At 41.8% G+C, this 72,089-nt stretch overlaps 3 protein-coding genes across 4 annotated transcripts in view; 2 read left to right on the top strand and 1 right to left on the bottom strand.

Moving 5' to 3' along the window:
• Positions 1 to 3,431, top strand: part of LOC144949549 (dual oxidase 1-like) — a 41,853-nt gene extending 38,422 nt beyond the window's left edge. Inside the window, exons 32-33 of the mRNA XM_078879479.1 lie at positions 759 to 887; positions 2,126 to 3,431. Of these exons, the coding sequence (XP_078735605.1) occupies positions 759 to 887; positions 2,126 to 2,248 (252 nt within the window). The 3' untranslated portion in view covers positions 2,249 to 3,431. The remainder of the gene's footprint in view (positions 1 to 758; positions 888 to 2,125) is intronic.
• Positions 3,432 to 16,885: 13,454 nt separating this feature from the next.
• Positions 16,886 to 36,630, bottom strand: TERB2 (telomere repeat binding bouquet formation protein 2). The gene is made up of 8 exons (XM_078879492.1): positions 36,512 to 36,630; positions 34,106 to 34,188; positions 33,211 to 33,292; positions 24,832 to 24,971; positions 23,268 to 23,329; positions 21,420 to 21,520; positions 20,424 to 20,509; positions 16,886 to 17,092 (listed from the first exon to the last, which is right to left on the bottom strand). Exons 2-8 carry the CDS (start codon positions 34,167 to 34,169, stop codon positions 17,001 to 17,003), a joined length of 627 nt encoding a protein of 208 aa, XP_078735618.1. The 5' UTR covers positions 34,170 to 34,188; positions 36,512 to 36,630; the 3' UTR covers positions 16,886 to 17,000.
• A 248-nt stretch (positions 36,631 to 36,878) lies between these two features.
• Positions 36,879 to 44,978, top strand: LOC144955779 (methyl-CpG-binding domain protein 3-like). Of its 2 annotated transcripts, none has more exons than XM_078885927.1 (8): positions 36,879 to 37,139; positions 40,293 to 40,451; positions 40,791 to 40,950; positions 41,061 to 41,198; positions 42,079 to 42,169; positions 42,683 to 42,860; positions 43,425 to 43,555; positions 43,800 to 44,978. In XM_078885927.1, exons 1-7 carry the CDS (start codon positions 37,027 to 37,029, stop codon positions 43,552 to 43,554), a joined length of 969 nt encoding a protein of 322 aa, XP_078742053.1. In that variant the 5' UTR covers positions 36,879 to 37,026; the 3' UTR covers position 43,555; positions 43,800 to 44,978. The 2 variants fall into 2 exon arrangements, with proteins under 2 accessions (XP_078742053.1, XP_078742052.1); XM_078885926.1 differs by having other exon boundaries at positions 42,058 to 42,169; positions 43,800 to 44,977.
• Positions 44,979 to 72,089: the final 27,111 nt, after the last annotated feature.

Genomic DNA, 72,089 nt, shown 5'->3' on the forward strand with positions numbered 1-72,089 from the left:
GAGTAGAAACATTAATTTTCTCTTATGTTCAGTGTAATTTTCTCAATGCTATTCGCCCTTTAATCTCAGCTTTTTGTTGAATATGGCGCGTTATAAATCTTGGATTGATTGATTGTCGTTGATTGTTGGTTGTGTGACCATACCTCATCATACTGACGGTTGTGCAGGAACGGTTCAGATATCACTCCAAGCCAACTTTCGTCATGGCCTTGCAATCAAACTTACTCTCGGCGTTCAGATTTCTAATACCATGTGCTAACAAGTGTGCCACTGCTCTACCCACACATAGTATACTCTTAATAGCATATTTGCATTTGCTACTGAATATACATTGCCAATGTTTGAAGATTGTCAGTCTTCTGACTGCTTGTTTACAATGAAGCCTTTGTTTGAAAAGCTATGTCAATAATAGTAAAAATGTTATGCTGATCCAAGTGTTGTATTAAAAAATGGTTTACTTCATGGGCTCTTCTCTAGTTTAAGTAAACTGAAACTTGTTGTATATTAACAGCTAATTTGATTCATTATTTGTCAACGTCTTTAAATGCAATTGATGTAACGTAGAGACACACGAGTACACTGAGGGAAAATATTACTATAACGACTGGCAAATGTATTCTTTTTTTTGTTAACTGCGAATATGTTTTACGTGAAATGGTCTTTTAAATTTTTTTTTTATGGAAAATGTGTTGTGCTTTGTAATCTGTGTCACAATAATTTCATAACCTAACACTGCTCTTTCACCTTCTTTCCTGCAGTACATCTGCGAGCGTCACTTCCAGAAGGTGTCCAACCGCAGTCTGTTCACGGGCCTTCGCTCCATCACGCACTTTGGCCGCCCGCAGTTTGTGCCCTTCCTCAACTCCCTGCAGAATCTGCACCCGAAGGTTTGTCTTCATTTACCGACAAGTATTTTTGCATTCATGAGTTTGTTTTGGGCACGCCTAACTTATTAATTAGCCACCCAAACTCATTACGCATTGCCGTTGAGTACCGTGAGTAAAGGCTCATGAAAAACAAAAAAAAATGGACGTAGCACTCTTCATCAGCCCAATGGCTTTTTGAAGCAAAATGCTTTTTGATCATTATAATATTGATCCTTTCCCCGCACCTTCCATTAGCACGGTTGTCTACATGCAGTGTGATAGTCGGCTGATGGACAAAATTTTTTTTTTAAATAATTTTGCTACATTCCTTTAATGCACCTTTTATAGACTCATGGGTTAACCTAAAATTTAAAGTGAATCGTCAAATGTTTTCACTGCTCAAATAAGCACGGGGCAGTCCTCGTCTCATTTGATGGACCTGCACCCATAATGGAAATTTCACGTGCATATGGCAGTAGAGAGTCTATATATAGGATTATAGGGTACAATACAAGTACAAAAATCCCCCCTATAGTCTTAACAGAATGTAAGGGCAAGTGCTGTTAGCGAGCACCTATGAAGGCCGACACGGCACACGAGGGGGTGGGTGGCCAACACCACGCCCGGCCGCCTTTGTCTCCCGAGTGGCGATGTTTAAACATCGCACCAGGTACTCATGTGAGGCTGAGTCGAACTAGGGGAGGCCCAGGATCAGTTCAGATAATCGTCCCTGGTGTTGGCTGTGAGCAGGAATCGAACCCGGATTGCCAGGTTCGCAGCGTTCTAACTGCTACACTACCGCTCCCCACTACCGCTGTATAGGATACCCACTGTTGATCTCCCACACACTGGTACTCATTTTATGGATGTAAAACGGACTGTGTGAATGCCACGCTGGGAATTGAACTCTTTGTGTTCTGTTTGAGTTGAGTTAAGGACATAAAGTACATTATTCACAATGAATCCTGACCACACTAATCAATGTTAGTGCAGCTCTCCATGTTGTGACCTGCAGAATTATGGGCCAAGTGTCCTCGTTGTTGGTCTGAGTGGTTCTCTAAACTGAAGTGGTTCTAGCCGATGTGCCACCTATGTTTGAAGAGTTAAAATGTGTTTTGTAGGCCCAATTTTACTTAACTGCCCATGCAATCGTGACCAATATTATTGTCCTGATAACTTACATCAAAGTTATGATTTTTACATTCTTGTCAGCGCTGAGCATGATGTATTTTATATGCAATACATGTTTTCTGTTTTAGGTTGGGAAGATCGGCATTTTTAGCTGCGGACCTCCGGGTCTTACGAAGACCGTTGAGAAGTCTTGCCGCCAGTTAAATGGTCATGATCAAACCCTCTTTGTCCACCATTACGAGAACTTCTGATTTCACAATTTGCACTCATTGCAGATGCAAGATACATTTTGGTCACGAAATATAAACCCCACGTGTATCAGTAACCAAATGATTCACTTGCTGGTCATGAAACCCGTTTTAGAATGTTTACGTTATCACAAGCGGTACACTTTAAACATCAGTTATGTTGTGATCTTTTATTTTGTTGCGTTAATTTGCAGTCAGAGGATAAGCAGAATAATATTTCGTGAAAACAAGGAGTCTTTTCAACGTACAGTTAGGTTTGGTTTTAACTATCAAGTAATAATGCGCACATGCTCACATCAAGACTACATTCTAAAACTACGTTTTGATGTGGTCTGATAGTCGGACTCATACTGGAGTTAAATATTGTAGGTGTTATTGTCTGCCTTTTTAAATGATGTAGTCACATTTTACAGACGTGGGCGAGAAGACGGGCAGCTACAATTGGGATAATTTGTAGCAATATAACACGCAAGACCGCACCTCCAATTAGCACACGGTTGGCAATGTTTGGTGCGAAAGAAGTTAAACATATGCACATACATGACAGTGTGTTCTTACCATGTTGTCTGTGCTCGCGCAGATATCCCTGGATGGTCCGTTTTGAAAAGGTCCCCATTTTGTTCCATTGCTTCATTCCCTTTGTTTCTCCGACGTAGAATTGGCCTGCATTTTGTGTTCAATTATCAGTCTCACTCTCTTTTTTTTGCAATGGGTTTTATTTTGAAACAAATCTAGGCAACATCCAATTTCAGTCTCATCTCTTCCACTGTCTTCCTCTGCTTTCTATTCAATTCTCTCAGTTTGGACTCTGTAGTTTATTCTGTCCATCTCTCGTAGGTTATTTACATGACCAGTCATTGTCCATTTCCACCTTGTTTAGTAAGAATGAATGAATAAATATAAGGTTTTTAAAAGAGTGAATTATTGTATACGTTTCGCAATGTATGTTTCACACATTTCCTAAAACGTATGCTCATATATGAGGTCACACTTTCACACTGCACACGTTTGTTACAATTTGTAACGCAATTTGTGATTTTTTTTCACTGCGCTGCAATTATGACTAACCTACATTTTGGTTTTATTTTGGAAATAAAAGTGAAAAAAAAGATGTACAGTATGTTCGACAATTTATTTAAAATATCTATTTTTAGAACGTGATTATAAGTATTGTAATTCATGCCGTGTGAACGCATTTTGAAAACACTGTTCTGTAATTGTTGATTGCATTGAATAGTTGCAAACCTAGTGTGGTTCGTGCTTAATGTCTATGATGTGCTAATAAGCAAATCTTATCACATACATCTTAAATAAAAAAACATTTTAATGATGTGCATATGCTTTGAATTATGCCAATGCTTGCAAAATGGTATTTCTAGAAAGGATACGCAATTTTGAGAACCCTAATTTGATGTAGAAGGCAATAGGACGTGGGCTCTATATATAAGCGAGAAGGGACACTGATAAAGCTCGATTCGTCATGAATTGAGACCTACTACAGACGAGACGTAGTGAAAGAGACAATGGAAACAATTGTGAAGGAGCCAGTGAAGGCAGTAATGTCAACATTTGAATGAAGTCATCCGCCTTCAATATTGGTGGTGAATAATTTACAATGAAGGTTATGAACCTTTTTTCATGTTTATATCAGCATAGTATCAGCTTGGGGAGTGATGTTGGACATCATTGGTGAGTCATACTTGAACCATTCTTCGGCTTCCCTTCACCAATATCGTGTAGTCAGATAACCCCAATGACCGACCCAATGATTTCATCCAACAGTGCACTGACAAAGGACTGCAATGTATTATTTCTCGCAACGGGAAAAACATTTTAAATAAAAAAAAAGACGAGTTATATTGACATATGCAGTACTCCGCCACGCAATGGCAAGTAAAAACATTCAATCGAAAACATTTCGAACGATTAAATCAATCTCGGCCGAGACCTCTGCACCTGGCTTTCTTGAGACAAACACACCTCAAAAAAGTGGCCATTCTCAACCCCTTGGGGTTTAAACAAACACAAATAAAACGGTCTCCTCGCACGTGGCCAATAGTGCTGTTGGTGACCAAAGAAAGCCAATTCGTCTCACAAGGGGGGTTAGCAGGGCCAGGAACTCGCTTTCCCACCCACGCCTTCGTCCCCAAACATGGGCAAGTCGCCTACATACCAAGACAAAGTCCACCCCCCCCCCCCGTGTAGCCATTTACATGGCTGTTGGAGCAAGGGGTGTTGGCATCTATGAATAACATCGCTGGCTCACGTTTTGGTTGTTGTGGCTAAATACAAACGCCCATCTTTTTCTCCCCGGTTTTGATAAATGAACCTTTATGGCGGTACCACGGGGTAACCATAGTACCACGGCTCTCGCATAATGTCCGTGAAGCAGTCATTTTTAGTCTGTTGATGGTCGGCGATGCGGCAATCGACTCGTCTCGACGAGCCTGTACACCATGCACTATTCAAAGTTGCAATTTTCGAGAACAGATTTTTAATGCTCATGTTTGGCGTTTCGACATCGCGGAGTGGCACCGATTTCGGATCGATTGGTAACCCAGTCGCGGAGTTAAGTAACACCCCTGGAAGAAAATAGTGTCCCAGAAATAAAATATTTAATTGCCTCGGCCAGTTTTGTATTATTTGGTATCTCGGGGTACCGCCATAAGGATCATTTGCACACGGCACGAGGTACTCGTTTGAGGGTGAAACGACCGAGGGCAAGCCCAGGACCAGTTCGGATCATTGCAACTGATGTTAATCGCGGCCAGGAATCGAGCTCAGGTTGCAAGATTTGTGACGGATATGATCAGACACGTAACCAAATGCATTGCTAGCCAGTTACCGTTGGGAAAAGCTATTTGCACACATCTTTGGTGAAAAACGTGAGCAAATGTAACACAATTTTAGTTTGTTCTGTTTCCTCTCGACCAATGACTCAGCCCCTTAATACGTACGCATCTTTCTACTATTGATGGTGCAATATAGCGTTGCATATGCGACTCACTGTGGACTGAGATAAAGACAGATTTGTGAATAGTCGAACATGTGAGCATTTCTTTAAAAGGACAGTTACCCCATGCTGTTCAGGGTGGATGTTTGATAGCACACTGTGTAACAAGAAATATTTAATTTGTTCCTGGGTAGTAAGTGTTATTTCCTAATTGCTCATGCCTCAAAAGTACAGAAAATGGCTATTATTGTCCACAAACTTTGCTTTTGTGACCAGGACATTGATATTTTGAAATGTACCTATTTTCAATGCGAAAACGTGTGCATTTGTGTCATTCCTTCACGTAAAGTCCTGGTCACAAAAGCAAAGTTTGTGGGGAATAATAGCCATTGTCTGTACCTTTGAGGCATAAGCAATAAGAAAATTGCACTTACTACCCAGGAACAAAAATCGTGTTAGATAGTGTGGTCGGATTTGTGACCTACAGAACAATAAAGCTCCTCTTATCTCTGACTCGCTTATCCACGACTCGTATAATTTACGGCTCAGAACTGATCCGTAAAACTCCTGTTATTCGTGGATGGATACTTCCCATTTTCAAAGTGTTCACTACGAGTGCTTTCTGTTGCGTATCCTCCGTGGATAACAGGAGATGCATTTCTGTATAGGACAATGTCGCATATATAACCATGACGTCTATATGCCCTGAATGATTCACCAAACTTACAAGTTCATTTTGTTTAACCTGCAGGCGAGAACTCAAGAGACCGGGACAGTCCAATTTGCAACAGTGATCTGAGTCACCAAAAATGACTGAATAAAAAAAGAATTAAACTAAAATGTGTCAATGCCGCAAAAAGAAAACAGAGAGAGAGAGAGAAGAAGAAAAACTGTGTCACGTGAAAAAAATAGAAAATATTGCAGAAACATCATTGCATGTAAATTTATACGTTCTATTTAGCATAAATCGACTCAAATTATGTTATTTTTAGAATGCTAAAATTACAATAACGAACCGAGTTACAGAAACGTAATAGATGTAGAGTAACTATTGTACTGGTATGTAAACCGACAACCACCCACAGTGAGTGCAGTATTTGCACCTGGCGTAACTCATTTTCTCTACGTACTCACAAATCCAACCTTTTGAAAACCAGGATTTTTTTTTGTTTTATTTAAATGTTGCTTGCATTTTCTTTTGCCACTCAAATGGAGTGAAGCATTTTCCCCCATGTTTAAACCCAGTCTGTGTCCAGTCACCTACCACTTGTGGATAAATTTTCACAACGATCAACACCTTCTATACATGACATTACATTGCGGGAGAAAAGTGCACACTTCAAGTTTACAATCGTGTGGTTTTTTTGACCGTGTGAAGGCGTTGGACAGCGTTTATTTATTATTGTTTTAAAAGGTTTTATTTTTGTAAGACGGACACTCTTTTCTTTATTGTCAAATATTTTTTATATATATATATAAAACTGAAGTAGACATTAAAACAATTCACCAAGGATTTTCATTTGAGTTTAATTGGCAGTGACATTTCAATTGATGGTAACGTGTCAGTAGGGATGAGTTTTGGATTTTACATGTAATCTAGGATTGAAGCTTTCGTGACTGCAGAAATTATACTCACTGTTTTTTGTCGGTAAAGTCACGTATGTAGAAATAAAATTTAATTTAAATCAATTAAATTAAAACGTCGTGATTTATTTTAATTACATTTTATTTATTTAAATGTTATTTTATTTCTACATACGTAATTTTACATGTCATATTTTGGATTATTAAGGACAATATCAGATATTTTTTGGAGTTTGCATAATTTTCCTCAAGTACTATTCCTAAATGTTTTCGTGCTAAAATTCGTGACCTCACCCGATGCCACGTGACGCCACTTTTCGCATGAAAAGCAACGTTTTCGATTCGAGACGAAAACAAGTTTCAGATCATCTGAAGTTTCATATCTGGTCCTCTGATTTTCAGATTTTTCATATCCCTAAAGTGTCATCAAAACTTGCTTCTAAATGATAACCCCTTGTAAGCACGATCGACACGAGCTAAGTAGGAGTATATGAGGCGACTGGCACTTGAGTGTGACCGCTGTACTTGGTGACTCTTTTCGAATGGAAAACAATCTAAAATCACACTGGCGAAGGATAATTTTAAATTGGTTTCTTTGAATGAAGATGATATCAATTGTGCGTATCAAAGGGCTTCACATCCACACCTAACTTTTGTTGTTAAGACTCGTGAATGAGATGCAATTGAGAAACCAGGGAAGCAAATCAACATTTTAAAGTGGATGTTCATTTACATGCAATGCGCAAAAAAACCTCGCGCGCATGCACGTACACCAGGTACAAACATGTGAATGAAGTACGACTTTTGCACAGCGCAACTAAAATAGTGTAAAATAATATATATTGTCACTGTTGCTTGAGTAAAGTGTAATTAGTGTAGCGTAAGGTGTCCGTTATAGGTTAATATTTAGAAAGGAGTTTGAATTGCGTGACTAACTGCTGGGGTAATGTGAAAGATAATAATTACATTGTTCAGCCCCATTGATGGAGGTAGACCTCATTCCGTGTTCGTCGTCAGGGTTGTTTTCCCATACTTCACCAAGTTGGTCAATGTGGGTTGAGGTGTCACTCTCAACTTATCTGAACCATGGTCGGAATTTAATTAATTTTGCCAGCTTGGTAGCCCAGTGAGACAGCGATCGCGCCACCAAAGGACCCCTGAAATAATCAAGTGTATGCCAAAACAACAAAATTTCACGAGCCATTTTCCACAGCACAGAATAAAAACCACACCTAATAATAGATCACGACGTCGTGATCTATTATTCTTTCTACCAAAAACTTTACCGAAAGAACTAAAGAGTTTGCATTCCTGCAGTCACGAAAGCTTAAAATCAAGATTAATATGTTGTTATCAACACCATGGCTGATGTGTGCAAGACAGATAAAAGTCATACGATTAAATCTTAATACTGCTCTGTGTGTAGAGTTATGCAACACACTGCACACATACCATGTAACACAAAGGCGAAGCAACTAAGAGCTGTGGGTTTGCAGGACGAACAGAAAATCCATCACGTTATGGACAATGTTTACAAAAAAACGAAAGTAAGAAAATGTTATATTTGAAAAAAAAATGTACGAATACATTTGCAAAAAGTCCACATGGCTTGGATCAAACACGTCCAGTCCAGTGAGTGGAAAAGGCACACTTTAGTCACGTTGGTGGGTTCATGCAACGGGCTTCCGTGAGGATTTACATTTGTTACCTGGATGGATGATGGTGTAGTTGACCTCTGGACTTACAATCCAGAGGCCACTGTTTCGATCTCCCAGCGCAGCAGTTGAAACAATAGGTACGTGTATTGATTCCCCCTGCTTCAGTCCACCCAGTAGTATAAATGGGTAAACCACAGTTAGTCAATCGGCAGGTCACGTGTGGTGAAGTGTGGGTACTGGAGTGGTTAGTGCGCTGCGTTATGAACCCGGCGATCCGAGTTCGACTCCTGCTCACGGCCAACACCAGTCATGATTGTCTGAACTGGTCCTGAGCCTCCCCTAGGTCGACTTAGCCTCAAATGAGTACCTTGTGCGGTATGTAAAAACATTGCCACTGGGGAGACAAAGGCGGCCGGGCGTGGTGTTGGCCACCCGCCCCCCTCGTGTGCCATGCCTGCCTTTATCGATGCTCGCTAACAGCACTTGCCCCAACAGTATGTTCAAGATATACGGGGGACTTTGTATTTGTCTTTGTACTCCCACCTTTTCCAAGACGCCTGCCCAAGCGTGCACCTCCGGTATGACAAACTCCCTCTAGAAGGGATCTCGAGAGCTCTCTCTAATGAATGTCCTTCATGACAGCGGTGTTGTGGGCAAGCAATTACATGGGTGCACTTTTGCTTTTTACGGTTTTTCTGCTGGAAGATAGCCACGCCAGTGGCTGTCACCTCTACCAGAAAGGTCGGAGAGCTGCAGGCCCTCTGCTGCTCCTCTGTTCGTGGTTTTTGAAGGCGAGAGGGCCACTTTGCGCTGGCGTGTTGCCTTTATCCTGAAAGTGGTATCCAACATGGGCCCTCTATGAGATTATTGTTTTTCTTTCAGCTTGCCCAACCTCTCCTCTTCTATAACAGAGGAAGTGGAGAACACTGGTTGTTCCTGAGGATTTTTATTTTTATTTTCATCGTTTGCTTGTATTTTATGGTAGGTCTTCAGGGCGACCAAAATTATAAAAACAATCGGGCCTCCTGGATTAAGAAGTGTATCCGTTTATGGTATATTTGGGATCACTCGGACCCTGATGCATTACAATCTAATTCTACTAGGATGGCCATTTCTTCCTGGGCCCTTTGAGATGTGTAACGTGGATATTTGCTCATTCCCGAACCCTTTGATCACGTATTACCGTCTGGATGCCGACGCCTCTGATGCGGTGTGTCAAAAGGTAGTATTGTCTGAGGTCGCTCATGCCTGAATTTCGTTGATTTTCACAGGCTCAGATTTTCCCAGGTTTTTCCCTCCTCTGGTCTGATCTGCTTTGGCAGGTAGTTGTGTAAAGTGGCAAACGTGGGTTGTATAACATTTTATGGAGGTGCTCACAGCCAAAATCCTCCACGCCTCTCCTCTTGTTCTTCCATCAGGTGCCAGGTTGTCCTTTCGCTGGCAGTAGCTACCAGTCTCTTTGCACACATCTCGTCCCATTATATTAAGGTTTCCCGAAATTTAACTCGATAAAATGAAAACATTGTTACAATTATCGAAGTGCATATTGTTGTGCGCAGATGCGCGGATGCTGTTAGCATTGTGTAAAATAGTGTATAGTGGCATACGCGTGTTTTTTTTCATTAATAGACACACACACACTTGGTGGTATGAAAATAACATCGTATTAATTTGTATGTATGCAAATCTTCACATACTTTCCTTGACTTTAGTGAAAAACAAGACCTGATTATTTTTAATGCCTCTGCAATGCGCTCTTTGCATGATGTAATGTATCTTGTATCAGGTGACAGATATGTATAAGCATAACAAAAGTTAAGGGGTTGCTCTGTGCTTTCAACAAACCTGACCTCATCAAACTGATGTCGAAACAATTAATAAGGAGATAAAAAAACATTTTCAGGGCTGCATGACGAATTGAAGGTTTATCAAGGTACACGGATAAAATTGTAACCAACTCAAATTGACTGATCATGGGGTCGTTGCATTAACCAATACAATGAAGTATTGGCTAACGTAATAAAGAAGGCTGCAAAGTTGGGCTCACGATAAAGAATGAGTCAATCAAAATGACATTACTAAGTAATTGAAGATATCTGTTGAAGGGACACATATGGAAGGAATGTCCGACATTTGACTCCACTAAAATTTCGGTGGCATACAGCCGCCTTATTCGAGCTCATTCAGAGGGCTTCTCGGCTTGGCGCCTCGCTCCCACTGATGTCCTCTTCTGGATGTTTCTTGACGAACTGAAGAAGCTGCAGGGTAGTTGCTGAAGAAGCTCCCAGCACTGGAAGCAAAATATTGGACATCTCGCTGAACAGCACGCAGGACGGCCAGAACACATCAGGCAGGGGAATGGTGTTACACAACTTAAAGATTCAATGTTTGAATGCAATTTGTAAGCGTATTGTTTTATTTAAGTGGGAAAGCCTCACAGGGATCCTGATTGTGATGTTGAGCTTCTTCCTTTGAGAGTGCAATTTTTTTCTGGAGGAAAACTGGCGAAACCAGGGAACAACCACGATTTGAGATGATGACAATACTTTTACGAGCACAAAACAAATTGCCATATTGCTTACTGCAGGTACCTATTTGCCCTGCAGGAGCGTGAATCGAACAGACGAAATATCTTGAGTTTGCCACTGACGTTTGTGCTACCAACCGGAGCTGCATGCCACTACATTATAGGAGCACCACCCCACTCCACCAAAGTGCATTACTTCAACAGATTGATTTTGAAGCTAGTTTCGACTTTAAGCTTTCGTGACTGCAGCTAGTCTTATTATTACTACTCTCACCGTACGTTTTAAAATAAAGTAATATCCAGCGAATGACAGACATGAATTATTGGTCAGGGTGAAACAGTTGATAGTGCATTAAGACTATGAACCTGTGAGTTCAATTCCTGGCCCTGGCTTAAAATCGTTGGCAAGTGATATTTGTACTGATCCTGGAACCCCCCCTCCCCGACACCGACCCACACTGACCACCATGGTGAAGTATGGTGAAGTAAGCCCTATGACTGACATGATAGGAGGCATTCATCTTGCAGTGGATGGTTGATAAAGAGCTCTGATTCGTATACATTTGATGAAATACACAATGATCATTGACAAACTCTTTTTCATCTAGTATACAACATAGCATAGCATCGTAAGACAATGGCACGTTTCCAGGAGTAACAATGCAATAATGTAGTCAGTAAAGTAGTTTAAAATATTTCTTAATATACTGTCAAAGTAATTTGTACTGTACTGATATTATATTAAATTGGCCAAAAGTAAATTTAGTCGGTAAATACCTAAATAAATATGGTATATAAAAAAAAAATGCAATGGTCTTCAATGGTTGTCTCTGAAAACGAATTCAGAGGTGGTCAGGTGGCTCAGAAGTCGGAGCACTGAACCAGTACCACTGGGACCTCAGGGCTGCCACCTATGATCACGCCACGGCAGAGGTCGCAAACGGGTTTTGATTCCTTACCCGTACCCAGCCGCACCAGGGTCGCAAACAGGTACCCGTACCCGGCCGGGTACAGGTAGCCGGGTATCGGGTAGGGTACGGGTATCGGGTACCCGGTTGCGACCTCTGCGCCACGGTGGCGAGATGTTAACTCCTTCGCCTGGTATGCATGAGGTTGTGGGTTCGATCCCCCAACCCTGACGCCTGTATATTTGGAGTTTGAATGTTCTCCCCACGGTCGCGTGAAAATTTCTCCAGGTCCCTCCGGTTTTTCCCTCCAAATTTACGTGATAATCCACTTCGTTGAGCTATCATTTGTGGCCAGATCGCTTCTGAAAAAGAGCTACATAGCTCAGTGGGCCTTACCTGGTAAAATATATGGAAATTTTAACGGACTCTCCAACATAACGAGTTGATGTTCGAAGCCAGTGGATGCCCCCAGAAAGCATCACATTACATTTGGTTATGTGTTTAATGTGGCTAAATTCTAGCTCTGAGAAATAAACATATCAGTGACAGACACACAAGTGTATGGGAAAGTGTGATTAAGAATGAAATGCCCCTTGATGGATATTTTTGAACAAGTCCTGTGAAAAACGTCTCTTCGACAATCATTCCAAAATCTCTGACCTCTATTATGGATACTATTGGTGGCGAAAGCAATACGTGTTAAACGGGGCTGCACTGCTGTGCAAGATTTCCAACATGGATTCTTCATTTCGTGAATGCAGATGGCATAAGTAGATTAACAAAATGGGGAAAAAAGTTCAAAATAACAACTAAAAATAGACATCAGTATAAGGTGCTTTCCAAAAGGGTTTGTCCAATCTGATGATTTGCATAAGGTGGTAGCAGTGTTTGAACAGCGATTAGAATCCTTCAAGGATGTTTATTTATGTAAATCCAATCTTACTTTGGGGGATTTTAAGATCATAGTTTGGGGAAACGGATTGTTGTGTTAAATGCCATATATTTTTGACCGGTTCAAACAGGATATTTAAAAACATTTGCATACATTTCCATTTATGACGTCTAGCAATGTACTATACCTTTGGCAAGTGGCTACTATATTGTGATTGGATGTCACAACACCATTATTAAAAGCTGCTATAAAAGTTTCAAGAACTGTATTGACTGTTTGAAGTTACTCTAAAGCAATGCGTATGGCCTCATATCTTATGATGACCATTGCAATCATCTATACTTGTAAAATAAAATAAAAATCTAATCTTAGCAATGGAAATCATTTGGCAAATGGCAATCAATATGTACTGCAATGTTACTTAATTTACTGTGCAATATTCATTCGGGTGTTATTTGGTTGTTTGCATTCAGTGACATTAAAATACCAACTAAAATTTAACGAGATTATTCTTGTAGGCCTCTAAACATGGAAATAAATGCTTTGTCAAATAATGTTTTTTTTTTACTTAAAAAAAAACACGCTTTAATTAAATGTACCCTACTAGTAATGGAAGAACTCCACGACTCCAGGAAGTGGCCCCGAAGCTTGCCATAACGTAAGGGACCGTGGTAATTTACAGCCAACGTCAGTTGAGCGTGGACAATTAGACCCAAGCCGAAACATAAATAAAAAAGATTGTTTAAAAATATTAATTTGTTATGATAGAATATAGTTTTGTCATCAGTATGACATAAGTATACCAAGTTTGCAGTCGATAACACATTGGGAAGTGGGTTAAAATTGAGGTTACGACAACAACAGTGAGTTAATTAGAAAGCGTGTAATAATAATACAAAGGTTGTGAAATTCCTCTGTAAGCGGCAGTGTTAATTTAGATCGCTATTTTATTTTAATGACTAAATTAAATCCCCAGACTTAAGACTTGACTAAAATTCTACAGGTTGTTTTGAATAGACTACGACTAAAATATTTAGTAATTAGAATAAATACATAGCATTCTGAGACACAAATGATGGCTCCCAATTGAGATTGTAGACATTGAGCATGATGTATATATTGGCAGAAAATACTCTTCTTCCCCAGTAGATTAAAACAAATATTATCCAGTCTTTAAGAGGGCATATTCTTTTCTATGGTTTTGAAAACTTTTCTTGACAATGTTATGGTTATACTGTACTGGTAGGAACCTCCTGGTTACACCAGCCCACAGGGGATTATTGTGTCCGTCGTGCAGGGAGGGGCTGGGTGGGGAGGGTGGGGCTGGGTGGGGGGGGCTGGGTGGGGAGGGTGGGGCTGGGTGGGGGGTGGGAGGGGTGGGGCTGGGTGGGGAGGGGCTAGTCACCCCGTGGTGCCCTTATACAACTCAACGTTTAACCTACTCACGTCGGCTTGTGCCCGCCCTCACAGTCGGGCATATATGCGGAATACATCACGCCGCCGTTGACCCTGGCCATTGACCGAGCAACCCAACGTTCCTACCAGCTCCCTCCGCAGGAATGTGTTTAAATACCTTCTACACTGCAGTAGCATTTCATGCTCTAAGCAGACTTGGTATTATTATTGTAAAACCATGCCCCTTTTGGCTTGAATGGGTTAAGCTTTTTCAGAGGGCAGGTTATCACTTAAACCATGAGCCAATTATTTGGACTCATATAACCAACATTATGTCATCACGTGTGTTTAACAAATACCAACAACCACTGTTGTGTTTTGTGTTTACACCTTCATGACTTGCAGTCACTTGCAAGTCTACAAGTTACTTTATAGAATACCATAACATTTGCTTATCTATGAAAACCAATATTTAGTAAACACGTAAAATGTTCATATTTTCAATGCATGTCATACATGATATGCAGAGAGTAATGTTGGAGATGATTTGATGTATATTATTTGCTGTCAACCGTTTAATATCGCAAAATAATTTATGCTAAGCCACCCGAACTGCAAATCTGACCCTCCCCAAAGCGTATAAATGCAAATCAATTTAGTTCGAGAAAGGAGTATTTCATCATTTCACACTGTGTATTTGCTGTCGTAGATAAGTGTGATTTGTAAATCCGCCCTACAAACATATAATGGATAAGCTATTTGTTCACGAGCTGGCCACAGCTGACCTCTACTCCAGAAGTAGTAATGACCTGGTTTCGAATGTTTGTTGACACAATAATTACCAGAAACAAATAAAACCCTGTACATTGCCAACACAAGTTCAGTGAACTTGGATAATGATTGAACTCTCCATGCTCAAACGGACGTGCAGAGGTGATCAACTATAATGGCAGCCCTGAAACTTCTTTTACTATGGCATGAGCCAATATTTTCAGAGGCTAAGAAGGCCCGTTGACACTCACCAACGATTGTCCATCAAGTGTTCACCATCTGGCCACACTTAAGACCACCGAACTGGATAAAATGATCGAACTAGGAATATAAATTGAGTTTAAAACTAAACTACTTGTATTTTACTAGGTAAGGCCCACTGAGCTATGTAGCTCCTTTTCAGAAGCGACCTGGCCACAAATTATAACTCAACGAAGTGGCTTATCACGCGGACATATATACCAGCCAAATACTCTAAACGCATGTTGATTATAAATGTCGAGGGAAAACCCAGGGGACCTGGAGAAAAATCCATGCGACCATGGGGAGAGACACCGCAAACTCCAAATATACACACGTTAGGGTCGAGATAGAACCCACGGCCTCCTGTATACCAGGCGAGGTAGTTAATATCTCGCCACCGTGGCGCCTCATGGTGGAATTCAACTGTCAATACATTTCTGTAAATGTTGCAAAACACATACATGCATAAAACAGTTCTAGCAGCATTGCTCTTAACTGTCCTGTTATAATCTGATACTCTTGTAGGTGCCACCATCTCTCCTACATCATAGATAAGTTGGTTGTCACTTTCAACATGTTCTCATCGCTAATTTAACAAAATAAGAACTCAACAATGTTTGTCAACAATAACAAACCTTTAATTCACGTTTACATTTGTAAAACACCAACAGCAGCATATTAACAGGGTAACAGCAAATAGTAATTCCGAACATAAAGCAGATTCAATCTATCCTGGTGCCCATGAATTGAGTAACCAACATGTGGTATTTAACAAACATGTATGCATTGCTAGGGAGACAGACCAAGATCAAGTTTGGACAGTCAGAAGATTAATCCATTAGTTTTACAAGCTAGTAAAAGGCAGTTTTTTAGGATTTAGTCTATGGCAATGGTTCACAATGATATACCCTTTAAAATTAAGCCTCGGGTATGTTTAGGTAATGCTCAAAATAATGCAATGCAGATATATATTCATGAACTCCAATAGCAAACATTCCTTTTCCCTATTTACTGATGCAACTCTGATATAACAAATGACGGCATTTAATGACAATTTCACGTTTGTCTACATGTTTAATGAAGTGCAAAAACCACGCGTAAATGTGGGGCAATGACTTCATCCATCGATAGGGCATATGCCACAAACTGCAGAGGTTCGTAGTTCGATTCCTTTAGGCCGCCCTGGTTATTAACGAGTGGATTAACCGTCAAAATATACGCCATTAACTACAGAGTGGATGTCATTGTGTGCTTGCGTCATGGTCCAAATTTGCCAAACTCTAAAAGTTATCCACACAATACCCAATGGGAATGACACATAGCAAATCACTGTTCCTTACTGGCAGACAAATGCCTGCTTGCAGCCCAGGTGCTGTGTCAAACTGTACCCTTTTAAATGTTTGAGGTGTGATGTAAGTCGCATATCGCACGTAGAGCACTCTGAGATGCCCTGGTGTAAAGTGGGTGATTTTAAAAACAAATCATAACACGGCTCTTCACAAATAAAAATTGAAAAACTAATATTGAAGTCTGTGATAAATGTTATGAAATAAATTGAGCATTAAACGTTTGTTTCATAGTAAAAAATATAGTCTCAACAATATCGACAAAAACATCTAATATTCTGTAATTCCTTGCATATAGTCATGTCGATTCAACTATCTATAAATTCCAGTACGGGACATAACTACCATACAGACTTTTTAACATGCTTGCTTTTAAATTACCATTTCTGCATCGGTACATCACCCCGGGTAGTTTTTATTAATTTCGGTGCTATTTTCCTGCGGTTATATCTTGATTAACTTTCAAGAATTAGTTTAATCACATTCGCTTCACTCCATAGCTGGTAGCAGCACACATGAAGTCACGCAGGTATCCTTTGTATTGCTTCATGTCACTGGCATGAGTGAAGTCTGCAATGACATTGAAAAAAATTATTTCATGGCACTGACATTTCATTAAAACAAATTGATTTGAATTGACATTTTTAAGTATGTATGTACCGTACATAGCCAACCATGCAAATCGGAGGTGCGGGAGAAAGACAACACACTAAACTGTTCAAGAAATCAGTCTCAACTGTTCAATAGGTGTGTATCAACACATAGGTCTCGAGTTGTACGGCGTGTTGTTCGGCGTGATGCTTGACGTTTCGCTCCACGTGCCGGGATCAGGTCACGAATTTTATGCACTGTGTTAAATCGGACCTGAATCTTGTTTGTTCAAGATTTTGATTATCCCTGCTATGTAATGTAAGGTGATGGTTTTGATTGGATCTTCAGATGGCTCCTTCCTCACGGTTGGGGTGATGGCTTTGCGGATTGTGTAGTCAGAATATCCATTCGCATTGAGAGCTTGGTGTACGTGTTTCAGTTCACTGGTCAGGTGTTCATGATCGGAGATACATTGAGCTCTATGGTGTAGCGTTTTGACGAGGGAATTCTTCTGGGATGGATGGTGGTGGGAATCAGGTTTTAGGTAGGCGTCAATATGGGTTACTTTCCTGTAGACAGAGTGGCTCATTGAGCCATCTGGTCTCTTTTTGATTAAGACATCCAAGAAGGGTAGCACGCCATCCTTTTCTACCTCCATGGTGAATTTGATTGCTGGGTGTATGGAATTGATGTGGTTGAGGAATTGTTCCAGAGCCAGTCGGCCATGTGGCCAGATGAAGAACGTGTCATCCATGTACCTCTTCCACCAGGACGGGCGTAGAGTGGATGTCTGGATGGCGTTCGTCTCAAATTTTTCTGTGAAAATGTTGGCCACAACCGGAGATAAGGGAGAACCCATTGGGGTGCCTTCAGTTTGTTTGTAGAATGTTCCATTCCAAGTGAAGTATGTATTGGTGAGGCAGTCTCACCAGGGCCGGTACATCAGTATTCAGTCCTTCTTGGACCAAATCTTCAATTATTGAAATAGTATTGGGCACAGGAACTTTGGTGAACAGAGAAACTATATCGAAACTAATGAGCAAACCACCTGGGGACAGTGATATGTCTTTAATTGACGATACCAGGTGAGCTGAGTTAAGAACAGAAGAGGTGGTCTTACCAGTGAATGGCTGCAAAGTCTCAGACAGATATTGGGCCAGTTTGTAGGTGGGTGAGCCAATGGTGGAGACGATGGGACGAAGGGGTGTACCTTCTTTATGGATTTTTGGTAAGCCATACAATCTGGGTGGTCTAGCAGCAGAGGGTTTTAAGTAAAACCGTTTGGTCTGTTCAATTAATGAAGCTGATTCAGTGATGATACTGTTAGTTTTTGTAACGAGGCAGTTGGTGGGATCTCTTTTAACTTATGTGTAGCTGCCATCATTAAGTAGGTCCTGAATATTGTTATTGTACATGTTTTTGTCCATGATGACCGTGGCATTGCCCTTGTCGGCTGAGAGGATGACGATATCTTCCCCCTTTTTTTATTGAAATAACTCAAAGCGCTCCTCCTTACTGATGTTGTTGACTCATATCTTAGCGCTTTTGAGGGTTGCAGCGATTTGAGGTCTTGTCACGTCTGCAGCGATGTGTCCCAAACGCGTAAGGGCTACATCGACCTGGACAATGATGTCATCCACTGGTATGTGTTTGTGGGTGACTGCAAAGTTTAACCCTTTAGCTAAAACCGACTTTAGACCATCGGAAATAGGGCTATTACTCAGATTAATAACAACCTTGTCAACGTCTAACTTTTTAATGTGTGGATCTGGTTTCTTCTTGGAAAGGAGGTTGAACTTGGAAATCAGGTTATTTTTACATTTAGCTGAAATTGTAGCGGCTGATGAAGTAATCATGTTATCTACATGTTCCCAATCAGATGTAGACATTTTTTTCCGTCAATATTAAGTGCAATTTCAAGAGTGTCTTGTCTACATGAGCTAGTTCAGTACGGAGCAGTCCAATTCTCTCTGAGATCACGGCAAAGCTAGCCCTAAACAAGATTCGTTTGGCATTCTAAGATGTGACAGCAGCAGAGGTCAGTGTAAATGAGATCGGTATTACAACTTAGAGTGGCGGCATATCTTCAGAAATGTGAGTGACTCAATCAGATGAGCTTTCTTGTCTCGGAGTTTGTTAAAAGATCTTATGGTTATGCGGAAACCCTCCCCGTAGAGGCGGTCACATTTTAATACTTAATACTTCTGGGTCCTTGAGTTTTTTAGATCAAATTTGATGCATACGTGTCGATTATGTAGGAAGATTTTTAGCAGTTTCATGGTGATGGCTATGAACACCATGTCATGGTCGCTTCGAATGTCGGCACCAGGATAAGTACATGTTTGAGCCTTTATACTTGATTTAAAGCACTGAGCAGCTTATATGAAATCAATCTGTTTGTGAACGTTTCTATTAGGGGAAAATTTCAGCCCAAGGGCTGCTTGCAAAGTCTAAAAGGCAAGCTTCCTCTGTCATTGATGGTCCCGACTCGACATTTCCCCACAACTCCACCACACTGTTCATTCGAGTTTAGGCCGATCGTGGCATTCCAGTTACCTTGTATAAAAAGACATCTTTTCGGTGTTTTTTAGTATTTTCCTGCTATTCATTTACTTTAATGACTTCATCCTCAATGTTTAACGTTGGTGTGTAGACTTGTATTTTCTGTGGGATATCTCCAAAAAGGGCCACTAGTCATCAGTTCCCACCAAAAACAATTATATTAGCACTTACGGGCAAATGCACCCTGTATCCATATATGTAGGATTATTTCAAATTGTTGTATTACGGGACATTTTGCAGACAATAGTATGAGATATGAATGTATGAATGTATGAAATATGCTTCAAACTCATCAGCATCCAATTAATACGTATATGTATATAACAGGTAGTTAAGTTTCAATAAAAGTCATTGGCGATAAAACATTTTATCAACGTATATATTACAAATTAAGTGACTGAGTTGTCAGTGTCCAAGCACAAAACACCCCACCATCATTAACACTGTCATACAACAAGTAAACATTATCGGTTGTGACACTTCTTCGGAGCCATACAGATATTCAATTTACTTAATCTATAGCCAATTATATATATTTGTTATAAGGAATTGATCAGGTTGCTAACTAATATTTTAAACATTAACCTTCTTCAATAGTCCTTTAATCCATGACGAAGAGCCAGTCACTGCAGTGTTACCCTACTCTCCATATTTCTGCCAGAAGGCAGTGGTAATGAAGGAAATTAGTATGTTCGGGATCAGCAAAGTAAATCTCTACAGGACAGAATATAGACATGTTCATACTTACTACCAATGAGGTTGTTAAGTTGGTAATTATGCTGCTTTAGTTGACAGCAGTTTCCCTTGGTGTTCAGGTGCTGCGCTGAATTATTGCTGCGTGATAAAAAAAAAGATATATACGACTTGTTATAACAATGTATAGCGTATGGGTTTTAAAATACATTCCAGAAGTATACAGTCGGTCATATATAGATGATATCTGTTGCTTGGCATTCATACACTGGGCTGAACCATGAACATATATAACGTGTGCTTTATGCCAGTGTTAATTTATGTTGGTGATCACGATGCACAGTAGGGGTGATAAGTTAAAGGTGCACCCTTGCAATTGCTTGCTCACACCACTGCTGGCAGAAGGGCAGCCAAAATTGAGGGAGCTCGGGAGCCCTTCTAGAAGGTGTTCGGCCGACTCTTCACTGCTGGCCAGACGTCTTGGAAGAGGTGGGATTAACCACACTTTACCCCACCATATGCGAACTGTCCATCGACTGCGGTGTACCAATTTATACTGCTGGGTGGATAGAGGTGAACAAATAATTCCTGGGTTTCAATTAACAGGGCGCTAACTATTTCGCCACAGCAGCATCCCATTGCACGATATCAACCATAAATATAGTGTTGTACAATTCACCTATTTTTGCACATTCTCCCGTTACAGAAAACAATGACAAGCATTTAAAAATGCATGTGTAAAATGTAAATTACATGGATCACATTACAAGTTCACATTGAACTATAACCAAGCTGCTTTTGTGACACAGTCGAGATTGTTTGCAGATCGTGACTATCCCGTACCTCTGATTAGCACGGCTGGCTACCTATGGTCCAAAAGTCTGACATACATACATTAAGACACATTCGTTTTCTAAATGTAACTGAAAACTATGACGATGGAAGTCTGTTTACTCAATGGGGATGACAAAATAGCTTCAGTTCAGAACTACAATGGTTACGTTACACAGTAATATATATACACATTTATACAACCATGTATAATACTAACATTTCTCTTGTATCCTCTGTCACATCAACTCCTGAATCATTCAGAAGATATTTTTTAGTCGTGAATCCATTTTTTTCTCGTTTTCTTTTTATTGAAATTTCCTTTGTAAAAAAAAAGATACAGAGGTTAAATAGCTTCATGCAAGACACTGACAATATACACTACTATGGTAATTAAGGCATTATGTAGCCTTCATGTTTTCACATGGGTGTAGGGTATGTTGAATTAGTAAAGTGGAAATGTCGATTTCAGAATTCAGCTCATTTTAAGTTCCCTTAAGGAAACGTATTTTGTTTAACACTCTTATATTTTTGAGTGGCTCCCAGCTGTTGTCTCAGTGATGCATTCTTCAATGTAGTGTAATTCAACGTTTATTCCACTTCCTGATTTGCGCAAGAGGAAGCTACTTTGACTAAACAACATTGAACTTTGCACACACAGCTGAGGAGTCCAATTTATTTTGACTTTGTGGCAGATCTTAAGGGCCACATTCAAAAAGTTTGACATTTCTGGACCGACCCACCCACTTCGTGAAGTTTCTAGAACCACCTCTATTCTTACTGCACAAGTATGGTCACACTATGACTGTGGAAGTTATAATACAGTAGCTATTTAAATAGCTAACTACAACTGTTTATATACCGTACCACATTATATAATGGTAAATAATGATTACTAATGTCATTGTTAACAATGTGTTACTGCTATTTATTCCGTATTATTTTATTAAATGCTATAATTTGTATCACATGTTAATCCTTTAAAATCAATATATACATTTTGCTACAATATTCTTTCTCCAATGAGCATTCAAAAGGTGTCCATCTCCTGTTTGAAGCTCTTTGAGCCAGTGGTGGGAATTCCACATGCCAATGGTGGAGCGAGTCTCTCCATAGGACCACTGTCGACTTCTTAACAAAGTGATATTCATTGTCGACCCCCTGAGAGTAATGATGAACTGAATCAACCCCTGTATGAGATACAGGTAATGAGAGTTATTTTGGAACAAGCAAGCATACGTTCACGTTTGGAGGACAAACACAATCAGTGGCCCTATAGTAATGTGCTAGTGCGACCTCTCGTGTCTAGGGCCCTTCACAACAACCTCGCTCATCCATCTCCCCAGGCAGAATTGCGAGTCACACAAAGTGGAATGTGAAAAATAGATGAGCGAAATGTCACGAAAAGTCAGGGGTGAGATCATTAAACCCCATTCACTTTGCTCAGTGTGGAAACCTGCAATTATTATTTTAAATATGTTTACCGAGATCATTTATAATACTATATTTATGACAGGCACTTAAATGGAATAAGAGTTGTATTATGTATAACAAGTTAATCCTACAAAGTTGTTTCATATTTTTCTCCAGTAAATATCCTCTTAGCTGCAGCCCTATTATCATCTCTCCTTATTATCCGGAGCCCCTAAATCAATTGGTACAAATTGTAATGACACGTGTGTTTTTCATGAGGATATTTTTGTAATTTTTTTTATAGCGCATGGTTCATGCCAATTGTATCTCAAAACGCTGTAGAATATTTACGCGGCGGCAAGGAAAGGCAACTAGATCTGGTGACAACAATTGTGAAAACTCTATGGTCCCATCTATAATGTAAATGTTTGGCCCACAATAATAGCAGTCATGTTTCATACTGATCTTATCAACCACGTTTATTCATGATTTAGATGTACAAATGGTCACCACAGGTGCTACATTCAGCCTATTTATACATCCTCATATGTTTATTCATGATTATATTTTTCAGATTAAAGGAATAATATTCGTGGACAGGCACAAATAGGATGCAACTTAATTTTAAGGACATGGACGTTTTCTGCAACCTCACCTTCTTAGTATGTGGCGGTGAATTCACTTCCCATATAAATGCTCCAACTTTCTTTCTTATTTCTAAAAAAAGAATACGTCATGTATAAGGCAAAATGTGTAAACGTTTCATTTAACTATTCGATTCAAAAGGACATTACAAACATTTGCATTTAAGTTTATTGAGGCACTGTCCTTCACGTACATGAAAAACGAGCCTCAGCCCACCTCTGCTTCATTGTAACGGCGACTAAGATGAAACTGTACAGTTGAGATTTTTTTTAAATAAACAATGAACTGTAAATAGTGAACCACCTTGTCAGGTTATTCACCGATAATTAAATGGTTAGGTGTTAATTAGGGGTAAGAGTAATTTTGACAAAAACACATAATAAATCTATTAATTGCAGTATCTTGATTTGAAGCTATTTTATACCTACGTGACTTTACCGAAAGAACCAAAGAGTAATTGCAGTATATCCATACAATCCACATGACCGGTAAGGATCTCCCACCAATTAATCCGGCTTCCGTATGGTGCAAAACAGCGATATGCCTGTGACCAAATCAACTGAAATGCATCTGCTGTCATCACATATTGGAAGCTAAGGAGGGTCGAGGGTGGATAGTTCTGGGATAAGAAACCACCATGCACAGCAGAGGCCAGTGCAGAAAAATCCATGTAAACTCTTATCTATAAAAATGCTAAGATCGTGGTGTTTGTTTCTGGTAACTTGCAATTTTTTGTGCCTCTGCTTAGTAAATGTGTAAAATAAATCTATTGGAATCTACAGATGGAATGTGCCTTACAAATGTACATTATTATTACTGTGATTCTATGCTCTGATGTCTACTCCCTGTCTTCACCAAAACGCACTGACAAACAGTCAAATATGGTCAAATAAATTTCGATTTAAAGCTTTCATGACTGCAGGGATTCATATTCTTGGTTCTTTCGGTAAAGTCACGCAGAAAGGAAATAATAAAATAAAACAATTTAAAAGCAAAACATAATAAAATAATAAATGAATAAAACTGAAAAAATTCACATTTAATTTATTATGTTGAATTTTTATTATTTCCCTTCTACGTGACTTTACCGAAAGAACCAAGACTATGGTCAAATATCTCCCTTGACCTGCATGGCGTGTGGAGGCAAAAATCCAGCAGTGGGTTAGTAAAAGGGCTGTGTATGTGTAGCAATATAATTAAATATTCACATACCATATTCATGATGTAACTACCTTACAGCCATGCAAAATGTGGGTTAGAAATATTTTTCAACTTTATGAATGTAAGGGAAATTTCCATCTGATAACAATCCATAAATAGTAATATCTGAATGCCATGTTAAATAAACAACGTTGAACATGAAAGGTCAAACTAAGAGTATGAAGTGGTAAAAACACAATAAAATCAAGGGTTTTTAAAATGTGCACTGTAGTTCTCATACACGCTATAAACATCTGAAATATAAACCGAACCATGAAATATCTGATTTAGACAGGAACATGAACGTCTATTTGCCTCTTAATTTGCTTCCATCGTGAAGTTTAGCAATGAAGGAAACAATGAAGGATACACACCGTCATGCAGCTTTGCTGGAGGCAGGACATAATGACCAATTGATATATTCTTGAATGTTTTTGAATCCAAGCATGCAGCAACATAGCTTGAATGAAATACTGTAACATCATGCACTAAATACATCCAGGAGTTGTAGATTCTAGAAAAGAGAGAAAAATATTGCCTTTATACGGTTCATGTATAAATATTTGTTCAAGGAAATTAACTGAACAATACAACTTAGGTTAAATGTGTGAATGCATTCTCTCTGTCCCACTGTCTATAAAATGGGGGTCACAATAACTCTTGTGAAGATCATCCTTCTGGAAGATTTTGGAATAAAGTTGTTTTGATATTAGGAACTTACTCGAAAAGAAAACCAGCCACATTGATTCAAGGGGTTCCCAAAACTTGGCAATAAAAGAACAATGCTAAATGGATAATACCTTTGGACAAATTGATGACATCATACGCAATGCGCACACCTCGACTCCCCATGAAATTATTACACAAGGTGTCATATCGTAATGTCATGTCTAGAGCCGTGTGATGTCATATTGTTGTGCGGCTTGGGAGTAGCGTTATTAATGCTCAATAAATACTTCCAATTATATTCACCTGTTAGAAAGCATGAAAGATTATAAAGCGTGACATAATCTACGCATATTAATGATTTTTGTTCCTTGTTACAGCGTTTTCTTCTTGATTATAGGATAAAATGGGCTCCCAAATATATCCACACTTTTAGCTAAATTACATGTGATGATAAAATATCGTAGACAAACACAATGCCAAAAGAATACGCATTAAGTAAGTGATACACATAATTGTAGCAACTGCAGTAATGTTGTAAATTACACAAATGTAAACAAATTAGCGTTTTTGATAAAGTGGAAAGAAAATAGGAAATGCAGTTGTGAGTTTTGCCTTAAAGTTTTGGGAAATCACCTTGCAAACAGCTTTTTTAGGGTTTCATCTTTTGGCTTCCACCAAAATATGAATGCCCATGATTTCAGAATGACAAGTGACAATATAATAAGCATGATTCCAAATGTATATACATGAAACAGAGCCTGGACATCGTAAATTATAGTGACTGCAATGTTTTACACAACAGTAGCCTTGTTAAAGTGGGAGCACCCCATCAGGAATAAGTACATTTAAAAGTATTTTTTATATCATCCGTAATTCATCACTTATTTGCAATTGTCCACGATATAATGGGATGAATCCACAGTAACTATGGATAAATATTGTGGATAATTATACAAGACCACGGGTAACAATAGTATGACTGCACTGATCACGTTCTGACATGACTGTGCTGTCACCCTCACAACTGAGTGGAATTGGCTAAACATGTCTTGATACTTTCCTGGATAATTAAATGTGGTTATAGTTTTCAATTACAAATAATTACGAAAACATATGAGTTTTGCATACTAATTTTATGTGCAGTTCATCATGTAAAAAATATAGTGAGGATATTTTGTTAGGCCATTGCCAAAAACACTGACATCCCTACTAAGAGCAGATAAATATAGCTATACATTGAGTAGATTAAAGAGTTGTTTCGCTGTATGTATTTTTGGGTTATTCCGCATGTTTTTCAGCTTGGTGTCTGACTTTTCGCTCGATGTTTTGGGAGCTTCTTGAGGAACTGAGTGAAGTTCTTGAAGAGGATACCAGCAGGTACAACCCAAAACCACAATGGGGAATGATTTCAATCAGTACATCACTGACACCTAGTGGTGATGATCAATATTTTATAGCCCAAATGTCTCTTTTCATCGAACAAAATGGCAAATCACAAAGGCAACATGTTTCGGCAGTGTTGAAAATGTGAATCAAGTTCAAAATATGAACCCCTTCTTTGTATAATTTATCCACACTTCTTAAAATCCCATACCATTCCAAATAAACTAAATATTTTTTGAGGCGCATGTCAATAGATTTAAAACGCGCATCATGCTAATCTCTCACATTAACATAGCCACTTCCGTACCCAGTTACATGCTAATTTTTGACATTAACATCACTAGACCCAGCCACTTCTTTATGACCCTTGGTCTACACCCATTTCAAACCTTTTAAAACAGTCTGCATCAGCAGCAGACCATGCTTTCCCACCTTATGACGGACGCTTGTGCTGCGCCCAAAACGTCGTGATCTATTTTATTTAATACCTATGTAATGCGGGCGTAAGCGACCTTCCGGATGTGACGTCACGGGGGGTGGAGTCATGTGACGTGGGTGGAAGGTTCGGGTCCTTAAGCGGGTAAACCGGAAGGGGAAGGGAGTCGGGGTGTGAGCGGAAAAGAGTGAGGCCACGGGGGCGAGTGAGAAGAGGGGGGGCGCCGACGGCCATCGGGAGCCAACCCCGAAGATAAGAGGAAGCTGCGGAGTGGTGTGCAGCTGCAGAGGAGACAGCCAGAAGGGCTGCGTGTTAGAGGCAGCGGTGTGGCTGCCAGGAGGAGCTGCGGAGAGAGAGAGAGAGAGGGCTGCATGTTAGAGGCAGCGGTGTGGCTGCCAGGAGGAGCTGCGGAGAGAGAGAGAGACAGCAAGAGGCTGTCAGAGCTGCGGAGGGAGAGGAGTTGCAGCGAGTACAGCCAAGGGGGGCTGTGTGAGAGAAACAGCAGCGGAGCTGCTGTTGTGGATCAGGCCGACATTGGAGTCAGCACCGTGGAGAAGCTACAGAGTAAAGACAGCCGTGTGGGTGTACAGCACGAACCGAATAAAGGACACTGAGCCAGACATCGTGGTCCAGTCGTTTATTACACTGGTGTCGGAAGTGCAACGGCATGTCGAAACAAGTGAGGAAGAAAGTTAATCCGGCGCCTGCATCGGCTTCTTCGTCCGACGACGACGAACTCCCTCCAACCACGGATCCTGTTGGGGTGGTGGAGGAGAGCCCGGCTGAGGCGACCACGGGAACGAGAGTGGAGGATGTTGGCGCGGTGGCGGGTCCGTCGACATCATCAGACGCGGATCAACGATGGCAAGCGATGGCGGTACAACTGGAGGCACTTAAGGACGTCCTGGCGCATCTATGCCATCTCGTCGCGCCAGGGACGATGGATGATGCAAGTGGTGCTCCGCGGGCCGCCACGTTGCCTGTCCTGCCGCCGCCATTGCCCACGCGGCAAGAGGCCGCCATTTTGCGCGCTCCGTGGCGCCAAACCGCCATCTTGGCCACGCCGCGGGCCGACGCCATTTTGAATTTGCCATCACAACCACCACCATTGGAAGACGGCGGGAAGAGGAGTCGGAGTCGCCACCTTACAACGGTTAAAGAATTTTCCGTCGGTGGGGACTGGAGCGCGTTCGCCTGCCGCTTCTTGGCGGCGGTACGCACAGCAAGATGGACCGATGCGGAGGCTTTGGAGGTGTTGCCGACTCTCCTGGACGACGAATCTGTCCGATTCTTCCGTTCCATAACGACCGATAAGAAGGCAACTTTATGTGGTGTTTTTCAAGAAATGGCCGATGCTTATGAGCCACCAGATGATGCGCATCGGCGATTCGCTCAACGACAACGAGCACCAGAGGAGTCGCCCGTGGCGTTCAGGGGTGCGGTGCTGGAGCTGGCCATGGCAGCTTATCCTGAGACGCCACAGGACCTGCTCGAGCCTCTCATATTAGGGAAAATGTTGGAGCTGTCTCGGGATCTAGGGATCCCCATGCCTGTGTGTGGGCATGAGAAGCTAACTTCCCGGACGGCTGCTAAGTGTCTCGATGCGCAATTCAACCTCCGTCGCTGGAAACAAGTGACGGCGTGGACGGGGGGGCCTGTCAAAGAAGGGGATGCGCTGGGGTGGAACCCTGCGCAGGCTGTCTATGTTCCGGATGACCGGGGCCCTCAACAACTGACGGCCGCCTCCGCTCCATGGACGGGACGCGGCGGGCCGAGACCGCGCGCGGCGCTACCAGAACGGGGTCGTCAGGAGGCGAGGCCTGCGCTTCGGCGCAACGAGGCCGAATGTTTCCGCTGCGGGCGTAGGGGCCACTACGCCAGAGACTGCTGGGCCCGCTTCCCGGCTCCGCCGCAGCAGGAGGCCTCGGCACCGGTCAAGTCGGCTAAAGATCCTCCGAAACAGGCCGGCCGTGACATTGCGGGGGACGAGGGGCCCTGCTCGGAGGACGCCTGCCAGGTCTGCGGGACCTTCGAGCCCTGCAGCCCTTCCGACCCAGCTGCGGGCACGGTCACAGGACAAGCCCAAGACTAACTCTTTAGAGACACGGGACGGCGGTGGACTTCCAGCTGCGACAGGGGGATTACCCCCTGTCATTCCTCGACTTTCATCGCGTTCCCGTTCTGCGAGTGGGCCGCCGACCGTCCGGGACGGGCCGGCGACCCGCACACGTTCCAAATCGCTTACGTTTCGTTGATTGTTGTTGTCTTGTTATTTTTTCTTACAGTTGTATTTATTGCATGCTTTTTGTACGTTCGTTGATGTTAATTGCGTTATTGTTGTTGTTCTTGCTGTTACATTGTATGCTTAGTGTCCTTTAGGGGGGGAAGCTCGGTTCGCCGCATTACGATTTGCTATTGGTCAGCCGAGGTCGGCTGGGATTTTTCTACGGGGGAGGGTGGTGTAATGCGGGCGTAAGCGACCTTCCGGATGTGACGTCACGGGGGGTGGAGTCATGTGACGTGGGTGGAAGGTTCGGGTCCTTAAGCGGGTAAACCGGAAGGGGAAGGGAGTCGGGGTGTGAGCGGAAAAGAGTGAGGCCACGGGGGCGAGTGAGAAGAGGGGGGGCGCCGACGGCCATCGGGAGCCAACCCCGAAGATAAGAGGAAGCTGCGGAGTGGTGTGCAGCTGCAGAGGAGACAGCCAGAAGGGCTGCGTGTTAGAGGCAGCGGTGTGGCTGCCAGGAGGAGCTGCGGAGAGAGAGAGAGAGAGGGCTGCATGTTAAGGCAGCGGTGTGGCTGCCAGGAGGAGCTGCGGAGAGAGAGAGAGACAGCAAGAGGCTGTCAGAGCTGCGGAGGGAGAGGAGTTGCAGCGAGTACAGCCAAGGGGGGCTGTGTGAGAGAAACAGCAGCGGAGCTGCTGTTGTGGATCGGGCCGACATTGGAGTCAGCACCGTGGAGAAGCTACAGAGTAAAGACAGCCGTGTGGGTGTACAGCACGAACCGAATAAAGGACACTGAGCCAGACATCGTGGTCCAGTCGTTTATTACACTGGTGTCGGAAGTGCAACGGCATGTCGAAACAAGTGAGGAAGAAAGTTAATCCGGCGCCTGCATCGGCTTCTTCGTCCGACGATGACGAACTCCCTCCAACCACGGATCCTGTTGGGGTGGTGGAGGAGAGCCCGGCTGAGGCGACCACGGGAACGAGAGTGGAGGATGTTGGCGCGGTGGCGGGTCCGTCGACATCATCAGATGCGGATCAACGATGGCAAGCGATGGCGGTACAACTGGAGGCACTTAAGGACGTCCTGGCGCATCTATGCCATCTCGTCGCGCCAGGGACGATGGATGATGCAAGTGGTGCTCCGCGGGCCGCCACGTTGCCTGTCCTGCCGCCGCCATTGCCCACGCGGCAAGAGGCCGCCATTTTGCGCGCTCCGTGGCGCCAAACCGCCATCTTGGCCACGCCGCGGGCCGACGCCATTTTGAATTTGCCATCACAACCACCACCATTGGAAGACGGCGGGAAGAGGAGTCGGAGTCGCCACCTTACAACGGTTAAAGAATTTTCCGTCGGTGGGGACTGGAGCGCGTTCGCCTGCCGCTTCTTGGCGGCGGTACGCACAGCAAGATGGACCGATGCGGAGGCTTTGGAGGTGTTGCCGACTCTCCTGGACGACGAATCTGTCCGATTCTTCCGTTCCATAACGACCGATAAGAAGGCAACTTTATGTGGTGTTTTTCAAGAAATGGCCGATGCTTATGAGCCACCAGATGATGCGCATCGGCGATTCGCTCAACGACAACGAGCACCAGAGGAGTCGCCCGTGGCGTTCAGGGGTGCGGTGCTGGAGCTGGCCATGGCAGCTTATCCTGAGACGCCACAGGACCTGCTCGAGCCTCTCATATTAGGGAAAATGTTGGAGCTGTCTCGGGATCTAGGGATCCCCATGCCTGTGTGTGGGCATGAGAAGCTAACTTCCCGGACGGCTGCTAAGTGTCTCGATGCGCAATTCAACCTCCGTCGCTGGAAACAAGTGACGGCGTGGACGGGGGGGCCTGTCAAAGAAGGGGATGCGCTGGGGTGGAACCCTGCGCAGGCTGTCTATGTTCCGGATGACCGGGGCCCTCAACAACTGACGGCCGCCTCCGCTCCATGGACGGGACGCGGCGGGCCGAGACCGCGCGCGGCGCTACCAGAACGGGGCCGTCAGGAGGCGAGGCCTGCGCTTCGGCGCAACGAGGCCGAATGTTTCCGCTGCGGGCGTAGGGGCCACTACGCCAGAGACTGCTGGGCCCGCTTCCCGGCTCCGCCGCAGCAGGAGGCCTCGGCACCGGTCAAGTCGGCTAAAGATCCTCCGAAACAGGCCGGCCGTGACATTGCGGGGGACGAGGGGCCCTGCTCGGAGGACGCCTGCCAGGTCTGCGGGACCTTCGAGCCCTGCAGCCCTTCCGACCCAGCTGCGGGCACGGTCACAGGACAAGCCCAAGACTAACTCTTTAGAGACACGGGACGGCGGTGGACTTCCAGCTGCGACAGGGGGATTACCCCGTCATTCCTCGACTTTCATCGCGTTCCCGTTCTGCGAGTGGGCCGCCGACCGTCCGGGACGGGCCGGCGACCCGCACACGTTCCAAATCGCTTACGTTTCGTTGATTGTTGTTGTCTTGTTATTTTTTCTTACAGTTGTATTTATTGCATGCTTTTTGTACGTTCGTTGATGTTAATTGCGTTATTGTTGTTGTTCTTGCTGTTACATTGTATGCTTAGTGTCCTTTAGGGGGGGAAGCTCGGTTCGCCGCATTACGATTTGCTATTGGTCAGCCGAGGTCGGCTGGGATTTTTCTACGGGGGAGGGTGGTGTAATGCGGGCGTAAGCGACCTTCCGGATGTGACGTCACGGGGGGTGGAGTCATGTGACGTGGGTGGAAGGTTCGGGTCCTTAAGCGGGTAAACCGGAAGGGGAAGGGAGTCGGGGTGTGAGCGGAAAAGAGTGAGGCCACGGGGGCGAGTGAGAAGAGGGGGGGCGCCGACGGCCATCGGGAGCCAACCCCGAAGATAAGAGGAAGCTGCGGAGTGGTGTGCAGCTGCAGAGGAGACAGCCAGAAGGGCTGCGTGTTAGAGGCAGCGGTGTGGCTGCCAGGAGGAGCTGCGGAGAGAGAGAGAGAGAGGGCTGCATGTTAGAGGCAGCGGTGTGGCTGCCAGGAGGAGCTGCGGAGAGAGAGAGAGACAGCAAGAGGCTGTCAGAGCTGCGGAGGGAGAGGAGTTGCAGCGAGTACAGCCAAGGGGGGCTGTGTGAGAGAAACAGCAGCGGAGCTGCTGTTGTGGATCGGGCCGACATTGGAGTCAGCACCGTGGAGAAGCTACAGAGTAAAGACAGCCGTGTGGGTGTACAGCACGAACCGAATAAAGGACACTGAGCCAGACATCGTGGTCCAGTCGTTTATTACACCTACGTGACTTTACCGAAAGAACCAAAGAGTAAAGACACAAATATGTATCCATGCTCTCTAAATCAGTTTGTAGGGGTTCATCATGATTGACAATCCTAAGTCAGGGGATACAATTCCACATTCCAATGGTAAGGCATAGTATTGCCACTGTACACCACCTTCCACTTTGCACCAAGCAATGCTCACTGTGTGATGTTTACCAACAAGGGAGGGATGATGATGTTGTTAAAGTCACAACGATGCTGCCATGAGTCAAGTGCTCTACTGGATGACCTATCTCAGCTGTAATTATTAATAAACTATTGTATTGCATTTAACAGATGATCACATCACCTGGAATGCACCCAATCTCTTCAGAGCTCAGAAGCTAAGCAGGAGCCTGGCTAGTTCTTGGATGGGTGACCACTGGCAACAAAAAAACAGGTGGGTGTTGTAGGCTGTTGCAGGACTACATTGTCAGCAATGGGCAGTGCAAACATTCCATTGTTTTACTGCACTATGCTCCTAAATCTGAGTCCTCCCTTAAACAAATCCACACCAACCAGCATTGTCAAAAAACCTCATGACCGGCAAAGCATGGGGAAGCCCTCATCCAAAAGTGAATTGACAAGAGTTGTACATGTACACTGTATTATACGTAAATGGAATCATGATGTCATGCACACGGTGTATTTTGTAAGACTGACGATGCGTATCAAATTCCAACAATGGCTCAGGAACACCAATTTATGAGCATCGCCCATCAATTGTTTAAGCACAGAGATCGATTCACTGGTGACTTGTTGATACATGCAGGAAACAATGTCATTACGTTTGAGTGTCAGTGCTGGTGGCATCATCGCTGAACAGGAAGTCTGCAGACAGCATGGAGCACAATTGGCCTCCCTTGGCAACTTGAGGGACCCACATGAAACACAAAACGGCCAGTTATTAGACGTATTATTACGCGTAATACATGACAGGTTATTAGACTACTGTATTAAACAACAGGTCATCATCCACTTTAATCACTTAAATCATGTGCAACACAATTGCCAATTAATTAAGCATTTTGCATAGAAAACATTCAAAAGTTCTGATCACATAAAAAAAGCAAGCTCACTTAACAGATGAAACATGTTTTTCCGAGTATTATAATATGAATATTGAATGTAAAATGAAAGCACAGCTGTATGCAATAATTAGACATGTGTTTGACATGAGTTCGCTTGCTGGCCATGACTAATATCAGAGGCGTGTGATATCTGAACTGTTCCTGGGTCCTCCCCACTTCACCTACCTGCACTAGCCAGCATGGTGAGAGCATGGTGAAACAACCCTCGTGGGAAGACGTTCATCAAGCAGTGGATTAACAAAAAGTTGTATGCAATCATTACCCTGTAGGTGTATGCAATCATGCATGCAGTGCACAATTACGCATGGGAATGATTTGCAATTACAGTATACAGGTTGAGTTAGTGTTATTGGCATATTTCTAGATTGCCATTTTTTATATTTAATTTGCACTTATTTGTGCAGTTATCCTTTTAAAAAATTCACTCAGGTCTCTCTTGCAAAAAACACGTCTCAACTGTGCCCTCATCTGGCGAATGCTCCTAATAAACTCGAGTTAGGTTTGACTTAAAATAATTAAAACTAAACTTAAAACACCAAAGCACTGTGCTATAAAAAAAAATTAATGAATATCTCACTAAACCAGCACTTACCCCACATGTTCACAAGCTGTTTGTCCACGCTGCTTGAAAACCATGCTCTTTTATTCGTGAACATTTTTTTTGGCGTCAAATATCTGCAACCAAAAATCATTAAAAAAGCATATCACTTTAACATTACAGAATATATTTTATTTCACCAAGAATGTATAAATATGCCGTGATATGTTTATGAATTAACTTGTACTGTATTGATGTTGTGATATCACGTAACGCCTTCAGTGCAAATGCCGAGCACAGATTCTCTGATTGGCAGCTGTCCATTTGGGAAACAAGGTGGTCCAAAACCTGAATAATTTGTGCTAATTTAAACCCAAATTTATATTTAAAATTTGTTTGTCATGGGGGGGAAACCAGAACCCAGAGAAAGCCTATCCAGAGCAGCGAGAGAGCACGCTTGACGCAGAAAGGTCCCCGCGTCATGAATCTAAACAAGGCCCTTCTTGCTGTGAGGTGCAAGTGTTACCACTGTGTCGCCCTGCCGCCCATTAATGAGTTTCAGATGTTAGGAAATTTCAGAAAGTAAGTTGACATGTATTAGCCAGGTATAGATCAAAATATACCATCAGTTTGCTCTCGGCTCTGTGACATCACAACTTTCTCTCTGCTGTGACATTATAGTTTACTTTGTCCGCTTTGACATCATATCAGAGAACGTAATTATTCTTCAAAATCTATGATAATACAGTTCCAGAGATAATTATTCAACAATGAAATTTACCCTATGTAAGCATGAATTATCTGCCATAAAATAAGCTTCAGCTCAATGAGCTTCTATCCTGAACATGTCAAACTGGATCCAGTGATGGTGTCACCTAAAAAAGACGCACTGAGATACCCTAGTATGATTGTATGTGGGATGAGGTGAAAGGAATGCAATCTGTCCTTCGTATATGTCTCGCCACATACAATATTAAAGTATTTCTGACACAATCCGTGAGCCGCACGGCATTCTGGGTGTGCAGAATTTCAGCAGCATTGATTCAAGACAGGCAAACTCTGAACCGTGTTCAAGGGTTTCATGCCCATCTGTAGATAATTTCAAATTACTTAAGATTGAAGCTCAAATATGAGATTTAATGAGTCAGTTTGACTCTACTCATGAGACCCATAAGGTCGAAGACCAGTTCAGTTCGCTTGCTTAATTCTATATTTATTGAAAACATTGGCCTGGAAGGGCAATAAATAGGTTGATGGGACTAAATATATTCTTTGTGTGGAGATATCAGAATGCACTGCAGAAGCTTACGAGTGCCAAAGGCACATTTTACATTCTTATGAATGAATGTAAACACACGACTTTTAGCAAGAACTGCCATGCACTTATTACAAAACATTGGCATTTCGCGCCTGAACATATTGCAAGAATATTACAAAGGTAAAGGCGTGGCACAAAAAAAAACTAACAGCAGTCCGTTGTGTCTTATTTTATTCAGTTTGAAGCTTCGTTAAAGTTAATCATTTAACGTTCCTTAAGAGCGTTATGGCGCTGTGTTCTTGCTAAAAGTCGTGTGTTTACATTTTTAAAAACAAGGGTTTTATTAACAACTTGGTTAAACTCAGGGTCGAGAAGTCCGTCATTGGCGCCTGAGACACGCGGCGCCTGCGTTTCGTGCGAGCCGATTCCACAGTTTAGTGACCGCGGCGTCTTTGACCGACAAAATGTAAATTGCTTTAAAGTAGCGAATTAATTGATTAATTGAGCCGATTTTGATACAGGCATGCGCTGCCATCGGATCTGAGTACGTGTAAAAAAATGTGGAATTGATTTGTCAACGGGAAGTGAACGAAATTTTGATTGCAAGATTTGACCACGACAAACAGAGGAATAAAGTTAAGTAAAAACGTTTTTAAAAAGTATGAGCTCATTCTTTGGGTTTTGACCACGACAAACATAGGAATAAAGTTAAGTAAAACCGTTGAAGAAAAAAGTAAGAGCGCATTCTTTGGGTTTCGTGTTTACCAATTAGCTTACGATGATTTAGTCACATTCCATAGCTGCCAACCCCTTATAGCAGTTGCCCCCCCACCTTATTACAGACCAACTCCGACCTTCTTGGCTACCCCAGTGCCCTCATAAATCTCAACGTTCATCCGACAAAGTCCCATCACAAGGCAGAAACATACATAGACGGAACATTGTAACGTGTTGCCCGTATTGAAACGGCTGTACGCCGTATGGACCTGAAATCTCTCCCTGTACAACAATACAGGTAACCCGTATGGGTTGACAAGGCTTGAGATTGCAAGGCAAAGTACTCCTTTAATTAATGTGAAATATGCCTTGCTCACCGCCACTGCTTGCGAGAGGAATTCCAACAAGGGGGAAGCTCTCGAGGGGGTAATTGGCCTACTCTTCCGCGTGAGTTGTAACGGTTTAAAAACAAACAATTGTTTTACCTCACTCACGCTTGACGGGAAGTATTCGATGCCACGCTTCGATTTGCAACTTACACTATGAACGCCTCTGAATTAAATCGCGTTTGTATAAGTATAATAAACTTACGTCTCAATATCGGTCAGCACTCAGCACTGACCCCTCGGGGTGGTGGGGGAGGGGGTAGGGGGAGGGAGTGGGACTCTCACGGACGCGGCCGAAAGATTTACAAACACGAAAAAAAAATTATTTTACAAAACACACTATTTTTCCGCGTTCTTTTGCAATCAGAGCAATTAATAACTCGCGACTGTAATTTTACGAGTCGTGCTTAAAAAAAAAGAATTTGTCCCACGACTTCGGTTGGATCGCGGTTGCCGGGGCAACGCGGTCCCGCTCGGCCATGATCGAGGCCCCGGCGCAGGGGATGACTGTAGGGGGGGGGCCGCGACGGCAGGAACATTTGTTGTGTGTACAATTCAAACCCAATTGATGTAATTAAAGGAGGACAATAGCGGTTACAAACGAGTAAACAAACATGGTGATGTGCTTCGTACCAAACTGCAGGCATTACAGCGAGAGGGACTCGTGCAAGTTCTTTCATTTCCCCAAGACGCGCCACGAGTTCGACAAATGGAAGAAGCTCATCAGGTGAGGAGGGCTTCAGGCTCTGCGCGGCCGCCGGCAAACACAAAGCAAATATAATAACGTGTCCACGGGCTATTCGTAGGCGTAACGCGCAAAACCGTGTGGGTTTAGTCGCGTGTATTGTCGTTTATTGTTCGGGGTTTTTTGGTTTGTTGTTTGCGAGTTGCATTCATCGGAGAAGCCCCGGGCCTTGGCGCCTGCCTGGGCCTCAGTCAAGGGCTGATGTTCTGCCGTGTAACCGATGCCTGTGCACATGTAACGCGTTAATGCCCAACACTTTTGCACGCTCTACGCGTCGCCGTTCGCTGACTTTACGCATCGTGTGGTGAAATTTGCAGTGTTAAGGCGAGATGTGTGCTCGTCGTCGGTTCGAGGCGCTTTGTTGGGGCGGAGGTGATTTGCCTGCACTCGAGCGAACAAAGCCATGCCCGCTGTAATTGTGAATTCATTAACCGACATCCAGACGAGGGTTCTGTGTGGCACGGCAACACAATGCAGTGTTAAGGCTTATCCATCACGCTACACATTTTCTTCTGCTGGACCAGACCTGGTGGGGTCAGTTACTACTGTACAGTCACTGTCATTTGTAATTAATTGCAATTGCAGTTTAATTGTACTTGAAACTAACAATGCTTCAGTAGATATGATTTACCCCAGGTCGGTTCTGGAATAATGCTTTCAAGCAGAATTTGTACAAGGAAAACATCTTTGCTGGTTTCAGTTCTTGAGTGATCAGCAGGATGTGGAGTCTGAAATACTGTCGGGTTGCCTTCTATTCTAGGCAATAACTCTCCACGCACATCAACTAACCCCACTCATTGGAGCCAAAGCACATTTGACAGTGTGTATTAGTGTATGTAAGACCAGGATTCGATTATAATTTCAAATACGGCGGCATTGCATTTAGCCAACATAACATATTGCTTGCAAAATATCAAATGTATATCAATTGTAATCAAACGGCGGCCCTGAGTATTACTGCAGATGTAATAACCGAATACGCGCTGTCTGCTTCCCTTAACGTTATTAGAAAAAGTAGGTCATGATGTGGCGGTGTCACGTTGCAAATTTGCCATATTCTAAAATTAGCCGCATATTACTCTACTTTAATGATTCATAGCAATCATCGACCCTTACTGGCAGACGAATGCCCCAGGTCACTCGCAAATGAGACAAACCTGGTCTCTTAACTTACCTGGTTAAACTAAATAAATGTAACTTGCCACTGACCCCTTGTCTGGCTCTAGTGGTGGATTATGGGTAAAACTACGAATTAGCCTGTTAAACCACTACAAAATACAATAGTGTTTACATCCACCGTTACTTGATTTTTTTTATAGAAGCATATTGCACGTGTTGCAAGTTCTTTTTCACGATTGTTTGGCAGTCCGTTTGGTCGGCTACGGTACACTGAACCTTAATAGGTTAGTTCTATTTGTTAAATGTTATGATAAATTGCCTCTTAAGTCAATGGCGTGTCGAACGCCTCTGCGTCTGACAGATGTAACGGATTCATTTTTTTTAGGAGTGAAGACTGTCCCCGCAGATGTGATATTGTACAAACATTTGTTGTATATTGACACATACACCTATCGATTAAATAGCACGCAGTGTGCCAAGTTGTCACCTTCATGATGCCTAGGGTTTAGTGTTTTGATTCTCATGGTAAAATTCAATATCCGAAACCAAAAAGGCCAGTCTCAATCGCGGTCTAGCCATGGGAAACCACAAAGTAGTTGAAAAACACAATACGGTCTAGGTGGCCGGATGACTGAGTAAGGGCTGAATGATCACTGTTGATATTATGGGTTTGATTAATTCTCAGGCAGATTACCGTGACCAAACCAGGTTCTCAAGTGTAATGAGTTGATGGTTTCAGCCCATTCACCAATGACTATTTAGATAAAAACTGTCATGTAAAAAAACATTTTCCCAATTAATTTGGATACATTCCAGCCTTTCAAAGTGACTTAGGAAAGTGATATCCGTGATGTTTTCTTCCAAGGTCATTTTCTGACAGGGAAGTGCACTCCTTACTACAGAGTTCAGAATGGAAATGTCTTCAGTTAATGAATGCATTCCTGTATTTATTCTTGGGTCCAGATATTAATGGCCACTGGTTGCAAAATGCACAATGCAATCTATATTGCACGGTGTTTCTCCTTAATAACATTCTTACGATCGAGTACGTGGATTGCAGTTTTATACAGATTTGTTCACTTTTGTTAGGTCACTTAAATGTTAATTGACTTGTATGCATGTAAATATATACATTCTAAACGTCTGGTTGTCAGCAACACTGTTAAAGTAACACTTGCTTTGATTGTTACTGAGTCGCATAAACATTGCATAATCATCTCACGTGAAATATATATTTAGCTTATTGAGAAAAAAAGAATTCCTTAATATTTTGCTGAAGTTATTCACTTTATGTTCCCATTTTTTTGGTTTTATATAATACACTTCAAAAATAAGTAGTATCTTTTGACTATGCATTTAATACAGGTTACTAAAATCTGCATTTAAAACTAGTAGGTTTTTGCCAAACTCACGTGAGTTGAAATAATGTGCACCACTGATGAGTTTTGGAGCAAGGCTAAGGTAGATAAAAAAAAATTGTATGGATAATTGGAAGAAGACATTGTATTAAAAGACGTGAATGGTAATCTTCCATATTGTAAAGGGTTTCATGTGCTTCTTTGATTATTTTTCTATCTACGTGACTTTACCGAAAGAACCAAAGAGTATAATGATGCATCTTCTTGGTTCTTTCGGTAAAGTCACGTAGAAGGGAAGTAATAAAATAATAAAAATAAAACATAATAAAACAATTCTCACGACGTTTCGGCCACAACGCAAGCAGCCGTCCTCAGGCGAAGAATGATTCTTCTCAGGCGAAGAATGATTCTTCGCCTGAGGACGGCTGCTTGCGTTGTGGCCGAAACGTCGTGAGAATTGTTTTATTATGTTTTATTTTTATTTATTACTTCCCTTCTACGTGACTTTACCGAAAGAACCAAGAAGATGAATCCCTGCAGTCACGAAAGCTTTAAATCGAAATATAATGATGCAGTTTCAGTGTTTGCAATAGAATTGTGTACACGTGATTTGTAAGCCACTAATCACTCAACATGTGTTTTATGGTGTGCATTGTAGTCGTGCTGACAGAGAGCCGAGCCAACACTCAATGGTTTGTAGCTGCCACTTCCCAGATGGAAAAAGAGAACATGGCCCAGCTGTCATTTTACGCAGCCCCAACACACGACTGCTGCCAGCAAGTGATCGGCGTCTCATCAGGGGCATCGATCCAAATGAGTAAGCCTGTGCTTGATATATCTACCAATATACCCATCTACTCTTGCGAAGGATACTATGCTGGTCTCCTGAGTTCTCACCTGGTTAAAACAAAGTTGAATTGAATATTGCAAAACTGATGAGCCGTGAAAACTGTTTATCTTACACATTTTTATTTTTGTTTCCTTAGGATTTGTACTGAAAATTCGTGCAAAACACAATGTTTAGTTCTGGCAATATTTCCTTTTCATATTAGTGTGTCCTTCCTGGTAAAGGTTTATCTTGAAGATTAATGTGGTCCCTTAACATGTTTTACACGATGTAAATTCACACCAAGTTTTCTCTGCTTTTCCTCGACAGTCCAAATGTGAAGAAGTTCCGTGGAAAGCCACAGTTGGCTCGATACCTGGGGACCGGTGCAGATATTAGTAGTTTCGATTACAGGACTGGAAAACTGATCCCGGGCAAGTTACAGAAAAACAAGATTCGCCTTCGCAATGACCAAATTGGCCAAGGAAAGGTAAGAGTTCTTGAAAAATACAAAAAACATTCTTTGTTTAATGTTCACTAAGTTTGACATGTGCATTTCAGTTCCTTAAATAATGCCCATCATTTTATGTCTTTTTGAAGGGAAAACCGGATCTAAATACATCCCTGCCCATCAGACAAACAGCCTCTATCTTTAAGCAACCTGTCACCAAAGTTGTAAATCACTCGTCTAGCAAAGTGAAGGCAGATCCACACAGAGCCATTGACCAGCCAAAACAGGTGAGTCAAGTGCACATTTGTCACGATAAATACATATGATTAGCTGGGCAGTGGTGATGCACGCCTGGAATCGATCCTTGTTGAGACGAGGATTGGTACATTTCAGAAATGTTGTGAAATCCTGGCATACCAGATGAAGGCGGTACAGAAAATTTGGAATCAATCTGTTCCAACTGTATGGAATAGAGTTGGCCCCTTGCATGCACGGGTTATCTCCTAGTGCTTCAGTTCTTTCTGCTTTAGTAATATTAGTATTGGTCTAAATTAACTTGAGATGATCAATTTCTAATGTAGGTATTACTGGATTTAACTCAAATAGAAATTTTATAGTTTATACTTTTGATCGATGTTGATTTTATAGCGTATAATAGTGACTATTTTACTTAATCAGTTTAGATTCTGGAATTTGATGCCTATAATATGTTTGTTTTAACAGATGACTAATATGCCCATTGAGACATGATGCATTGCCTCTTACAATGAAATCTCAGTCATGTCATGTCATTGGAATACAACAAAATATTAAACCTAACTTAAACTATAACATGTACAAATGTATTAATATATGCAACTAATATGTGTGACATAAACTATTAGTAATGTGAATTATAGACACCCTCGTGTATGAGACAAATAATTCTGAGAGTAAATCAATATATTCATGTGCAAATAATAGTCCAACATAATTACACATTTCAATACTATATGGTTTACGGACTGTACGTATGCAGTTACCATAACGCAGCTATCTTGTAAAGAGTTGGTGAATCTGAAAGGGCACTTGCCTGTTGAAAACAATGTGTGATGTTACATTTAATTAATATTTTGTTTTTATTACTATATTATAATAGTATGTCAGATGTTGTCTTCCCTGTGGCAGTTGTTTTGGGAAAAGAGGCTTCAAGGTTGGAGTGCTTCTGATATCACTGAGGAAATCCTCAAGTCTATGGACCTACCAAAAGGAATCCAAGGTACAGTAATATTACTCCTCTTTGGCTTACAATGTATCTGTCTTCACATCTGTACGCTGACCTCGTGATGTTGACAAAGATGGTCTTCTGTTATCTATTCTAAAAGTTTGAAAATAAAGTTTGGTGAATAAATTGCAATTAACCATTTTTTAATCTCCAAATTAAATTCTGTTATGTGCCAAAGATAGACACCCAAACTTTATTTCCGACTTGATTTTATACCCAACACAGGCCTCCCGTCCTCGATTGCAACTTCTATGTTGACAATCCATCTAAATACCCATCATCTGCATGTGGATGACTTGCCTACTCTAAGAGTATTCATTCTACTACCCCGTCAGTAACCTCCCAAAGTAATCCTATATATATATTTCAAAAGTCCTATTGATGCACACGTCTGTTATTTTACAAAATCTTCTAATGCAGTCACATATTGAGGCCTTTGAAATCAAAATGCCATAACCTTTATGTTACTCATCTAACATGTTTGTTTTGAAACTCTGCTTGTTTAAGGTGTTGGCCCAGGTTGGTCTGCCGAGACGCTCCTGTCCTCACTGGCTAGTGCACTGCACACTAGCTCATCTTCCATCACTGGGCAGATGTCTGCAGGTGTGGAAAAAAACCCAGCTATATGGCTCAACACCAGCCAGCCTCTTTGTAAAGCCTTCACCGTCACCGATGATGATATCAGGTAAGAAATTAAAGATAAGTATCAATTGACTCACTGAGACCTCCCAACTAGCAATCACAAGTATAGAATGACATGTCTTGTTTTTGTCACAAACAATCTACAGTTTGACCTTTCGTTTCTGTATTAACTTGCTCAGCCAAAAGGTGGCGCTAAAAGACCACTCTTGTTATTTAGTACAAAACAGGAGTATGAATGAAGTGGTCCAGACATTAATTCACAATAAAATCCTTTGTCACATCGGCTCCATACATATCCCCGTGTTTATCTGCATCCCCCATGCTACGTCGTGTCCTTTGTGGTTGTTATGGGCCGAGGTTGGTTAAATACCTGCCACGATTTTTTTTAAATGTTAAGATTAGTTTACTAATAAAGAGAACCGTAGGTTCTGCCGTTAAGAAACATTTAAAACATGTTTAACGTCATGAATAATGTTTTGCTTAATTCGATAATGTGGTAAATCTCTGGTGCTGGTACCTTTCAGGAACCTTGAAGGTCTGACATTAGTAGCTATTGAATGCCTTTGCCAGACAATGATTAATTCAACCTCACATTCCGTTGCCATAGAAAACAAGAAGAACGGGTTCAAAGCATTCGCAAGAAACTGGAGCAAGTGTTGATGGCTGATATCCTGGCTTCAGCAGAGGACATAGTGGACGATGAGAGCCCTCCGCCAGAGAAAATGGAAGAAGATTAATGTGTGAAGCAGTGCATTTCACATTTATATAATAAGCTAAAATACCACTGTAAAATAGTAAAATCTGCGATTTTGTTTTTAAAATACTTGCTTTGTTTTAAAATGTTGAATGTTACACTGCAAAACGAACTATTCAAAAGCAATGTTCTATGTCAGAATAACTTTAGTTAATGCAATTATTTACGTCATTGATCCAGGGTTAATGGAATATAATGTTATCTTGATTTGTCTTCCCATTCGTTTAGGGCTGCTGTGCATATCTTGAGAAAAGCAACTAGTTCAACAAGATGACAACTAACCAAGTGTGTCCAATATTCCAGAAGTCCTTGCCCTTTACAAGAAGGCTGACAAGATAAGGCTGCCATGCTTGAAATATTGCCCTTTTTTTTTTCAACTTGATAATTGTTCTCGAACGGTATGTAACTGTAGCTGTGCACATGATGTAAAATGAGGACTGTAGTCTAAGGGTCTTCATTTTTTTACGTGACTTTTTGCAAAGTCATACTTTGCTGTACATTGATCATGCTTCTGTGACTGTTTTTATACTTTTGCTTTTTCAACAAAGTTATATTCAGTCAAAAATTACATGTTTGCTTAATAAAATAGTGTAAAGTGCTTTTGATAAATCTGCCATAAGTATTTGTGATATGATGAAACCCATTATTAGTATGATGAGCATTCAATACCAATTATGGAATCATTTTAATACACTTTTGTTTCCTTTAAAAAGGTAAATGTCACAAAGTAAAAGCTAGTTATAGATTTGCATATATTCCTATTTGTGGCAGAAGTGTTCATTGCTATATGGTTGTATTGGCTTGCATTAGTTTAATTTACACGGGTGTTCATTTGTCCATGACTGTACAATGCAGTTGAATATTACAAGAAAAACACATCTAGCATAGTGGATTTCTTTACAAAAAATAAATATATATTAAAATATATGCTTCTGATTTCCTTTTTTATGCAGAAATCTGTAAATACAGACATGAGTTTAATTCCCACAATAAGATTGTATATTTTAAGTTATCTGTATTTTGCAAGATTCAGACTTGCATAGTGACGTACAGTACATATAAAAAGGCTTTGCTGTATGCTATTCAATAACTTTTACTTTAGAAACCAGTTATACATTCCCGTGTTTTTATTCTATTTCATAATGCGCTTTTGAAACAATAATGTAATCAGTTGTACTCGTGCAATATAATTTTTACCAATTTAGAAAAAAATACAATAAAGCTAATGATGGAAATATGTGATGTGGAATTTTTAAATATTCAGCTAATACATTTTAACCTCCATTTGTACTTAATAAGGTTCTCTAAATGCTGTGGAATTGAATTGTAAAAAGGATAATTTTCTAAAAGTCCGTATATAAAATAATCTTCCTCTCGATGTTTTTGTATATTTGTGAAAAACACTTCACAGTGTTTCTGTTCAAAGTTTCCGAATTAGGAAATTGTTGCAATTTTGCCACTTTTCTAACTGGCTTTCCGTTGACATGAATCTCGTGGAAAAATAAATGTACACACAAGTGGCCTGAGGGCAGAATTTAAGCCGAGGGGTTGGTGTACTGATTTCGCTCAGCTGGGACGATACATCGAGTCAGGCAATCGACTACGTTTTTTGGTACTCGATTATTTGGGCTCCTTTAAAAATGGTGGCTGCCCCCCAAATGCCTTCCAAAGGTCTTAAACCCTCTTATCAGCCATGTCCAGTGTGACGCAGCTAAAGATGCCGATGTTAGAAGTCCCACCCCATCACCTCCCATCCAGTAGCAAACATGCGAAGAGAGGTGAGACGTTTGTGTTATCCGATATAGTCGAATCATGGATTACAATATGGGATATTCCAGCTCTTGATAGTACCATAAAGATACCATTGGATACAAATCTCTAGAATTGCTTATAAACCAGACTTTCTAGGGGAGAAACCGATCTTCAATCTACACACAAGACTACATAAAAGCCGTAATGTCGCCATAATAAGGGCGAGACTAAATGGATGGTTGACTTTTGGGAAAATTAATGAAACTTGAATTAACTTTTCAAACTGGGTAATGGACGAAGTAATCATAGCAGTTATTTAGTGTAAGACGGACCGATGTAACTGCTGATTATTTTCAGCAACTGATTAAAAGTAATGTATGCATATATACTCTGGTTCTTTCGGTGAAGTCGCGTAGATAAAAATATAATCCAGCAGTGCTGGATTATATTTTTTTCCGCCTGAGGACGACCGCTTGTGTTGCGATCGAAACGTCGTGATTTTATTTTATACGTACGTGACTTTAACGAAAGAACCAAAGAGTATGGATTCCTGTAGTCACGAAAGCTTCAAATCAAGATTGTATGCATATACTTACACTAATGGTCAACTACAATGTGTGTATCCATGGTACAATATGATAAACTGACCAATTTAAATTGGAGCTGCATACATGATGGAATACATTTATGCTTTTCAGCTGGCTACGGTTTATATATTATTTATTGTATTTTACTGCATGCGTTTGTGCTTATTTGATCTTCACACCAATGGATAATATGAATATTACAATGCATATTCTGTTCACTGTAAAATTGTCAAAATTAACCCATATAAATTTTCTAATTTGTATAGATTTTTATTTTACTGTTGTAGCACTACATACTGCCTACAAATGAGTTTTAGTTGGGTTTGAAATGTGCTGGATTTTTTTTTGCTTTGTTCCTTGGCTTCAGGAAGGCATTGATCTTTTATTGCTCACTAAATCCCACAGGTTAACAGCCTTCACAAACAGCTCCTTATTTTATAGCAGCTAAGAACAGCTTCACTTCTTACACCTCAGCACCAGATAGGTGGCTGTAATTTAGTTCACAGCAATGGCTGGAGTTTAACGGCCAGATTCCCTTCATCAGGCTGATGGCTGGAATGTGACGAGTTACGAAGTGTGATTGTTCACATACATCCACCAACTGCTCAGATGCAAGTTACAATACAATTCGTTCAAATGAGACGTGGTTTTCCAGTGCCTGCCAATGCCACACATTTGTTTACTCAGGTTTTATTTTTCAGCTCTGTACGGTCAAATTGAAAGTGAGGACGTAATACTTGTTGTTTTATTTGAGCTGCACTCCCCAAGCATTTGCGTGGAATACGCCGCCGGGGGTGGAGGAAGGGTGGGTGGGGTTAAGGGTTGACGTCGGCACACACGAACCCTTTTCAACAATATGCAAATCCGGTGACGTCATCACGCAGATGTGCGCGGTGACGTTTCAACCGCTCATTTGGCCGCCCGTGGGTTGGCCAGCCAACAAAACATTTTTTGCTTCTAAAATAATGTCATGTCGTAATATGGTTTAATAGGCACCTGCATAGCCACATTAATTGCATGCAAGTCTACTTGTACGTGTAGAGTAATCAGTTTTAGTTTCTCCCACAGGGCAATAACACTTCGCTCGCAGTTATATGAACATATATATGTATGTCCTTCTGTTTCGGCAATGTAACCAGACGACATCTGTGAAAAATACCTTTATAGCTCATCGGATTACTCCAGAATAAATACGGATGAACTTTGATACCACAGTATTTTTAGTCTTGAAACAAAGTGTAGTGCTTCTCAGAAATGTAAAAAAAAAATGTGTAACCTTTTAGTTAATTTTATTGTTCATTTTAGTCTACCCATTATTCTCTTTGGATGCCAAAAGTCAATGTGGAACAGTAATTTTATAATGGAGGGAGTGGGCAAAGTGGAGGAGGGGTGGGGGTGGGCAAAGGAGGGGGCAGGGTGAGATCATTATTTTAATCACCAAACTCCATCCGCGAGCAAAGTATGTGTGAACACCAGCCCGCTCATTGCCGGAGGGTAGGAGCACACGTGAGCTACCGCCATTCCTGCAATTAATATGCACGGCGTGTGGATGATGGTTTGTACCTTGATTTTTTACAGCCCATTTGTCAATCCACTGCTGGGCGAGTGCCTACCTACACACTGCAAGTCATGGGGGGTTGGTTGACCATACTTCACCGCGCTGGTCAGTGCAGGGTGACGTGGATGTGGAGAAGTATGTACAACGATGAGTTTTGCTGTCCAATCGCTTAGCCCGGTGGCCTATTACTACCTGTTTGTGCATTTTGGTCACCCTTCAGTGCACTATCCAGGCTCTCATCTGCTTAGCTTCCAAAACCTGACAAGATTGGGTCAAACCCTAGTAGTTTGGTCAGAGGTCTACTTTTATCACGTCTAGGAAATGTTATATTTAGCATTTATGTATTTGCTTGGAATTGTTAAATTCATTGCCAGCATCGAAAACCTAAGGGGCCAAAGTAAGGCAAAATGAGTGAGAAAATTGTGCTGTGAGATGCTTCGATGTATCGCTCTTACTCGAACACAATACAAATCCCACCTCACCGATTGGCTGGACGTGGAGTTGGTTGGGATTGAAGAATGTGAATGCGAAAGTGTGTAAATAAGGAGTGAGTGTAATGGGTACATACAGGACTGAATATCATAGCTACTTCCGTGCCCAGTTACATGCTAACTCCTCACATTAACATCATGCTAATCTCTCACATTATAGCTACTTCCGTGCCCAGTTACATGCTAATTTCTCACTTTAACATCATGCTAATCTCACATTAACATAGCCACTTCCGTACCCAGTTACATGCTAATTTCTCACTTTAACATCATGCTAATCTCACATGAACATAGCCACTTCCGTACCCAGTTACATGCTAATTTATCACATTAACATCACTAGACCCAGCCACTTCTTTATGACCCTTGGGCTACACCCATTTCAAACCTTTAAAACAGTCTGCATCAGCAGCAGGCCATGCTTTCCCACCTGATGACGGACGCTTGTGTTGCGCCCGAAACGTCGTGATCTATTTTATTTTATACCTACGTGACTTTAACGAAAGCACCAAAGAGTATGCATGTTTCTGTTTGTTACACGTCTCCAGTTTAGCCAGTTTCCTTGCTATTACAAGAGAGATCAGTGGTGCGTGAGCACAGCAACAACAAAGTAGACAACATATTGCAAAGAACGAGTACACAGGATTCTTAAGCAATGAGGAGAAAAGGTACTGGTAATGTATGATATTGAAGAGGAAAGGTGTAGGAGACATTTGGGAGTGAGAAGGGAATGTTTTTGCCTTGGGTATATTCCAGCACATGCATTTTGGTCATCTAAACGTGTGCCTCCATATAAATGCATTTAAGAGGATAATTAAAAATAACGGGGTAGGCTTTTTTTGTCCTGTCATAAAACGAGGCCAGATGGCTGAATTGCCAAGATCTCTGGTTATTTTTGAATCTGTTATTACATGACCTCACAAACATAGCAAATATATAAATGTTTCTATTTGCTGTATATATAAAGTGAAATCTAGTTGTACCGTCGATTATATTTAAGTGCTTTTTGCATTCTTTAAGTGGTAAAAATCCCCAGCAGAATAAGGTGTGACCTCCAACTCTTAAGTCCATCTCCCTGCCCTCTCTTTCTCTACAATGAAAATGGGTCATTGTCCATAATGGATATGTTCCATTTGTAAGGCAGTGTAAATGATTAATGCCTTGCGTTTTATTTTTGAGCTGTGCCTGTACACAACTGCCAATGCATTCCCTTAATTTTGCGTGTGTATATGCTCATGCGCACACAATTGTCACTTTATTTCGTTTGGCATTTTAAAAGCAATGGACCCAGTTGAGAACTGCAGTACGTTGAATTTTGGAATGACATTTCGATGGGGCTGTGGTCAGCAGATGTATCCTATTCGTACCCTACTGCAACAGTGTATATAGGGCAGTGATTGTGATGTGCGTGATGGATTGCACTTGGATTGCACTTCACCGCAGTCACAATGCGACAATCTCTTAATTCTCCGCTGATGGAGGAAGTAACTGCACCTCCTCCCATGTCTCGTTCTAATGCAGTTAAATTCCACGTGGTGTCTTTGAGATCAGCAGAAACCAGAGGGTTCCATTTGTTTGATCTTCAATTAGTTTCCTGCTAGGGACATGACAGACCAACCTCATATCCCACCACCAGCTATTAGCGTATTTCACTGGCTGATGACATTTGTATTTGTTAACCGTTACAAAGATGTGACAATCTTGTTGAGTGGTGGAAGTTTTTAATGACAAGAATTTTGACATAAAATAATCCGTGGCCCAAAAAAAAAACAAATACGGATCACGGTATTGGCTGTAAAACCCCTACATTTTAAGTTAACTCAATCTTGTCACAATTAAATAAATATATCTAAGATGTTATTATGCTCACCTTTAAGCATAACCGACCAGTGATTAAAATTTGCGGTTGTTCTTTCGTGCAGTAATTTGTGCCTGCGTTCACACGCTGCGAACGCACAGACAATAAAGGCATTCACTTAATCTAGGGCACGAATCCACAGACATCGGAATGGAAAATTGTGAGTGTATGGTGCATTAGTCCATTACGTGACCACGGCACCTAGGGGAGTTTGGGGCCTTTTTGTTTTAATGATTTATCTCCATAGTTATTTTTCATTTGCCTCCTACTACGACCGAAAGTGGGTCAGTGCTTAATGTTTCATTAGCGGATATTGCTCCATATTTGTCATTATAAAAGATTGTCCCTGACAAAATTGGCCTGACTAGACAATAGCATAGTCACAACAAATAACCAAGAAAGAAATCTCTCAAACAGTCCCATCCTGCAGGGCAACTCTGCTGGAAAAAAGCAGGGTTAAAAGCATTTCCCCACAAAACCCTAAACACAAGTGACAGCTACACCGGAGATCTCAGCACGCCATCATGACGTTGCACAGCCATTTAGCCCCTTCTGCTGTAATCCAGCATGACAGATGTTTAAAGCCAGAACTGTGGCAGTAAACAGCACTTTCCTAATGGCAGGTAAATAGGACACTGACTTTTACCGCTCTGTCTTTTTTTATTTTTTGTGTGTGTGCTCCAGATTCTTTCTCTGGCTCACTCTGCCAAAACCTAATTTCGCCGTGTTACCAACTTCACAATTTCAAACCGCCCGCTTTATTCTGGAGTGAGTGTATTCTAATTTAAATGTCTCAAATGAAGATGCAGTTACACGAATGTAACTGTTTTGTGTTAAATTGAAATCGGCTATAACTGGATGTACAACTTCCATTGTGCTCGTAAAGCTCAATTTAACTTGTGTGCGTTATGCGCGTTAAATGTGTGGCCACCTCGGCAGACCTCTGTTAAAAGCTAACCCTTCTGCATTTTTATTCCTCTTAATATATATTTGTATTTCTATGTGTTGCATTCACAATCAATATCCTTTATTCAGATTGCATGGTGTATACAAGTTTGGAAGGTTGAACGCATGTAGTTATAACATTATTTGTATAATTGGATAACATTTTAGAAACATAACCCGTTATGGAACATTTCAGAAATATGCCGTTTTTCGGTAGACAGATTCGCAGACTTGGATATTGCACTTTGATGTTTGCCTCTGTACCATTGCCAGTGCAGTCCCTTAAATGATTTATTTACATTTACAATAAGATTTTAACAGCGCACAATAATTGTCAGTGTATTCTAAATATTGCCTTTTGCCAATATTTTGTGGTAAAACTTTTCATCCATTTGTAATGATGAAAATCTCATGTGTGCCATCCTCTTATCTGAAGATACTTTTATCCAGTGAGGCCAGAGGTTCTAAATTGTTAATTGTTGTTCATGGACCGTGGCAGTTTGCAGATATTTGTGTATAGTATATCTGTGTCTCTGTGTGAGTGTCCGTGTGTTCCACTGTGTCTGGTCGTGCAGTGGGGAACAGTCGTGTAGAGGTTAGCACTCTACACTACCGACGACCCAGGTTCGACTCCCGCTCACGGCTACCAACAGTGACGTTGATCTGAACCAGTCCTGGGCCACCCATAGGTCGACTGAGCCTTAAATGAGCACCCGCTGGGGAGGACAAAGGCGGGCGGGCGTGGTGCTGGCCACCCACCCCCTCGTGCGTCGTACTGGCCTTCATAGGTGCTCGCTCACAGCACTTGCCCCAACTGTTTGTTAAGGCTATATGGGGAATCTTTGTCTTTTCTCTGAATACCATCAGCCTGACCGTCTGGTTCAATCCCCGGTCATGGTGTGCTTAGCGAGTCAGGGATAACCATGAACCTGGCCTTGACTTCACCTCAGCCGAAAATACGAGTTCTCGACATCGCCACTGCGAATTAACAAAGGTGGCCGATTTATATAAACGCCACGACCTTCAACACCCCACCTCGCCCTCTCTCTCTCGTCCGCGTCGCTCAGACATTAACAGGCATTCACGGGCAACATTTGCAGCGAGCAACGCTCTATAGCCAGACTAAAAGTCGTGTTCTGCCAAGAAGGGTTCAATAGAATAGCTGTACATAACCTCGGCTGTACGTACGTGTATACATTCCGTGACACTCTGACCCGTCTGATAATGCAATCCCTTATGAAGGTCACGCGTGTGACCCCACGGTATGCGGCAATTTTCACATTGTATAGGGCCCAATTGTTCACGTGAAGAGGCCATTGAGACCCCTCGCACACACACAGAGGGAGAGAGAGAGAGAGTAGGGACGTGTGTGCAAGCCATACAGATCTGTAGTGGAGGCGCAAGTGCTGTATATGTTTTAAGTGATTTGCTTACCTTCCCAATACTTTGCACACGTATCGTGTTTTTTGGCATTGTTTGTAACTTTCTGACCCGCCCCTACTGTGAAAAAAAGAGCTTTATAGCTCATCGGATTCTTCCAGTATAAATATTATTATTCTGTTTAGCCAGCACCGATTAAGGCCGGCGCTGCGCATGAATGAGTGGGGAGGGGGTCATGTTTGTATCTGGCCAAACAGAAGCTGCTTGGACGTGCTGTGTCTGTGCATTACCCAGCCATCGAGAGCCTCGCTTGCCGGAGGAGCTCACCGATGGGACTGTGTCCAGAATATTTCAAGGATCTGTGAGCACCTCACACAATTCAGTCTGGTTAAACCCGGAATGGATCGTAGGCAGCCTAAGCCTGAATGTTTCAAACAGGCGCAGGTGCTCCTTTAGAAGGCTCCACGTTTCGCAAGCGTAGAGAAGGGAGGGCACACACGCACACACGTGAAATATTATCTACGTCGTTTTGCGTTCGCCACAAAACGCAACCTCCTGCGGTCCTCCTTGCGTTGCCTTCTCGCTCGTTCGCCACCAACGCGGCGTCTCAACCATCCAGCCCGTCGCTCCCTTCCCTCCCTGAACCCCCACATGAGGCGGATTGCTTGTTGTCATCATAGATTAGCAATGCGAGCCCGCTCGGAGCCTTCCCTGGACACGTGTCTGTCATCATCGGAGGAGGAGTAACTGGGTACGCACGGAGGAGGCTTGCGTACCATACCACGTCGTCGTCTTGCTTACCGTACCACGTCGTCGTCCACTCATTGACATGCTAATTTTTTCTCTGCCCCTTCCCTCTCTCCGCCCCCGCCCCCTCTCTATATTTAAGGCCTCGTCACAGAAACGACCTCTCTCTTTCTGCCGATACGTGTTCTCTCTCTCTCTGTGTGTCTTTGTGATGTCTGTCTGCTTGTGTGTCTGTCTATAGTTTTCTGGTTAGATTTTTGTTGCTATTTCTTTTATACCTGATGATGATGATTGCTTGTGTTGCAATCGAAACGTCGTAGTATGCTATTATTTAATTTATTATTTTATCTTTATACGTGACTTAACCGAAAGAACCAAAGAATAATTCCTGCAGTCACGAAAGCTCCAAAATTGAGATAGGAACTCCCCGTTGCTGCTGTTGCCGATGCCTGCTATGCCACCCCCGGGGTTGGCTTGGTGGGTGCGCAGAGGAGAGGGCTGAAGGAGGTGAGAAGAGAGGGGCAGAGATTGAGGGGGTGAGAGGTCAAGCCTGGGCGTGGGGGGAGAAGAGATCCAGGGCACATTTGCACCTCTGCTGCTGGAGACAAAAGGGGGGGGGGGGGTTGACGTCGAGGATGTGTTTTTCCTGAAATGCGCGACGACGAATATGGAAACGACGTCAATCAAAGCGACTCGCGGGGTAGGTGGAGGGGGCGAAGGCCGGGAGGTGACGGATACGACAAGGGACGGACGGTGCCGTCAGCGACGCGAGTGTGGGTTGAGGCGACGCAGAACCGAGTGGTGGTATTCATACAGTGACGACGTATTTGCGAAACTGTGTTAAAGGGGGAGATGTAAACTCGGGGTATGTACCATGTCCTGCATATACAGCAATGGGGGGGGGGGGGAGTTGGGGCTGGGGGCATTGACATAGATTATTTTTAAAACTGAAAAGTATTGGAAATCGAACTTTCGAAGCTCAAGAAGTGAACATAGTGCAAAACAATGTAGAGGATATAACGTGAAGGGCACGAACCCTTGTGACCCCCCCCCCCTCCCCAGCACACATTTTAACCGAATTACATTCACAAACACAGTAAGTTCTCGCTTAACGCATGTCAACACAACGCGTTTTTGCTACTTTCTTGAGCTGCACGGCTGAGCGGTACAATGACACAGTACGTGGAGTGATGCAGGAACGCGGCGGCACACCATCTCACTGTGTGTGCATAGGGGCCGTCCATAAATGACGTCACGCACCTAGGGTAGGGGGGGGTCAGACATTTGTGACGATGTGTGACGAGGGGGGGGGGGTTTGAGAAATGTGACGTCACATCAAAATGCGCAACTTTAAATAAATATAGAATTGTTATAACAACACTAATTGTTATAACAACATTCCTACAACATCAGAGTGCAGCGCCACATTAAATACGCACTACAATGACAATAGTTTAAAGCGATTTTAAGCATGTTTTATTTTCAAAATGGAAATATGGTTTTGGGGGTGGGGGGGCAGAGCTTTGTGACGTCATATTTGAGGGGGGGGTCTGACTTTTTGTGACGCCGTGTGACGAGGGGGGGGGGTCAAAAGTCGTCCAAAATTGCGTGACGTCAGTTATGGATGGCCCCATACCTCGTCACCACGCCGAACGTTATCGACGCATTATTAATGGGGGAGCTATGCGTTTTTTTTTCGCTGAACATTCATGAACGCGTGCGCCGCTGGCATTTCAATTGTGCCCATCGGCATCGTGCAAGTCTCGCAGTTTAACATGTGCGCAGGTGCTTTCGCGATCAATATTATCCAACTATGGCTGCCGCCTGATGATGCTGGTTCTAATTACCGGCTAAATGTCGCACTCAAATTTTAAATGTTGTGTGTTTACTATCCAATACGCCAGCGTTCTGTACTTTATGTAATGACAGGGTGCCACCTGTCGGCCAGGAGCGGTAATCACGGGTATGGGCGCGTTATATAATAACCAACTAGAAGGGGGCGTGTCTGGGTTAAAGGTTAAAGGCGGGGTCAGTCGGGAAGCTCCGGGAACCTGCTGGAAAGTTCTAGAAGGGGGCGTGGCCGGAGGCGGGGCCTGGCCACGCCGGGAAGTATATAGGGGGGACGTCACCGAAGTTTCGGGGCTGTCATGGGGTCCCGGGTCCTGGCTGCGTCGCTGCTCGACGTCATCTCTCTTCGTCGTCCGGCCGCATGGCCGATCCTCTGCACGGCTCCCATCGTCGTCATCGCTACATTAGTTGACCAGCTTTGTAGTTAGCCGCCGCCGATGGGGCTATGTAGAAAGGTCGGCTTTGTGTAGCTATATAGATTGCCCAGTGTTTGTGCCCAAGTGTGAGAAATAAATAAGAAGCCCTCTTGATTTGAAGCTTTCGTGACTGCAGGAATTTAGGTAAAGTCACGTACGTGACTTTACCGGAAGTCGCTCATTACACATGCAACGAATTAGCATGTTTTGGTTACGTGACAAACCTTACTAGTTGGCTGTGTTGGGTGGTGGCGGGTTTAACGACACGTTTATATTTACGCGATTTCACCCAAAAACCTCTACTATGGCCATTCTTGCAGTCTAGCGTCCCACCATTGCACCAGGGTGAGTGACTCCGGAAGGTGATATCACAGACCTACATTAATCAACAGATAAACCGACACACGTGGCATGATCGCTGTTTATTGTTTTTGACAATGCGATGTCCCAACATCATGTGTGCGATGTGGTTCAGACATCGCGATAATAGGCTTGAGGATTCCTCGTTCAAACAAAACGCAGCATGCAGATAACCCCAGGGGAGCATGTGTAATCTTTATTTTCCTCTCGACAATCCTGTTTCTCAACATTCTCATGGATATTAATTGTTAAGTGCATTTAAACATGTATAGTATTCTCAATTCGCTTTAAAAACTGCAAGCCTTTTTCAAAAAAAGTATATTTCCACTAGATGTCTCTGCCTCACAAGACTTGACCAAAAAACTCCTTTAAAATATTGTGCTATTCAATGTAATGATCCTTGAATACAAATGTATTTTTCTTCATATGATTAGTACCCCACGATGTGACTAATGACGATGTGATTAGTACGCAGATATGACTTTATTATATCTAATCAATGTGTTTAGTCTGCCATTCATATTTAATCTATGATAATTTGCAAGCACGGTATAAAATACTTCTAAAACGCATCAACACCGAGACTACCAGACCTGGTAAAAAAATAATGTGCTTAAATATTTTGGCAACTATTCGAGCCCTCTAGCTTCCCATTGTTTAAAAGGGTGGGGGGGTTAGCATACAAACTCAGGGTGGATAGAACGACACGGCCAATGTTAAAAAGCGTTCAACAAATGTGAAACATAGAACAGAATGAGTAATGGTACGATCCGCTTGTGTCTATCATGTATTCCGCTCTGGCTCCCACCCCCTGTGCGTATGCAGAAAGGCTGTGATGCCTACAGCTTAATTGCGCTCTTGTGGACAGTTTATGTGTTGAAATATTTGACAGCTATATAAGAATTTAGAATTTGGCTGATCCTTCAATGACGGTGGTGCTAGTGGGGGGAGGGGGGTGGGGCTCTGCCCCCTCAAACCACTTCCAACGCTTATGCGGCTGATCTATGCTGTATTTTTGGGTCGTGTAGATATGGGGGGGGGGGGTGGTTTATGGTGAACTCCACGAAGGTGATGCTACTGCTAGGACAACGGCGAATGCAGCCGCTGCACGGAGCGTTTACCACGCGAATAATATAGACAAGAAGGAAACGTTTGTATCCTGAACAAACAGCGATGGATTTGCTCTGTTCCACTCCATGACATGGAGGATGAAGTGTGTTTGGACAGGGGGCCAACAACTTCTTCATAAATCTCACCATGTGCGTTGTTTTGCTCGGTCGGTTCATGCCATTAGTCAAAATAGCCTCCAGATGTAATTAATCATCACTTATGGTCCACTAAACATGAATATGTTTGAAACTTGAGGTAATATCTCAGTTCAAAACGAAGTGTGCTGCTCCACATCAGGACATACAGTGCACGTGTGATATTGTAGTCGACGAATGGCAGTGGGTTTTTGTGTCACAGGCCAACCAGCGCAGTGTCAATGCCCAATTGTGTGCATCATCATATGATGTGCGGAATATGGATTAGCGGGCAATGAAATTATAATACTCATACACGATATTCAGTAATCCTGTGCTACCCTGCAACCAATGGAGTGCAGTCGCAGAATGTAAAATACACTCCGAGTAAGACTCAGTATGAAATCCATGTAACCTAAATCAGTTTAGCATGCAGTTTTTCGTTGTTGTAAATCTTTGGCAAACATTGCACTCGCTGGTGTAAATTTGTGCTGTCTTTATCCATTGAGGGTGGCATACCTGTAAGTTGTATTCAGCATCATTATTCACTGCTGGATGAAGGTTCCCTCACATCATCACCATCCCTCACATTTGTACAATGTGTTGCTGCTGTTCGCTCTATATAAATGGTGTTGTGACAACTGGGATAACTGCATTAGTTTATACTGAATCAAATGCCTTAATCATAATTTATGATGGTATTTCATATTCGCTCTTCTGCTCTTGAAAATTACTGATAGCACACATGTGGTCAAATGTAACAACTAAACAAACACCTTTCTAGAATCTGCATTGCACACAGTGTGTTTGGTCAAGTTTGATTAACCCTGTCCTGTGCATGCACACACACAATTCTTGTCTACATGCGTGATAGTTTTATAGCCATACATTTCATTACAGGACAACTAATCGTAAAAATGTAAGATGTGTTCCAGAAATTTCATATGATGACGTTTTAAAAACGCTTTACAACCCTTTCTACAGCTTCATCAGAATTATTTTATTCCACCCATTGCTTCACACCCGTGCTTTATACACGAGGGAACGCAAGGCAGTGCAATGTTGGGTCCCTCAATCCGATAACTCTCACCTCAATGACAGTTCGCGAGAGCATTGTGTTGTTGACCTTTTAGCTCTGCCACAGGAAAGCTATCCCCAGCCAGAGACATGTGAGCTGCTGGACTATCCCTAAACATGTCAAACACTTTAGTGCAAGAGTTCAAAAAACACAGTAGGTGCCTGGCTGGACCCAGACCAACGTGACATTAACTTTTGACCTTGTCACCTGCAATACAATTCCACATGACGTATTGTGGTGGTAGACCATCTATGAAATTATTTTGTCAAGATCGGTCAGTTTAATACCAGAGATTCTAGCGAATGAACGAATGGAAAGATTTAGTGCCTAACTTCACTTTACCGTTTTAAGAAAAATGGAAATCAATTTGTTATTTCAAAGCTGAATGATTATAGTAATAACATGAGTTTAAGTAGGTGTTTTATTTCAAAAGTGTTACAGCTTTGGCGCCGAGGAAATATTTACTTTCATAATATTTACTTTCATAATTCTACACCCTCACATCATGATGCGCACTTTGCGTCTGAGTTAAATTCAGGACGATTTTACCGAATAAAATTTTAATCTCACGGAGAATGTCTGTTTAATAATTACTGAAGCAGCGATGCACAACCCCCAGTACTCCTGGGGTTTTCTGCCTGAGTAGGATGAACTACAACACCCACAAGAATGGATGGCCTAGTTTTTGCAAAGGCATTCATAAATGATGATTCGGAGCTTATACGGTAAGTGATGACAAAGCCATAAAATTGGTTCTTCATTAACGTAGCCACAATTTACTAAATATTACAAGTGCGGCAAATGTGCTAACTCCATAACGTATAGATTGCAATAGGTGGCGTGTATGTTTTGATTTGCATGATAAATATGTTTAATTTTCTACCTGTGGTATATTAACTGATGCCTCTTAAACATCGTTTGCGCTGTGGAGCTCTCTGGACCGGCTTGATGTCTGACAATTCGATGCACGGAACGTTGGACATCGTGCTGCTCAGCACGCAATGCCACCCAAAAAACACATCAGGTAGCGAAGGATAAGCATGGCTTGTAATGGGGAAGTCGTGTGTGCCTTAAGATTCTGTGCTCCAGTGCCTTGGGAGGTTTAAGCTTAAACTCATCATTTCGCATAAATTAAGATCCATGGACCAGAGTTTGTTTTTTGAATGCTCACAATTGTCCAAGAAAATTTCCTGAAATCGTTTTGAGGTAATATATTCTTCTTGGTTCTTTCGGTAAAGTCACGTAGAAGGGAAGTAATAAAATAATAAAAATAAAACATAATAAAATAATTCTCACGACGTTTCGGCCACAACGCAAGCAGCCATCCTCAGGTGAAGACCAGGTCTTAGAGTCGCGGCATATGTTTTGACCTGGTCTTCACCTGAGGACGGCTGCTTGCGTTGTGGCCGAAACGTCGTGAGAATTATTTTATTATGTTTTATTTTTATTATTTTATTACTTCCCTTCTACGTGACTTTACCGAAAGAATCAAGAAGATGAATCCCTGCAGTCACGAAAGCTTTAAATCGAAAGGTAATATCTTCTCAAGCAATTTTAATTACGCAGTTTCATTTCATTGTATGTTCTTTTTTATTCTTTACACTCTTTAACATTTTACATTCATAGTAAAATAACTATCCTTTTATGTTTTAAAGCTTACTTTTAATATATTCGTGCAACCCACATGCTGCTGAGTGCCTTATATTGCTCAATGCACCACGGCACCACACGACACTAATTATACGCATTGACTTTAGAAATGCAAATGTATTTGAAATCAGGTGTTTTTCTTAACACTTGTGCAAGTGTAACTCAGTTTTTGGTCAGCAATTATTGTTGAATTTATTTTCTTATTTCAAATTTTATTTTAATTTACATGAAATGAAAAGAGGTCTGCAAAGGTTGTTTTATTTATATATATATTAAAACATGCAAAAGTAGAACTCATTATAAATATGAGGTAAAGGCTCACAGAAAGGCATTTAAGAAGCATAGAACACACTTTTGAAAGGGGAAGTTTGGCTGTTTTTTTCGTGCAGCATTGCAAAGTGTTCCATCCTTTGTAGGGAAAGTCGAACGAGCTGTACCCTCTCCTTTAAAATGTAAACATTCTGACTTCTAAGTTATCACTCAGGAGAAGGCCAATTATGCATTGGCGTCATATGGCCTTGCAAACCGCCACTAAAAACAATTGCACTATTCCCGGGATAATTAAAACAATTTGCACGCTACTGAGAATTTCAATGGCTTATGAATAATTTAATACGTTTAGAGATATTAAGAAATATTTAAAAAAAACAGTCATTATCTACCTGAAGAAAGACTAAAATTTGCAACACGGCATTTCATAGCCTAACAATTTTTCTCGTATCGCTAGGCCAAGTTAATAGGAAATACTGTATCTCATGAATTGTACACATTGAACGCATTTTATTTTCTAACAATGCGCCAGACATGTTGGTTTGGTTTTGTCACTCACAAGTAAGCATTTTTTTACTGAAAGAACCAAAGAGTATAATTTTCGATTTAAAGCTTTCGTGACTGCAGGGATTCATCTTCTTGGTTCTTTCGGTAAAGTCACGTAGAAGGGAAATAATAAAATAACAAAAATAAAAGATAATAAAATAATTCTCACGACGTTTCGGCCACAACGCAGGACGGCTGCTTGCGTTGTGGCCGAAACGTCGTGAGAATTATTTTATTATCTTTTATTTTTATTATTTTATTTTTTCCCTTCTACGTGACTTTACCGAAAGAACCAAGAAGATGAACCAAAGAGTAAGTAAGCATTTGTTCATTTTCCGATGCCAAAATGAGTTCCATTTCCCAAGATTGTTTTTCTATTTTTTTGGTTTTTGTGAGGTGGAAAAAAACCATAGTTTCTTTTCATAGATGACCCTTTAGCCATCATCTCACACTGAGGCAGCTCGGAGAACAGCCCATTGTTTTGCGATCTGACTAATTAGATGTTCCAACAGGCACGGACGGGGAGTGTTAATGTGCACCAGTTGGCACATTTATTGTGCCGAGCGCTTGCAATAACAAATCTAAGTGTCCTTTTTTTCTCCTACATTTACACTTAATTGTACATGTGTGTATATCTTATTAAAGAGAAATCATTTGTATGCACCAACTAAAAACCGCAATAAAAAATGTGTTTTTCCCTCATTTCCCGGTAAAACATATGCACCATTTGTAATCTCCACATGTAAAGCGTGGTTTTATAGCAAATGGCTCGGTAGATTAATGCGTTTTTGCATTGAGTGCGCCTTTAGCTGAGTTACAAATGACAATGATTCCATGCTTAAGGCAAGATACGCTTCATGTAATAATTATACGTTTATAGCAGCAGCAGAAGATGACATGCCCGCATTGACAGATTCTTCACTCACGCTGAGAACTTTAGCACAATGGAGACATTTTTGGGGCATTGGTTTACCCAAAATGGGAAACGTGCAGGTGAGTCAGCTGTTCACACGAGCTTACCTTAATGACCCACTTCCATGACCTTTCACCCCCTCCTGCTTGTTTGTGGTATGTGTCAGATTATGTTACATCACGCAAAAAAAACCCTGGCGAGGTTGTGACTTTGTAGCTCTTGAGAGTGGTATGGCTTTCTGCGAGTGAATATTTTAAGAAAATAAAAATAGACTTTCTCTGATGCTAATTTCATTAGCAGATAATTCATGGTCTCAAGGATATAGCAATTTTAAAGTTGTGCGGGAACAGAGGATAACGTTGAAATGTTAGCCTGGTATTGGCAGTAGATTTTAAATGGACCTTTGAAGCCAACATTTTTGTTGCATTAGTAACTTTGATTTCACACCTTTTATAACGTTAATAATGTAAGTGCATAACACATGTAGAGAATAATGCGCCTAAAGGCAGTGGGGTTGCAGAAATGTTTCATATTTATAACGTGGGTGGCACTATGAAGCTGTTACAAAGATATGTATCCAGCACTTTAATCATAAATCCTCATGGATGGCTGTCAGAGTAGTGTGATACAATAATAAAGCACCATCGACACCGTTTAAGTACGATATATGACGACTTTGCTCAAAGGGGGCGAAGCACAAGATTGAGGTGCCACTTTCACATTATGTGCAGCCATGCACAGAGTCGTGTTATGAGAACAGTCGCATTCTGACCACCGATGCCTGTGCAATTCTGCAATTCTGCCAAACTGGGCTTTTCAATGGCGTCAGTGTCAAGCTTGAATCATGCCCATGCCTTCATTTAAACAATGCCCTCCATCCTTCCAGATCTTTTTTTTTCTTAAACTCAACTGTAAATTACAAATAAGACCGCAACGTTGGGTTTTATTTATTTCCTTTCGTTGTTCACGTTTCCTTTAAAAGAGAACAAAACAACTGTTTGGTGACTTCTTTTGTAGTCATTTTGTTTTGCATTACTGAATATATATTTTGTAAGTCATTGGGTTTTTTGCTTATATTAAATCAATCACATTACACAATTGTGGACCGTGTGGCTATTACATATATTGTAATTGTAATTATATAATTGCTGGAAACATCGAAAGTTATATTTTTACGTGCAAATTTACATATTTCAATTCCAATTTCTGTGTTACAACAGAAGCTCCAGAGACGAGATTTCACCCTAAATGAACTTGGACAATTCCTGTTCAACAAGGAACGGTGACAGCACAGATATTTGTTGTTATTGCCGCTCCGTTCGTCTAGGTTGGGTAAGGAGCCATGATACCACTGGGAATGGAAGGGACACTTGGCTTCCTGCACACGGAAGCACAGTGTGGATCGTTGTGCACAGTTGCATGCCTGTAGGACTTTCTGTACGTCTCACTCAATATAGCAATGGCACAGCATGGCACTCGACCTTCGGTATCAGGGCCTCTCTTTGTGCTTTCAGGGAGATGACTCTAGGCCTCACATTAGTCACTGGGCCAAGAAACAAAAGCACTTGTGAAGCCTGTCTCGTGGCATTCCCTTGCAATGTCTCTCGGAGAATGAAAGGCAATAGACTATAGTCATTCAGCAGAGTACTATACGTATAAAATCTCTTACAATAAAAACAATTCCTCCTTTTGCAAACACTCTAAAGAAGGTGAGTATTGCTTTGAATTCAAACCAGGTCAATAAGGCCTCGACATAGAGACGTGGTTTCTGTGTGCCTATGTACGTCTCTCTCTCTCTATGTATCTCTGTGATATCTCTGTGATATCTGTCTCTGCTTATATGTCTATCTATATGTCTCTGGTTCTGTGTTTTATATCTCTCTCAAATTTAGCATTCTCAGGAAGAACGTAATCAACCAGGTAGGGTGTTGACTGTTATGTTATCCGACTCTCTGTTGTATTACATTACATTTCTAAGTATACTAGATTTTGTATTTCTATTTCATTTATACCTGATGACGATTGCTTGTGTTGCAATCGAAACGTCGTATTCTAGTATTTAATTTATTATTTTCTCTTTATATGTGACTTTACCGAAAGAACCAAAGAGTAGGTCAATAAGCAGCAAAATAAGTGGTGTTAACCACATGCACTTCTCCATGCTTATATTTAGACGTATTCAGTCAATAATCTGTCACTATCTTGCTTGGTTCTTTGACCCACGTGTTCCTCTCTGAGTCTCAGTTGTGATTCCAAGCGTGCACCTTTCCATGCTTCTTTGCACACTTTTCACCATGTGTTCCATTTTACTTGTCAGTGTCCATCAATTCTGAGATCCTCATGTCACAGCAGGTGATGTGCACCGATTGAATTCCATTCTCTTTTGACACACTGGTATGTTTCCTCTGCAGAGACATTCATGTGTTGGAGGGGCTATACAAAGTGACTAGTGTACACAACTTTGTAAAACAATTCGTAAAAATGATCAAATAAATCAGAGAACACAACACAAGCACGATTGCAGACATCAAAGAAAGGAATGGGAAAATGAAAGGAACAAAAATGAGGTGGATGATTTGTAACTCACAAATGGTAGGCCTTAGGGAATAAAGTGGAACCATAAAACATCATCGTGATAGAATCTCAAAATTAGCAGACAATTAGGATCCAACGTTTTATTATTGTGTAATAATTTCACACAAAAAAAACGTTACATGTGTGAGTGGCTTTAGCCCTAGACACGCAGATTTCTTTTGACGAGACCTGTTATTTTTCTAAAGAATTGGTGTCAATTTTTAGGCAGACATACACGCGGAGCCTTTTTGGATTAACGACATCGTCCTAAATGCCATCGCAAAATAAGGTGTGCCAAAAATAGTTAAGAATGCAATGTCGTGAAATTGCTGCTGCATGTCAGGCTTGAAAGTAAATGTTACAATATTTTTGCAATTTTTATTTCATCCATGCGTCTTTAAATGTATTTTCTCCTCATATTACTACTTTTTTTTCCAACGTTTCATTTCTAATTAATTTGCAGATGACAGTGCAAGCCATTGAAAGAATGCTTTGTGTTCATGGAATCTCAGCCCCCATGTCTAACTGGGGTTTACTTTTAATGTTTTGGCGACAATTATAATTAATGTACATGAAAAAAAGCTAAAGGTGAATTCCTGCAATTGCTTGCTCAGGTCACTGCTGGCAGAAGGTCCTTCAGTCGAGTGAGCACAAGAGAGCCCCTCCAGAGGGTATTTTGGAGTAACCTGTGTAATGACCGAAAAATTACCCCAGACCAATATGCAGCCTAACGGCTATTTCAAAATGAACAGAGGTCTCCGATTGGAAGAAAGAGGCCTCCACGGTGATTGGTCGGGAGGCAGACTTTTAAATGGATTGGAGGGATAAGGGTTGAACGAGAAAACGGGAAAACAGAAAGGATCCGTTCGAGGTGAAGGACAGGGATTGATTAAAGGTTAAACAACAACAAGGACAAGAAGGTTTGAGAAAGGAATATTTCAGGGAGAGCACGAGGAGTGGGGACGTTCGGAGGAAGATACAAGCTGGAAGACAAGCACGAAGCCGAGGGTCCTTTATTGTGGAAGTATCTAACTAAAAGCGTCTCTTTTTCCTACTTCGTACTCATCCACCCTGGCCAGACATCTTGGTAGAAGTGAGAGTACCCACACTTTAGCCCACCACACATGCCCTACCGATGTACTAACAGTGGCTTACCCATCTATGCTGCTACATTCGAAGTCATATTGTTTGTATAGCAATGTATTAAGCGTTACATGGAACGGCAATGATTCTCTCAGTATGTTCTTTTTTTTTATCAAACGTGGGATCCATGGAAAGCGTTTTATCTTCTGTCACCTGCCACGAAAGTGACTGTTTCCGAAGGCAATTCAAGCTCAAAGAAAAATTAAATAATTCAAACATTCTGCTCATTGTCATTCATCGGATCAAACGTTAACTTTTTCACTTGTGACCAACTTTTTTTGCACAGCGTCTTGATACAGATGCATTTAGAAGCAAACAACAACAACACAAATTCCATACATTCTCAACAAATTCCATCCATTCCCAATCCAACAATGGATCAAGGACTCCCTACGCCATGTCAATCAAAGGAGTTTTTGACCATGCTTCACCACGTTGGTCAGTGTGAGGGGGGCGGTGGGTGGTGGGGCAGGTCTGAAATAATTTACCATGATGTTGACTGCGACCACGAATCGAATCCGGGTCGCCGGGTTCACACATCCAAATTGCACTGGACTGCACGGTGTTCCACAGTGCCACTAAATGAACACCCTTTGAAGGTTTGCGCAATTTAAACTGGCCTTCAGAGGCGGGTTCACGTCAGCAAGAGACAGGCTCACAACCTCTCTCGCACTTAGGACTGAGTATGGATGCATAAATCTATTTCAAAAGATCTCCAGTGTGAGCCGTGGTGAAGGGCCGTTTGCTCACGGAGTTCTCCTTGCACCCCGGGACTCTCTCCAGGGACATTGTTACCCCGTCTCAGATCGCCTGTTGAAAGACCACAGGTCGTGACCCAGCGTTCCCAGCCCCTGGTCACATATCCCTGGTGCACCAACACCTGGACACGGCTAATCATTACCACACTTTAGGTGCCACGTGGAGCTTAATGAAGCCAAACAGGAAGTTGATTTTGTTTACTGATAGGATGTCCTGTCTGAGAGTCGAACCCCAAGTTGGTGGAAACTGTTATTGAAAAAATGTGGGACCTGTTGTGCACTACGATGTTAAATGGGAGGAAGCAATATTAACTTTTGTTGAAAAAATTTGCTACGCGGATTATGTAAAACATTCCTAAATGAAATTACGGTTATGGAAAAAAAATAGTGTTTTTATCATGGAATTCACCTTCATTTAGGTCATTTTAAAACAGCAGTCTTGAGTATAGCTGTAGAATTTGATATACGCAATATGCATAAGAAAAATAACGTCAATGACAAAGTCTGATTAAAAAGAGAAATATAATACAGGAAAAAATAAATAAGGTAGCAAAACGCATTGCTTTACAGTAACAGCATTATGTCATTCACGTTAATGCCCAGGTTGCATTTCATGGAAATTCAGGCTTATTACAGAAGGAAAAAAAAATCAAGCAGGATTCTAGGAATGTGCGCGTTTCTTACTGGAACTGTTGGGCAGGCAGCCTGGCGCTGTTGAGAATTTCAGTGTGGCGGTGTTTTGTGATGCCGAGGGAATATAACGCCGGATGCTAGCCATGTGTTCACATTTAAAGTCAATAAGTCATTTCTAGATATTTTATTATTATTATTCCACAGTTTAAATAAATAAATAAGGCTTTCATAAAACCTACAATTGCCGAATTACGTGATACGGAATGTTTGAATTTTGATTAAAAGGAGTTGATGGCAGGCTGCGTTATGAAACCCGCCGAGTTCAATTCCCGGCAAGTGGCTGACACCAGTTGTGAGTGACATCTGAACCAGTGATGGGAACTCTCCTTTTGCAACCCGCAACTGACCAATGTGGTGGAGTTTGGACAAAAACCACCATCACTTCATTCGGCAGTCGATTGACGAAAGGGCCGTACATTATTAATTTCATTATTGACATCAAGCGAAACGTCTATTTGAGGGACATCTGTGTGCATAAACTATAATACTATCGGTGATTTTGCACTTAACCTAGTTTTGAAAGGCTCTTGTTACCATATTATTACCAACAATATGTCAAAATGCTCTTCCATAATACATGCACTTAAAAAAGAAACACTCACACATACAAAATGTGCCATATTATAATTGCCAAACAAGCAGGCCAACAATTTTCACATTGTTGTATGGTAATTCTGTGCATAGTATGTTATTATAGTCCCTTAAAATATACATTTTTAGATGTAATGTTTGTGTTTCCCAGTCTGGAAAGAGACGCAATTGAATAATTGTGCTCATTTGCAGGTCATGAATAATGCGTGAAGACAGGAAGTGAGATAAGGGCAACTGCTGTGTTGTTGTCATGCTTGAGGCTTATCAGCCGATCACTAAAAACAAGTATGTTTAGATAAAAAAAAGAAAATTCCACAACATTTCCTGATGTTTGTGTTCCTAATGAAGTGATTAAAAATAAGCCAAGAGTGTTGTTACAAAAACACATGCTTTTTCCCATAGTATGTCATGTTTACACATATTTTTAAATTAACACTTAAAATGTTAGTATCTTTGAGACGATTAGAAGATAAAGTTTTGTGTTCTATGACAAAATGTGCTGCTTTACCATGTTTGACGGGAGCAAGGATAATGTATTAAGCAGAAAGTGTCCCAATTCATGGTGATGAATGGTTCAATCCACTCCTTTTAAAGAGAGCTTCTTCATTTAATCACCCTTATTCCAATGATTGTTCACCATCTGTTAGCGAGGCTAACTGGAGGAGAGTGGCAGAGGTAAACAGTTATCTTTGCCTGGGCACATTTGCGTGGAAACTGCTTTCGCACAGCATTGCATTAGTCAACCTATTTGTGCTGAAAGCCAAGCATTAGGGAATCCCAAACCGTCCGTTAAGCCATTCAAGTAGATGTATGCATGCCCAGATGCTCTATATAATGAAGATGGATAGCGGGGGTTACTTTGCGAATTGGATTTAGTATGAAAATGTCTCGCTATAAACAACACACTCTTGAGTCATGTTACTGTCTCCAAACGAGGGAGAACTGACTAATGCTCAGTGATGTGCATTTTATGATGCCCATTATTATAAAGTATATATTATAGTCGATATCTTTTTTTTTGCTTTAAATAATTCAGAATAAGATGTTTAACTTATTGTAAGCACTTTGCTTGTTTATTTTTAAATATGGAGTATTTTCAATTTTATTTTATTTGTGGGAGCTCAGATGTTTCAGGAAGCCCTAAATGATAATCATCATCATCATCTTTTCTTTGGATATAATGTCGCAATAAAAATACGGTCAAAGAGTTTTCGAACCATTGCATTTGAAAATCCCTCGACGATGTTTATTTTCGTTTTTTGTCATTATTTTTACAGAACAATTGCAAATTTGGACCAATATTGAGCTTGAAATTGATTACATTCTTTTGTTTTTTTGGCAATTAACAGGGTTCCCACAACCTGGTATTTGTCACCGGTGGCAAACACTCGTATTCGATATGAAGCAAGACAGAGACTCGTTTACAACATGGCATTAGTCGTGATGCACGACCTCTCAAAAGGTTTTTAACCGTTGTCTCTTCGACCCAGCTTCAGCACTCTGGGGACCGGGTTATGTTAACGACAATGGGTGGAGTGGTGGCACATTGGCTCGTGCACAGCACAATGAACCCGGCCGCACGAGTTCAAATCTCAGCCATGGCTAACATTAGTGGTGAGTGAGATCTGAACCGGTCCAGCTGGCCATCTTCGCCCACCCACTCATCATTGTTCACCAACGTAATCTAAAATTATGAAAAAAACTAAATAATTGTTATGTTACCATGTAAGACCCACTGAACCATACAGCTCTTTGTCAGAAGCGATATGGCCACAAATGATACAGTTCAACGAAGTGGCTTATCACGTGCACATTTATAGGAGCCAAATTACTCTCAACGCGTGTTTATAAATGTGGAGGGAAAAATCGGAGGACCCGAAGAAAAATCCAGGCGACCATGGAGAAAGCTTGTAAACTCTGGATCTGGATCGAACCCAAGACCTCATGTATACCAGGCGAGGTAGTTAACACCTCGCCACCATGACGCCCCAACCTACCCTCACCAGTTTTGTGAAATATGGTAAAACAACCCCAGTGCCAACCGAGTGGTTGAGACATTCTCCAGTAGTGGATTGGCAAGGGGCTGTAAATAATGATGATGATGATGTACATTATTGATTTTAGCTCTAGTATTGGTAAATGTTCGCTTCTATTCTGTTCTGGGAAAGCTAAAGGTTCAGCGAATTGTGCCAGGCGATGGCGGGGACGTGGAGTCTCCCTACCCCATATGCCAACCTGTATTCTCCATCAATCCCGTGGCCCATCAGTACATTTGTCTCTTTCGTCCGTCAAACCCATCACGGGAGTCTTTTTTTCGAAAGCAAATAAGTCACAAACCAATAACCCCCCAAAAAATCAAAGTACACCGCAGCATAGCCGCTGCATATATAGAAACCCCCTTAATCACACGCCACTTATCGCTTGTTTTGTGCCACTCGTGTTGGTCATTGTGGACACATTAATAATGTAACGGCGCTTGTGTTGGTTAGTCTCACCAAACTCTCAATTGGGTTTGCTTTCACAGCAGCCGCAATTTATAGTGCGTTAGTCCGAATAATGCTACTAATACTCTTTAAAGCAAAAGAAAGCTTTGATAAATTGCAATTGCCAATATTTTATTAAATAACTAACCCAAAGTTCGTAAAAAAAAAAGGCCGAATTGCATGCCGTGCATAGTAAATGGCTGTCCAGTCGTAAATATGTAGCCGACAATAACTGTGGCTTGGCCCTCCAACACACCGGTGTGCTGTACTAGTGACGAATTGGCCACGTTCTGTTTACGTGACAACCCTTACTAGTTGGCCGTGTCGGGTGGTGGCGAGTTTTAACGACACATTTATATATTTACGCGATCTAACCCCCCCCCCCCAAACAAACACCTTTATTATCCTAAGTATCTAGTCGACAATAACTGGTTTTACCACAATATGCCAACAGGGGTCAGTGACATCACATTTGAAGGCAAACGATCGAGACTCGCAGTAGTTCATGGGCTCCGCGCGTAACGCCCGCGACGTCACGTGTCGTACACTCACGTTTCAAACAAAGAGATGATTTACACAAATCCATTTCTCACACAACCTTTGTTTAGCTCTATTTCTCTTCATTTTGCGGGCTGCGTGATAGAAACCAGGGATAATTTGTCCCTATTAGCATTTAAATTAAGTTTTCACGTCCACGTATACTATACGTTGGAGGTTGTTGCATATTAAAAATGTAAATGTTTAAGGAGTAAAACATTCATAACAATGAAATTCCATTAAGGCGTTCGCTCACCTTAAGTCGCCCTACACTTCACACAGCGCCGAGTGGCCTACATTTCACAAATGCATGCAAAGTGAATAAATAATTAACAATAACATTCCTGCCTCTTCACCATTGCTCTCAGAAGTGCATTTGCAGCTTCATGAGCTCCCCCATTAAAAACCGAAACACAAAACATATATAACGATATAATATATTTAACGAGCCCAATTTATTCGCGGTAAAAAAAATGCCAAGTTTGTTTTTTGTACACCCCCCCCCTCCTCTCCATCTCACACCTCACACCCACCCAGAATGTCTCCAAACGTCTTGATGTTTGTAAGTTTTATTTTTGGAGGTTAATGCTGGCGGATGCTAATTGAGAAGCGCGACGCTCCCCACGGAGTGTGGCCAAGAGAGGACTTTGGGCCTTTTTCCAGCTGTTCCATTTCCATATCACTGTCTTTATGCAAATGTAAAAAAGGCAGCAATGGTGCCGCTAATGGTGTCAGCATGCAAATGAGGGCCAGCCTCTCCTTTTATTCTCCTTTAAAGCATCTCAATAATCTTCTTGCTGTGTGTTCCAGGCTGGCCAGATTGGTTTGCGCTTCAAGGATTAGTGACTTTTTCCCTGAGCAGCCGTGGGGGGGAGGGGGGGGGAAGTTTTCCCTTCATTAGTCAGTTTTTAACACTGGCATGAGAAATGTGATTTTTTTTCGCGCGTACATATATACATAGTTATTTTCTCGAACCACGCGCGGAATAAAATGTTGCGCGCTGTGTGTGCCAGAGGTGGTTGGCATGGGCCCTGGTGCAAGAGATAAAATGGATCTGCCACCTCTGTCCCCAACCTACCTCTGCTTTATAACCCAGTGGCTGTAACCCCTCCCCTCCTCTTCGGCCCGTGAGCCCCAACGCAGTTGCACCGCCTGCATTCAAAGTCCACTCGAAACCTACCGTTACGCGGCCTAGGCAATCACATTCTCTTTGCACGCTTGTAACGCAAATTCGGTTTGGAGAACACACACCCACCGTCTCTCTCTCTCTCTCTTTATTTTTCTTTGAGTAACCTCTTCTTTTTTAACGTAGACGTTATTTCGCAGTGCAAAAAAAAATCGTGAACCACAAGAGGCGATGCAACTTCGCACGGTTGAACCAATATGTGAACATCCATTAACCTGACAGCTGTCTTTTGGTTGACTGGCCTATACATATATGCCAATACACGCCACTGCGTTAAATTATTCAAGGGAGTGCTGCATAATGGGAGCTGCAGGTGTGAATTGCTAAGAGGGTTAACAAGCTCGTGCATTATTTATTTCCCAACACCGGACTTCGTTTTTTTTTTGTAACGAGTCACCATTGAGTAAAATACATAGCCAAAATACGATACAGTATTCACCAGTCTTCTTATATGACACTTCCACTTAGCAGCTGAGCTAAAATGGTAATGATTTTGGGATACAGTTGCTTAATTAGAAGATGACAAGGTACATTCAGAATATAATTACTTAATACAGCGTTTCGCTGGCAGAAAAATAATGAAAAGTGGCTGGACATGTGTTAACTCGTGGAGTAGCCCATCATAAAGATGTTATACAACTTTAATATAAATGAATGCGCGAGGGTTTGAATGTCTCTTTCAATGGTGAACCATTCCTACTGTTGTAGATGTCATGGCATAGCAAATAACAGGAGTTATAGTTTAATCGCAACGAAAGTCACATTTTAACATTGAGTAAAATCTTGACACAGTAATTCCACACATCACAAAAATGTTCTAAAATAAATCGTCTCTGTTAGGTTGAGTTTAACGAGCTTGCCAACGTCAAATGAAACTTCGGAGGCTGATACTGCGTGAACACATTCAGAA

This window comes from Lampetra fluviatilis, chromosome 3, assembly GCF_964198595.1.
Source record: "Lampetra fluviatilis chromosome 3, kcLamFluv1.1, whole genome shotgun sequence".
Taxonomy (NCBI): Eukaryota; Metazoa; Chordata; class Hyperoartia; order Petromyzontiformes; family Petromyzontidae; genus Lampetra; species Lampetra fluviatilis.

Coding starts and splice junctions, on each gene's coding strand:
- TERB2 (XM_078879492.1), bottom strand. CDS start 34,169: ATGTTCACGAATAAAAGAGCATGGTTTTCAAGCAGCGTGGACAAACAG. Junction 21,521..23,267: donor CACCGCCACATACTAAGAAG/GTGAGGTTGCAG, acceptor TTTTTTACAAAG/GAAATTTCAATAAAAAGAAA. Junction 20,510..21,419: donor ACAGAGGATACAAGAGAAAT/GTTAGTATTATA, acceptor TTTATCACGCAG/CAATAATTCAGCGCAGCACC.
- LOC144955779 (XM_078885926.1), top strand. CDS start 37,027: ATGGTGATGTGCTTCGTACCAAACTGCAGGCATTACAGCGAGAGGGAC. Junction 40,951..41,060: donor ACCAAATTGGCCAAGGAAAG/GTAAGAGTTCTT, acceptor GTCTTTTTGAAG/GGAAAACCGGATCTAAATAC. Junction 42,170..42,682: donor CCTACCAAAAGGAATCCAAG/GTACAGTAATAT, acceptor TGCTTGTTTAAG/GTGTTGGCCCAGGTTGGTCT.